Source organism: Clupea harengus, chromosome 3 (assembly GCF_900700415.2).
Source record: "Clupea harengus chromosome 3, Ch_v2.0.2, whole genome shotgun sequence".
In the NCBI taxonomy this organism is placed as follows: domain Eukaryota; kingdom Metazoa; phylum Chordata; class Actinopteri; order Clupeiformes; family Clupeidae; genus Clupea; species Clupea harengus.
Window position 1 is genome coordinate 27,449,779 of NC_045154.1, and position 72,089 is coordinate 27,521,867.

The window sequence follows — 72,089 nt, forward strand, 5'->3', positions numbered from 1 at the left end:
TCTCTTCATGGAACTGCCCGTCTGTGGCCTATATGCTTACTCCGTCTGCGGTTAGGCATTACATAAAGATGGAACACTAATGCGGGCCACATTTTCATGGTTTTGTGATGTAATGGTAAAATAAATTCTTTTTTGTCTTTTTAATACTGGGGAGGTAGTTTATATTTTTACCCCATTTTTTTTTTTATATATATATTTCACAAGTTAGTTACAACTTCAGAAATACAACAATGATGCCGTTATCGTTTGTTTGCTAATGTGAGAGATTGTTTGCTAATGTGAGAGATTGTACCTCTTCATCTGTGTTTTTACCCCATGCCAATATTCTAAGTCTGATCTCTCTGTGTAGGTTTGGACTGGGGCTGGTTGCCCTTAATCCCATATGTACACATGGTCCTTGTACAGACATATTAAAGTGATTGATGTTAAACATGTGGTTTAGTGGGTTGCTCAGTATCGGGGTTAGAGCACAACTGGGTGATGCAATGTGTTATGGCCGGAGGTATCTCCCTATCTGTAGTGAGTCATGCATAGTCATCCTGTGTTGACAGATATTTATCGAAATTTACTGTGTGAAATGTCAGATTACTGGATAAAGTTTTATTCCCAGGATCATCTGACAACTTCAGACATGATTCTCCCCCATAAAAGATAAGATGATACTTTATTGCCTGCTCTCCTACAAAGACATTTGTTTTGCAGGACATGCTCAAACAGTTACATAAGATTAGAGACAAATATACTCAACTTTATATACTTATACATATCCATATACTCATAGAAACCTACACACAGACATGCATATTTGTCAATATATGAATATATTTCAGTAATATCTAATTGTGTGTGTGTGTATGCATGTGTGTGCACCTGTATGTACCTGCATTTATGTACAGTTTTGTTTGCAGAACTTCTGCAGTACTTTTGCTCTCTGTTTTTCTTTACTCACAAGTAAAACTGTCCGATGTTCCTCATTTTAATGTCAGTCATGCCTAGTATGCTATGAATAATTCCAAAGTTGTTGTGCAGCTGGCCACTCACCATGGTTAATGGTGACATCCACCAAGGGAAAAAACAAGTGATTGCAGTCATGTACGGCATGTGTCAAAGCTGACCACAGCCTTCTAAAATGCATCTGAAGTAACTTTTTAAGGGGTTCCTACTATAGTGTCCAACATCAAAACCACATAGTAACTGAGGTTATGTCTCTGTCTCTGTCTCTGTCTCTGTCTCTCCAGGTGCCTTTGCCAAGGTGAAAGAGAGCCAGCGAATGAGCGACGAGGGCAAGATGGACCAGGATGAGGCCGACGGCGTGCGCAAGCGCTGCCGGACCGTGGGCTTCGCCCTGCAGGCTGAAATGAACTACTTCCACCAGCGGCGTGAGGTGGACTTCAAGGATATGATGCAGGCTTACCTCCAGCAGCAGATTGTCTTCTACCAGCGTGTGGTCCAGCAGCTGGAACGTACCCTGCACATGTATGATAGCATCTAGAGCCATGGCATGTTCCTCACACCTACCCCAGAACCCCTTCACCCCGCCCCACCCTCAACCAATCCCTCCATCCTCGTTGACCAGGGCCGGCCCTGTCCCACATTCCTGCTTCTGAAAGCCATCTGTTTTCCTCCTCCACTGATTGGCGAGAGCTTTGAACATAGGTGTGAATATCAGGGAATTCAGTTAAATTGTTTTAACTTTCCCTGGAAATGGAATCACCTGTTACAACTGACAGCTGTTTCAGGACAGCTACTCTTTAAGCTGGTCATGCCAGCCTGTGCACTTACAAAGTCACTTTCTTGGCTGAGTCTACAGCCAACGTTTTAGTTACCAGGGACGTATTTACTTCTGCCTTCGATTGAAAGTCTTTCAAATGTATCTTGTGACCATTAACTAGTTTTAAATTGCTACAAAGTATCTTATTTAAATGTCTTAAATAAGATTTTTTTTTTTTCAGTATGAATTTCAGTGGTTTTGCTAGGCTGGTGTCGACCAAACCCACTCAGGCCTCCGCACTACCTGCCTGGGGCAGCCTCCCCTCCAGGCCAGCACTGTGCCCTAGCACCCTCACAGCTTTAAGAAATGAGGATGCGTAAAGGGAAATACCTTATTCCTTGCATCCGTTTAGTGGTCCCAACAAGTGCCTGTGGCAGGAGAGAGAGAGAGAGCACAGTTCTTGGTGTTACTTTTTGTTCTTTACTAAACAGATCCTCTCTTGTCTCTCTGCTTTCTTGGGTAGAACAGTTATATCCTTGCTGTGCTAGTGTAAAAGCCTCAGGCCTCGGGGCTGGCTGGATGTTTGTATCTGTGAGGCTTCATTTGCTTATGATTGCAACTTTTCTCCTGTTGAGAAAGAGTCAAACACTACACTGATTGGCAAAACTTGATATGAGCAAGAACTGTGCTGTAAGGCTTGATGTGATGTGTTTAAAGATGGAATTGATGTTGTAGCATGCTGTGTGACTGATGACAACCAAAGTACAAACAATTATTGTTATAGTCCAAATGTGTGAGTGATTGAATGCCTGGTTGCTCTGTGGCTTGTGCACTTTACAGAGCACTGGGATTCTGAGGTATTAGCTGGCGTGTTCTGTTGAACACATATTTGATTTTAGATTAAAAAAAAATAATGACCTCTAAAGTCCACTAATTGTTTATGTTTTGAGTTCTACTTTGAAGGGGTGGGGGTGTGTGTGTGGGTTGATGAGTTGACATGCTGATATACAGCAGAGCGTGACAACCATGTACCCATGTCGCTTCTCAATCCCACAATTTGGAACTACACAATCACGCAAAGGGTGACCTCAGCTCTGTAGGCTGCTTTTACCTCAGGCTCTGTGTAGACACAGTGGAGTGTTTCCAGTTCACTGGAAGCCTGTAAAATGTATGACTGTATCTGAGTCAGGACTGCATGGTGCCTCCGTGGCTGTTTCTCCAGAACATTACAAGGCACCGTTTGTCTGAACTTGGGGGTATATATATGCCATCTCTGGAATGTAGTTGTCTCTTGGACACTTTTTATTGTTCACAGACCAAAGTAAAATTTGTCAGTTTGTTCCCAAAAATGGTACTTGTGTTATGTTAAAGTCAAAGCAAAGATTCACTGCTTGCTTTTATACCCCCCCCCCCCCCCCCCCCCCAGGCTACCATCTTTGGCTCGTCCAAACAACACAAACATTGTAGACTGTGTTGCAGTAGTTAAGTAGACAGTTGCCTGGAAATGGACTCATGGGAGGCAGTGCTTAGGGAGAGTGGGAGCTGCGGAATGCAGAGGACTGCCTGTTCGAATCATATGGCCACAGTCCTCCAAGCATCCTCTGGCAGAGAAGAGCCTGAGTTGCTGTGGTCTTCATGACTTGTGGTCTTGAGACATATCACCAGTGAAGGGACTGCACATCTCACACAGATGACTTTGGGTCTCTCAAGACGCGTGGGGGCTTTGTGAACTGGTTCCTTATGGAACAGAAGAGAAAATAACACAATGTCTTAAATTTCCAGTAGTTTCATAATGTCACTAAAGGAGAACTCATGATGTCTTAATAAAGAGACAATTGTTATAAATGTATTTGCTTTGTTTTGTTGCTTGTAGGAGCTGTATCTGTGCAAGAAGCCTATCAATTGCTTTGTTTTGCATGCAATATTGCACTCAATCCATGAGCTGGCACCTCATACTCTTACTGTAATATTATCTAATTTTGTTGATGAAATATATTTACATATTTTATTAAAGATGGTGGAAGGAAGAACATCCATCCAATTCACATTACTGTTACTTCCTGTGGACCCAAAAACAACAACAAAAATCTCTACTGGTTTGAATCCAGTCAGCCTCATGCCTAGATCAATAACATGGTATTAACCTCCAGTGAACTGACTCTGAACTGAAGTGAAATGTACAGTGTTCATTATTGTGACTCAATCCTTGGTGGCATTCACAAAACCTCATCACATTAGCAACAATGGAGATGGGGTGGCACTGCACTGCATCGTTTGTTGTACCCGTCCCCCTTAAGAACCTGTAGTCACGCTATTTATTCACAGAACAGGGTTGCAGATGTGACCAGAGCTATAGTTGCCTTTACCTGTCGGCCATCTTGTCTACAAGCACACTTCTCCTGGAGGCACAGTTCTCCTGGAAAGGGCCATCTGATTCATCCCAGCTTTTCTTCTGTGTGTCTGGACGAGTGTATGGTAAACCTGTTTGGGCTGAAAGTGCCAACAGATGTCTATAAAAGGCACGGCATGCTGGGAATTGTACGGAAATCAGGTATTTTCAACTTAAACAGAGGCACCCGGGGGTTGTATTAAATATATAGGATGCTGTGTGTTTCCGAGGTTTGTAAAGAAAATGTATAGGTAGAGGCTAAACAGGTACATTCATTTGCAACAAGGAAGCTGGACTATGATGATGGCATGTGATTTAAATGAGAAGATTGCTCAAACGAAAATGTGATGTCTGGTATTGATTCAGAGAATGTATCCTCAGTCATCCTGCACTCACGAAAGGCCCTTCAGGTCAATCTCAGTCTTACCTCAAAGCTATGGCACTCTTTGTATTTATGAGATCTGGTGAAGTCGCTTCTAAAACACCAGTTGTTGTCATTACCGGTTTGCTGGCCCACGCCATCACCACTGAGAACAATGGGGAACTCGTTTGTGCCAGCAATGAGTAGAAATCACTCTGTCCTTTCCCCAGCATGACAAACGCAAACTAGTGATCAATGTTGCATCCAGGCCATGTTATCAGGTCAGGCTCCAGAGAACTGCTGGGGACTGTGGAGCAGTGGCTTCATGGGTGGGGTGGGATGAGGTGAGTTAGGCCTTTCCTTTAGCTGCAAAAGCAAACAAACGGAAACAGATGGCCATCTCTTCTCTCAGCATGTTCCTTAATCCTTGGCCCAGAATCCGCTGCTGTGCATGTCACCTCACAAGGATAAAGGACCTCCTCCCCGCATGCTGCACAGTGTCTGTACCGTAGAAGCTCACACAGGTTTTGGTGAAATATGGGGTGTGTTGGTCTTGTGCTCCTGCAAATGCACCATGCACAATTTAGTATGGCGAAGATCACGGTGACAAGTCAAATAAGACAAAATGTCTCCAGTCTTTAGTTGGTCTTGGCAACATAACATCTTTGTTTATGAATGATAAACATGGTAACATGGGACATTGTAATGTTACAATTATTCAAGTGAGTAATCAGGATTTATTTAATCTCTGGAAATGTACACATAGCGTTTCCATTATGTTGTTTGACTGGGCAAAATGTTACAAGACTGACAACCCACAAGTACAAATCACATGTCTCAGACACATATCAGTGTTATGGAAGGGAAACACAAACCCTGCTTTAAGAAGTCTTACTTCTTCTTACACATGTGTACACATATAAACAGGATTTCTTTTAATGCTTTAAAATGGTCCTGGAAGCAAAGTGTGGTAATGCATAGGTCACCATGTCATAAGCCCTTTCTGGATCTCTGAATTGCTGGATAATGCTCTGGATAACGCTCTGGATAATGCTCTGGATAATGCTCTGGAACTGTGGAAAGGATTACAGGACACGGGCCAGACAGAGGCAGTAACTGACCTCTGTCTATTTGTGAAGGACAGTCACAGTCACTGACTCCAGATGTACTCAATTAAGAAAGCCTCGCAGCACAGCATTCTCAGGGTGAGCGGTCATTGCCCAGTGGGTGTGGCATTCCCCTGCACCGGGAGACAACGCTGCCAAACGCTGCCTCCCCCCCCCCCCCCCCCCCCTCCCACCACCCCCTTTTGCTGGGAAAACACAGCGGAATTCCAGTGGTTTGTGTGCATTGCCTCAGCATTCGTGTGGAAAAGTCTGAAGGATTTGTCCGTTTATGGTAGGAGTTCTGACAAGTTCATCATTTCCCACTGGACTCATCTGGTCCCATTCTGATGACATCATTGCTGGCACCACGTTTTTTTTTAATCAACATTTATTAAAGTTTTGTCACTTCGCATATAACACTTGGTGTTGGTTTGTGGTTGTGGTTGTGATGGTGTTGGTGTTGGGCCAGTTTTGTCCGTGTGTGTCACTCTGTCATGGCTTATATATGTTCTGTCGTGACATCTACATATCTGTTTGATGGCTTTATCTCTAGGTGCAGCAGTGGCTATTGTTGTGACATTTCCCCATATGCTACTACAATTCTATTTACTTCCTGAAACACTAACAGTACTCACATAAGCTACTCCTGAATTTGTATGGTTTGCTTTTTCCAATTGTTTTTCAGTGCTTATGTATTTAACACAAAAACAAGTGTGTCTACTCTTCAAATGAAGTGTATGTGGATGTTCTTACACCGTCACACTTGCTTTATACATATAAGGACAAAAGGACAAACACTTCATTCAATATACTGGGCTATATCCATGTGATCCTCTAGAAGTCAGTCCATGGAAAAATATGGCCAGTCCACATTGAAGATCTCATAGGCATGCTCTGGCAACATGAGCTAGCAACATAGAAAGAATAATTGGTATTACGATGTTCACATACAATACCAGTACAAACCAGCACAGCTTGACCCTCCCTGAAGATGGTAGGGAGTGCAGCAGTATAATCCAGTATTGTTTCTCAGCAGGCATAGCTGTATCTCGACTTTTCTTCTGTTTTGTTTGCTTTTTTCATACCCCAGTTCACTGCAAAACTGCTGAAAAACAATTGGGTTGAGAGGCACAGACACACATTGTAAGGGCCTGCTGCTTCACAAAGACAGGGATTGCGAAATCCTTCAGATGTGGATGCTGGCATGGGGCCAGGTTCTGTGTGTTTGAGGAAGAGGCAGGGATTGCTGTAAAATGTTACGATGAGACTCAGGACATTGAAGTGCCCTCTAAGCCTCGAGGGTGGCCAAATACTTTTCTTGGAGCATGAAATGAGGCTTTTGCCTTGGATGTTTGCTATGTAATCAGGCAAAGCTGTCCTAGCTGCATAACAAACATACTTGCAGTGCAATGGTGTGTGATAAAGATAGTTTGAGTACTGATATACAGGGAATATGGCAACAAAGGGCACACCATCCAGTACACTGCTGGTTGTAAAACTCAACAACCAATGGATGCTAGTCATTGGTTGATCTCAAAAGAGAAGAATGTAATTCATATTAAATAATGTATTACTGCTTTCAGCTTCCATGTTGATTAAACATAACTCACGTACTTCAATCTACAGTTTTTTCTAAACTATGATGCAACAGTATATATACATATTTATATATGACTATGCTCATTTTGTAACAACATAAAATATGACTCTGCTAATTTTATAACAACATAAAATATGACTATGCTAATTTTATAACAACATAAAATATGACTATGCTAATTTGACTAGTCTGTGTATTTATTAATGCACACAGCACACTTAAAGTTAATAGGTAAGAGGTGAAGATCCATCTGGAGCCAGCAGCTCAGAGTGACTCCTCCTCATGGTACTTCTATCTTGTCCCTCCCTCTGAACTGAGAGCCAAGTGAGAGACTTCCCTCTGGAGACAACAGCCATTTCCTCAGAACACTGAGTTTGCATTCCTGGGATTCTTCCTGACCCCTGTAAACAACATTCCATCTCAGGGAGAGCCATTTAGTGAGTAAGCACACAGCAAAGTCACTACATTTTGCCACTTCATGTTTTTTTTTTATCATATCACACACACAGAACGCCTCCATATGATCACTGCCAGAGCTCAGATTTACTGCTACCTCTGGAAACTGGACTGAAGCCTTCCATTTGAAAATGGCCTTGTTCAACTGTACACATACCATTGGAGACCATCTATGTCTGTAACTCTTCCAATTTTTTCCCTCTAGGTAATGTTGTCAGCAGTATAAGTATAAAATGTGAGCTTGTCAGTTGCCATAGCATGTATGATAAATGAATGTTATCAGAATAGCTCACACCTCGGTGTGTAATGCTGAGTCTTTGTGTAACACTGAAATGTTAAACTCTTGGCAGTCTTTGTAATGGTGGACTGTGGTTTCTCTCTGGAAATGTTTTAGAATTTGGACTTTTTCATCCATGACAGAGCTAATCTACGTTCTCAGTCGAATCCCATATGGAAAAGGTCTGCAAAAAACATATAGGAATCACACTTGTCATGTACAATACCTGCTTGATAAATCTGTGTTAAAGAGTACATTTCATACTAAAATGGCACACAAACACATACTTGTTCTATGTTACTGTATATGAAAGGGGCCATGATAATATGTATTAACACACTGTTATTGTATATATACTATATAAAAAGGAACGTAAATTAATTTTCCATACTTTTTCCATATAGAAGTGCACAATCCAGTTAGTTTAATTAACACTAAGTTACTAGCCAAATACGTTCAAACCACTAACCCTTGCAGGGTTGTCAGTCTACTACTGCAGCCTTTGCCACCTGCTGTGTTCCTATGGATACCTTAACCTCAATTCAGCTCCACCCAAAAGTAGCAGAGTCATTATCGGAATGTGACAGGGCAGATTTGAGCCCGAGTGCTACGAGTCACACCGTGTGACATTGATGTCTGAGGCTCAATTTCACAAGCTTCAGTGAACTATTTGATGAAGGTATTTGGTCGAGTTTTGAGTGAATATCAGCCGCCTCATGCAGGGTGAGTGGAAAAACATCTGAAAATGAGCCTTCTGTTGTGACTTTGAGGGCTCGTGCCAATGCCTCGCGATTCCAACGTATTATTTTGCAGAGTCTTTGTCTCCATCTGTGGTTCTAAATGTTTCAGGATGTTGAAAAGGAATTAAATCACATCATTTCATACACAGTGCGTGCACACACACACACACACACACACACACACACACACACACACACACACACACACACACACACACACACACACACACACACACACAGACTGAGATAACTAAAAAGTAGTTAAGAGGGCTACTAAGTCACCAAAATCAACTCCCAAACTAACAGAAAGAGGCTGTTTTTTATCATTCCATGTTGCAATGTTTAGGAATGCAGAAGCAGAAGTACTGAAAAAGATTCCATACCAATCACGATGGAATATTCAGCCCATGGAGCTTGTAAGGGATGCAATAACATCAACCAACCGAAAGAACACACTCATTTTGAATTCGAATTGAATTGAATGTAGGCCTAACGTTTGCTTGTAAAATTAAGCTGGTGTGTACACAAATGTGTCATCATACAGATGCATTTTTAACGCTGTGCAAAGATACTCTGTTTTTGGGTAGCATATTCCTTTATAATTTCATATGTGGTATATGTCACATGTTCATTTATTTCCTTCTCACAGGCATAGACCTGTCAGTCATCAACCAATCACTGAGGTTTTTGAAAGCAAGCACATGTATGAGACTTGATGTCAGCCACAGCATCGGAGTCTTTCTCTTAACTTAGGAGTTCTTGCTTTTCCTTAGTAAGAGTTGCTCTTAGTGGTTTGGTGAATAGGATTTAGAAGAAAACTTTTAGTTAGAAACTTTTAAGTAATTAACTTTCAAATAGAACATTCAAAGCAATGAATCATATATTTGGCAAAGTGTCCTCATTTTACTTCCTTTTTGTGCAAACTTTGAGCCTATTGTGTAACTTATAGTGTCTGGGTTTGCTCTAAGAATGGCTGAGCTGTTGCAAAAGAGTGGCTGCAGACAGCCTAAGTGTATTTCCAGAAGTGCGTTCCCCGAAAATATCCGCACAGCCAGTCTGCATACCAGTCCCTTTACTCCACAGAACACTACACCTCTCTCCATGCATTCAATCTCAGTGGCAGGCCACCATCCCATCGGCTGTAGCCGGTGACGACAAGGCACGGATCAAACGCTCAGACTCTGCTTCTCGCCGGGACTTCCTCCGTAATTTCCTGCCGTCCCAGTCTCTCATCTCCTCCGCAGAGCACAGAGAGCACAGAGCTGTGCCCACAATTTTTTTTGCTTGGCCTACCCTGTTTTTTTTTTTTTTTTAGACAAACTTCTTTAACAGGACAGACCATCATAAACACTCAGTCTCCATTACAGTTGTTTTCCAACCAATGAGAGGAGCTCCAGACAAGTCATGATGTCAGGACACGAGGCACTTGTGGGATTATGTAAATAAAACAGAGCATTAGAACTGACCTGAAGGGTGTGGGCATGTTTAGGCAGTCTGAGCACTGTGTAAAATGTAATTGTTTCTCCATGAATTGAACTAATGAATGTTGTTTTCTTTGCATTGACTGCATGTTATGTAATGCATACCTGGTAAATTCATTACTTTCTCACTTCAGAAAAATGTATGAGTGCTCAAACACTTACTGAGAGGCCCGTGTACATCATGCCACAAGTCCAGGCTGTCTTAGCTAAACACATGGCAGCAACCCCCCCCACACACACACACACACACACACACACAGTAGTTAGTGTATGGCGGACCGCGAGGGGCAGCTGACACTGTCATACCCATGCATCACAGTGACATATCTGAACCCCTTGCGTTCTAGTAGACTGTCTTGTGCAGCGCAGTGAAGGGACCATTCTTCTCGCTGGAAACACTACGCCACTGTCCAACTGGCCACTATCCTGACCCCACCACATGCCCCTCTGACATTGGTTGTACCCAACACCATGCCTCAACAGCTGGGTCACAACCAGAACAAATTGCCTCAGAGGCCTGTGATTTAAAACAAAAAGAAAAGCCATTTTTCTATAGATCTTCTATCTTGAGGACGTGCCCTCAGGGTGGGCTACGCAGGCCTATATTAACTATTGATTTAAGGGGTAAATATTCTTATCAGCTTTTTGGATAGGAAGTAATGCTATATATAACCAATTGTTAATGACCCTTTCTCCGAGTAGCTGCACCTTGACATGTTTATTTACTGTGGATAAACCCTTGTGACCTTGCTCTTAAAGAAAATATGCAAGAGATTTTGCAAGAGAATGAGTGTTAAATGAGTGATGAACATCCAACGGGGCCTATTTTACAGAAGTCTTTTCCACCCTGAGGGAAAAATAAGATGGGAAGCAGAGACCTGGGGTCATATTCACAAAGCATTTTACCACTTAGAGTAGTCTGAAGTGGCACTTCAAGTTTTTAATTAAAGTAAGTTTTCTAAATCCTATTCCCAAAGCTGCTGAGATCAACTTTTACAAAGGAAAACAAGAACTCTTAAGGACCTCCTCGTTGCTATGGCTGACATCAAGTCTCATGTACGAGCTTGCTTGCATCTGTATGATGACATCTTTATGAAGACAGGAGCAAGGTTGATTGCATACCTTACAAGCTCCAATCGTGATTGGTATCTTTTACAGTAGATCTGCTTCTGCATTCCAAAACATTGTAATGTGGAGTGGCAGAAACGGGCATTTTCCATTCTCATGGGAGTTGGTCTTCTCGACTAGGCCTACGTCTTAGTTCTCCCAGACTGAGGTGCTACTTTTAGGGGGCGTTAAGGGGCTTCATGAATTACTCTTAGTGAAAATAAGCCCCAAAGTTAGGACTGACACACACATTATTTATAAGAGTTTGTCTTAAATCGGCGGTGATGAGCTACTTTTAGCCTTAAGATATTTTGTGAATAGGGACCCTGACCTACATATCCAATCAGAATAGAAAGCATTTGAAGTTAAGCAGACACTTTAAATGGCCTGCAAAGCACAAAGCACACATGGAGGTTCACTGTCAACCACATCTGTACATCGTCTCTATCTAAGGTCAAGTTCAAAGGGCAAACTGTGTCCCTGTGTTGCTGGAGGGAAGTCACCAGCCGTAACTGCTCCCAGCCAGCCTCCACACCAAGCCTATGCCTTTGATCTCAACGTTTGTGTTCAGACACTTTCAGTGGCAGCCTACCAGTCACTGTCTATAGGGAGTCACAAAGCCCACAGTCCTCACTGAGCCACCTCACCTCAGATGACCGAGACTAAGATCAGTGACTCCTCCAGGGGTTTGGAAAAAAAAAAACACATGGCATGTACAGCCTCTCTTTAAAAACAATTTTGTGTCCAGATCCAGACCGCAAACTTCAGAGAAAGGTAAACACGCATACACATCCTTGATAAATAAACCGGTTGAGTCACAGAGCCAGAGGAAAACAATGGCGGGCTTACCCTGATATGAGAGGCTAATGCCAATATTACTTGTGGAAGCAATTCAGGGAGGTAGGCTGGGAGCAGAGCCGGTGCCCTGTGCGACCCACAGCTGCGGGTGTTCCACATGACTGCAAACAAATGCAATCAAATGCTTTCAGCCATATCCAGTGCATTCAGAAAGTATTCAGACCCCTTTACTTTTTTCACATTTTTGTTATGTTGCAGATTCAGATTAGTTTCAAATAAATTAGCTAAAAATGTATAAAATTCAGTTTTTTCGCTTTGTCATGGGATATTGAGTCTAGATTGAATTTTACATAGAGTCTAAGACACTTTCTGAATACACTGTAGGCCCACGCCAACTTAATCCTAAAATCTTTGATAACAAGGAATGTTTGTGTGTGTGTGTGTGTCTCTCTCTCTCGCTCTCTCTCTCTCTCTCTCTCTCTCTCTCTCTCTCTCTCTCTCTCTCTCTGTGTGTGTTGGATCAGTGCTGGCCACTTGGTCAGTACAGGCTTCTTACAAGGTTCTTGTAATGGTTGTCCTCAAGTGAAACTAAACACTCTGATGTCAGCCTACTTAGAGGATATAGTTTACAGCTAAAGGTAAGGCAGGGACTCTTCACAAGGGGCTAAAGAATTCAGGTCAAATACTCCCCATCATCTTTTACATGCAATGTCATGTTTCATACCTTTTATCTTTTGGGTCTGATAGTGAAAATATGTGAAAATGAGAAGGCATAGTTTTCAGTCCTTCATATCCACAAAGTTGTGTGTGAGCATTGGTTTTGTATGTCATTAAGATTTAAAAGCACTCCAATACTCTAATCATGCTTTCTGAATCAATAAAGACCACCACCAAGACCACCTCAGTGATTCTGCACTTATTGCGACGCCTTCAAAAAGACTCATTTTGAGAGCAATTTGTCAGCAATTCTCAATTACTTTTTATATTTTGGATCAAATCTGAACAGTTTCAGATAATTACTTAAAAAAAAAAAATATGCTATCCTGATGAATTCAACAGATTGCCATCACCATCCCCAAAACTTTCAGCTTTCCCAATAAATTGTGTTGTAAACACTCTGCATGACAAGCCTCCAGAGAAAGTCACTGTTGAAAAGTGATTTACTAGAGTTGAGGACGTGTTGTTGGATTTCATTCAAGAATACATCACTTTCTCATTGTGACTGGCTTGCTTTTTTAATCCAGTGAAATATAAATTCACAAGCAAAAATCATGCTCCTGTTTTACTCAGCTGAGGAGATGAGAAAATGGTGGAACATATTAATGGGACTCTTTGCACAATTATTGAGAAAAAGTCAACAACTGTACCTAGTACAGTTTACATTCAACAACTGTTTCCAGTAATCCATTGGAGTAAGGTTAACAATGGTTGGAAGTATGTCAGAAAACAAAAGTGCATTTGAAAGTTATGAAACACCAAGACCAGGCTGTAAGTCATAAGCATATGTTGAGAACTGAGGTAAGAATGACGACAAGGCTGAAAAAGGCTGAAGGTGCAATGAAAGAAAAGGCTGTTGGTTGGAAACTATGACTGCAGATGAGGGGCTTGTTAAATGCCGTCCAATGGCTGGTTCATGTCTGTGAAGCCAATTCTGTGCCACAATACGCCACCTGCTGGTTGACAACATACAATGCAAGAGTCCTCTTCTGACACCAGAGAGGATTTCCACCAGAATATTTCCTTACTGTATATCTAATACTTTATGTTTAATACAGGGAAACTTGAATCAGTAATGTTATGAGGTTTAAACATAGACTCTTTAAGAAACAGAATATTCAATGACCGTCTGGAACAGACACCCTTGTATGAGAGATATTTTAAATAAATGGGAAGTAGATGTGTGCATGGATTCAGGGATAGATTAGTGGCTTGCTCCCACATACCAGTAGATTCAGGAGAAAGTCAGTTTCCAAACAAAGACACTTTGTTACAGAAAGAAATGAAGAATATTTGAAGGGCTTCTCTAGTGTTATTTAGGGTGCTGGTTGTAAGGATACACAAACATATACAAAAAGCAATAACAAAATTAAAACCATTTTATTTCTTAATTCAGTATTTGGACTTTATTTTCTATTTTTCATGTTTGGGTAACAAACTTTCTCGCGGCAGCTGGTGGGTTACAATTTCAACATGGATGGCACCCTTCTCACCGCCATAGCCAAGTACAAAAATAAATAACTGTTGATGTAAAGTCATTGGCAATGTCCCACACGTGGTCAAAAAACGATCAAAAAGTTGAAAGTAAAATTAAATATTAAGAGTATGCTTTAGGGGTCAGTCCATTCAAAGGTTTTTTTTGTAGTATACTTAAAGATACTGGAGACAAGAAATATTGACAAACGCAAGAAATCAAGATCTGATAGACCCTTGAACATTTTTTTTTTAAAACAAGATAAACAACCTAACTCCCATTGGTACACATTAAAGACACAAACTGTTGATTTCCTGAGCTATCTCTTAGCCTTTGAATAATGTATCTGAATTATCATACACTGCAGATAAAACACACACACACATTTCCTGAGATATCTCAGTCTTGTTCGAGCCAAAATCTTTAAAAAGAAAATACATATAAATACTCAGTTATATGGAAAGACTCTCAATGGCAAATGCATCTGACAATAAGGGAATGTTTAGAATTTGTATTACAGTCAGAGGGGGTTAGTAACAGCTTAAAAATCCATCTGACTTTAAATGATGAAACATAATAATACAAGCATTAATTATTATGACAGTCAAGACCAGCACAGGCCAACTATGCCGACTTAATCTGAGAGGGAAAAATATTTCAAAGAAACACAGGAAATGTTATTCTCTGTAGTTTTACGTGTCATTTTAGTTTTTTAAACAGCATACTTCTAGAAGATATAACATTTCAGAATAAATCATAACAAAGGAATGTGAAGTGAATAAGAACATATCAAATACATCAAAATGTCTCTTCTTTTCATACATTTCTATTTAACGATTTCATTATAAAGAGAGACCCAAGTAAGAAAGTCATTCTGCTGTTTTCAGTCAGCTGTGCCAAATGCTACTACTCAACACAAGTCAAAACCATAGAAACAAAACCTGTTCCTGAAAATGACAAAAACAAGTGCTGCTTATGCAACACATGCAAAGTATCTCTATACTATGCCACCTGGACATTTTATTATAGGCCAGTGACTCATCTTAACACTTCATACTATGCAAGCCTATACTGGTACCATTTCATTTGAAATTATTTTAATGTCATGACTCTCACCATCAAAATGTAGTGTTAAATGGCATTCTGCCTGATAGACCTGTTACAACAGATCAGCAAGCTTTATGTTATATGTATATATACAGTAAATATATATTCATAAGATTATATTTTTTAGCACACAATCTGTTGCACCCATGTGGACATCCGTATTAGAATTTTAGGACATATTTGAGGAGTGCATACACTACTGAAAAGTGTTTAGGTTAAACAAAGCTATGTCTCCACAGGTTATAGCAAAGATGACAGATTAAAGGGCACTTTTACATGTTAACACTAAAGTTTGGGCTGTTGGTTATAGACAAAGCTAAGCATTAACATTCAAATTCAGTTATTCATTAATCTAAACTAGTCTAAAAGAAAAGTATCAGAAATAACAACATTTTGTAAAAGAACGGAGAGATATATGGATGTTATACAGTAGCTGTTCTATCATGGAAAATGTTCTCCTAAAAGCAAACAGTGAAGAGCAATACTTCATCGCAACTTCTTTACAACTCTGGAAAATCAGTTGAAAATGACCTCACAACTTCCTGCCAGCCCTTTGGGATGTATTACTAACAGCCACTGGTGAGTGACTTCCTGTCTGTGGTTTGCAATTGCATACGCTGCAGATATTTCTTCAGTGCCATAAGTCAGTCCAGTGGATGTAAGCGAGAATTTCAGTTGTGTTAGCAATACTATCACCCATAGCCTAAGGATTCAAAAGTTATATCGGTAGACAAAGCAAATATTGTACATTTGTAGAAAAATAAAACAAAAATACACTAAAATGGCGAACTTGCCCATTTAATACATATAGGAGTTACTTCAAAACATTAAATGTGAATTTAGATTTTATGTACACATACTTCAACACATTTAGAACTAATACTAAAATATGCTTGTAGAGCTGTGAGACAGGATATTACTAAGAGAGCACAAGTTCATTGTAGGAACAAACCTAAAAAGAGTTTCAAACACAAAATATGTTTATGTCCAACATGTCCTACAATAAATAGAGACAAATCTAGCAAAATTTGTGTATAGCTTTACATTACCTTCTTTTTTTTTTAAGTCAGTGGAAATCTGCATTGTGCAAAAACCTGAGAATAGACAACTGCAGATTTTTTTTTCTTTCATTCTGTTTTTCAGACAAAGAGCAAACACGATCTATCATCTGTTATACTGATATGGCAAACGTCATTTTAAAAGGCTAGAGGAGGAAAAGTCCTGCGCCAGGCTCAACAGTGAGTGTTCGGAATAGGACAGTTTGGTTATTCGTGGTGAGCTCTCATACCCAGTACTGATTTTTTTTCAGGGCAGGGTTTGTTGTCCGGCAGTGCTGCAGTAACTCAGGATCTGCCTCCTTTGAGTCCATGCTGGACATAGGAATGTTATTGGCAGGATCTGTTTTCCGAAATGTCTCCTGACTGACGTCCCCATTTTTGGGCTTGGTGGCAACCGTCTGAACGTCGTGCTTTCCCGTCTTATTCCGGCGCACCAGATAGTACGCCAGAACAGCAGCTAGAATCAACAGCAGGAGGATGATCAATATGGGAATAAGGATGGACCACAGGGTGCCCCGTCTGGATACCATTGGGGTCTTGTGTGAACCTGGATTTGGGGCGGCTGTTGTTGGGCCCACTCCTCTCCACCTTGGATGCGTATCCTTGCTGTCAGGTAATTTGGGGTTTTTTATGACTGTTGCTCCATATACACCTGTGGGACTGTAGGGGGCAGTGGTGAACGGTAGGACACACTCAGCAGGCGGGACCCCATGAGCTTTGAGAAGCAAGCGGGCCTCGTCTTTACCGTCAGTCCCTGCCTGTTTACCCGTGTTGTTCAGGATCTCTAGTGCAACAAGTCCGTCATCCAAGTCCTTTTGTGTGAAGGTGTTCACAGGCTCGCCCTCCCCTTCGCCTTTCATTTTAACAAACCGTGCCGACTTTGGCTTCTGGATGACTGTGAATGTTGGGAGTGTCTTCGCCTTGTCGGCAAGCGGAGTTGCGTCTAGTAGCTTTCCATCAACCAGGACAGTAGCACCTCTGGGAAGCAGCGGATCCTTTGCTATCTTCGCCAGTGGCTTCACTGTGATGTTCAGGACAGAAGAAACGTTGGCAGCTCTGCTTCGCGCCAGGAATGGTATGCTGTCCCGAGGTGACGTCGACGCCACAAAGCGCACACTGACCCGACCCTCGTTGATTTGCTTTTGGGTGAAGGCGTGGGTTGTTTGCCTGTCCACCATTACAGCGGCGTACTTAGGCGTGCCGATGATTTTGTAGAGGACCTCCTCCTCAATGGGTCCACCAGTACTGGCTTTTAGCATGGATTCGGTGATGGGGGTTTCATCATCTCCTTGCAGGACATAGATCTCTGCGGGTTTGGTTAGCACCAGCGTGTGGGCCAGAATGCCAATATGGAGTGTGTATGGCGTGGTGTGGTGCTTGCCATCTGAGACTGTGAACTCCATAAAACCCTCAGAGAGGCTTCCGTGACTTACGAATGCCACCCTATCAGCATTAATGTCCTCCTGGGTGAATTCGCTGATTTGTTCATTGGTATCAGTGTTGATGAGCTGGCCGTTGGAGGGGCTTTTGATGATGGTGAAGCGCACCTCATCAGGGGTGTTGTCCTCGTCGATGGTGTTGAGGTACTGCTTGGAGAGGACCTCCGTGGAACCCTGCAGGACCTCCAGCAGCAGCTCCAAGCTCACCAGCTCCGGGGGGCTGGAGTCACGTGGTCGGAGGCTCAGGTGGAAGATCTCCTCCAGAACCAAAGCGGACTGCGGTGGGCTGGAGGGCCCCCTGCTGTGCGGGTTGAGCCAAGCGCGGAAGGAGAAGCTGTCAGAGGAGGCCCCAGAGTCGCCGTGCTGGTACTCCAGGTCACCGCTGTTCACGTCTTCCTGGAGGAAGTACGGGGCGTCGTGTGTGAGATCCACACCACCCAGAGTGAGCCGGCCATGGACGGGGAACTCCTTAACCTTGTACAGCACATCCTGGGTGCCACGCTCTGACTCAGGGAGGCTGGCCAGCAGGTTGGAGGCGTCCAGTCGGGAGCTGTCTATGACCTTACTCTGGCCTTGCACTACGTCTAAACCTGGGAACACAATAGACAACAAATAGACATCAATACAACACAATAGCTTCTTATACATCAATGACAACAGTTTATGCATTGTCAAAGAGTTACATATTAACTGGCTAACAGTTCTCTTTACTTGTTGTGTTGTATTTGTATTTGTATTTTGTAGCTGAAATGTATTAATCATTTATTAATTAGCTGACATCTGAGATGTGCAGAATGGCATATAATCTCATACCTTTATTCTTCCAGAGCTGAGATGAAACATTGTGATCGGCGGCATAGAAAGACACGGTGATGGGTAGGAGGACGGCCGAGGCCGAAGGTGATGACGACTGCAGCTGCAGCGAGTCACGTACAACCCAGAAGGGTTCCTCGGGCATCTGGTGCTCATAGTAGATGTTTCCAGCCTCCAGCTGAGCAGCAGGGGGGAAACAAACACTTTCATTAGGCCAACAGCTGTGTCCACATCATTTGGGATGCACTCCTATTTATATAAAAACAATTTGCAAAAGGACACCCATATGGCAGGTGTCAACATGTTCCAAACAAGGGATCATTCTATGTCAGCTATTAGCTAGAGAAGAGCACATTTTGATCCATCAGTCAGATAAACAGAATTGATGGCACATTGTTCTTGGCCTGAAATATTCTGGGCATATCAGAAGAGGATGACATTCACCAGGTAATTATATCAGGATTCAGAGGGTAAACAAGTTGAGCTGAGGGCTGTTTGTTTTTTAGCAGGCCTCCCCGGCTTGCAATTACTTGAGCTGAGCTCACTGTACTGTGCTGAGTCGGGGAAGGAGTCTTTTATACGGTCACTGATATCCAGCCACTTAATTTCCAAACGACACTGCTGTAGAGGGGTGTAATTCAGTGGTGCTAATGTGTGTTGTTGCTTGCTGAAATGGAAGGTCCACTGTGTTGGACAAACTAACAAGACTTAATTACTAAACACTTGAAATTATGTGTACCATTGATGAGTTTTCTCTTAGCCTTTCTAATCAGGACAAATGGGTCGTCTGTCCTGAATTTAAGGGGTAATGTATTAAGTGTGCAACAAGATTCCCATGCTGACAGGGTGCTGTGCCACTGGATAGGGCTGTTCAGAGGCCTCTATGGTGTGTAACAGAGAGCAGAGCAACAATATCAGGTTAACACAACTCCTCATTGTCCTCAGTGGCCTGAAAAGGCAGAATGCACTAAAGCATCCAAAGATATCATCATTGCTCATGTAAACCCCTGATACTCGCATTTACATGATTTATGATTCATTTATTATTAATCTCATTTGAAAGAACATCCTGATTATTTTTTAATGTACACCCTTATATTAGGACTGTAGTATGATTATGATATACAGCTAAATGTGTTGCTTCCAGTTTAACATGCTCACAGTTTTTTTTTTTTACTCAACATGGTTCCTCACAGCCCTTACCTCTGCTTGTGAGAAGGTCGTTATCTCTTCAAACCGGTTTCTCTGGATCTGCCTGATGAGTCTCCCGCGCCGAGGCGGTTTCTGCAGCGAGTACCTGAGCTCATTTCCACTGTCATCAGTCACAGCCTTCAGCATACCACTGCTGATTGCCTGTTTGGTCCCTAAGAAAACAAAAAAACATGTTTTTTTCCCCCCTTATAACTAATGTTGGACTAAATGTGAACCAGGATAGGCAGTTAAAGTGATTATATTCCGACACGTCTGATTTGAATCTCAGCAGCCTGCGTCATTATTTGTCACCGGCTAATTTAGGATAGCATAAACACCACACTGATGATGTGTATGCTCCCCACGAGCAACACACCTGGGAACACCATGAGTTCCTCTCCTGTTTCCACGGTAATGGTTGGCTGCCTGGCGGTGACAACAAACTGATAAAGCGGTGATGTGTGCTCTCCATCCGTCACGGTAAACCTGAAGCCCCCAGACTCCGAGCCTGAGAGAGAGAGAGCGTTGTCAATTAGAGAAATGCACCATGATCCAGACTGCCTGGTCCTTTATCACCGAAAGCCAGGCATGGCAGCCCATAATGTCAAGATACAGCTTACAGGAGGCTTGGGACAAATACCACTGGATGCTGTGTGGTAACATATCATGAAATGGCAGGCCTGGTGTTGGGGTGTTTGGGGGGAAACTATGAAAACATATACCCACACGTTGGCATAAAGCCCTGTGTAGTGTTTCCCAAGAGGCTTTCAGACTATGACTGGGGAGGGGTGGAGGCTATGATATACCTTGATGACTGAAAATGATCTCGCCGTTGTCGATTTGTGCCTGAGTGAAATTGTCAAGGCTTTCATCAGGAGATATTTTTAGAGCCACCATCCCATTAGTGAGTACTTCAACAGAATAAATCACTTCATCTTTCGGTGTGTCCGCATCCTGGGTATTGAGCTCCGTATTGGTGATTTCGGCCTCTTCACCAACAAGAACCTGAGGAAGAAAAAAAAACAACACACAATAACACATTTTCGAAAAACACAAAAACGTTTTGTTGCAGTAGAGACAGAGTTTTGTTTTTTGGTGTCTGGCAAAGTGGCTTGACTTGTTATCTGAAGACAAAGCTTAGTGCATATGGGTATTAACCTCCCAGGGCAGCGGTTTAATAGACTCTAATGGCTGTGTTGCTGAAAGGAACATTAATTGAAAGAAATGGGCCAGACGTCTTGAAAGACACTCTGAGATGGGCAGAATCAGTGGGGAAAAGTCAGAGGCTTGCCGTGAAAGGCATATATTGATTTGTTCAGCGCTGTTCTCTCTGCTGCCTCCATCAAGACTCTCCAGACAGGGGAAAAAAAAAGACTGCTGGGGAAATTCAGAGAGTAGAGTGCTGTCCCAGATAAGCCAGGGCTATTATTCTGTCTCCTTGCGGCATTTTGAATGGTGGAATATGCAACCTTCAAAGCCACACAGGTGCCTGGAAAGTGGGTTCACGGTCATATTGTCTTTGTATGTTGGGAGCACGATTTAAGCTCTGATCGAAATAACATGTAAAAATGGCCAGGTCAGTGTTCTCTAGTGAAGGTGGTAAACGCTGCCATATAACGGCCTGTCTCCCGTGGCTTCACTGATTTAGACAACCACACAGTGACGTCACGTGGTGAGTGGGTGAGTGAGTGTGTGTGAAAACGTCCAGTAGATGGCGACATCGGTCCACTGCTACTGTGTCACTCAGGCCCGTGCTGAGGCAAAGGCTCACAACACAATCAGTCTCGAAATTGTGCAGGAAATTGATAATTCATGTTGTAATCAATGTGCTATACAAACAAAATTGATCACAAGCTGTGTGGCAAATTCTATTTAGTCCTGAACAGTCAGTAATATCTCACTCGAGGGCATCTTGGGAAATGTGCTGAAATCATGCATGATGTTTAAAATGGTCTCCACAGGGTGCACTTCACCATTTGAGCAAAACTAGAGGGCGCCAGGAACAGGGGCAAATCTTAAGCCTAATGAGTCTTTGCTCCGGGCTCAGGGCTTTAATAGACAGCAGCTGTGGACAAGGCTAGCCAGGCAGGGTCTGTGGTGATCAGTTTCTGTCACGGCTGTGTTATTCATCAAGTCTGATCATCTGCTGTAGGTCGGGGTGCTCACACTTCCTGTCTTAAATCACACACAGAGCAGGGGCTGGTCCACGAGAGAGAGAGAGCGAGAGAGAGAAGGAGAGAGAGAGAGAGAGAAAGAGAGAGGATTGAGAGAGAGAGAGAGTGAGTGAGTGAGAGAGTGAGAGAGAGAGAGAGAGAGAGAGAGAGAGAGAGAGAGAGTGAGAGGGTGAGAGAGAGAGAGTGAGAGAGTGAGTGAGTGAGATAGTGAGAGAGAGAGAGAGAGAGAGAGAGAGAGAGAGAGAGAGAGAGAGAGGATAGGGCTGCATGAATGTGGCCAGTATGCAAGAGGAAGATATATCATTATATTCCATTTTGTGGGAATGAGGCTGAGCAATGGATTGGTTGGCTCTCGTGGCTGCCCCAGAAGCAGAATTCCAGCCACAGTCATGGTTCTCCAAAAATATGTGTTACCAAGGAGACCCGAAACCACAAAGTCCAAAAAGCTGAATGATACACTTGGTTTCTATTTAAGTGTCTATACTTCATTTTTTTCCAACAAAATGTATTCTCTACTATTCGCTTTGATTGTTTTTTCAGATGTTTGATAAATACCAAAAACAATTCCAGAGATGACGTTACCTCTATTCCTGTGTTGCGCTCGAGTAATGGCGGCTCATCATTGATGGGGATGACGGTGACACCAAAAGTGATGGGGAAGCTTCTTCTGGTGTTCTCAAAGTCAGATGCAGTGAGAGTGAAGCTGTCCTCTGTGGTCTCTGTACTGTCGTGCAGGTAGTAGACAACCTTCCTCTTGACCTAAAATGGACAAAACAAATCCAAGGAAGTTAGGTTGGGCTTTTTTCTTTTGCAAGGGAAGACATCACATGTTCCAGATATCAGTCACATATGACGCAGGATCTGTAGTTGATCCATTCCACTCGAAGAGACACATATAGACCACAAAATGTGTGTTTTGCGCCGTCTCTTTCATTATAAACTCATCACTGGTTCAGTGAGCTGCACCTTTGTTTACAATCCCCTAATTACCAGCACAGGGAATTCACCATCATACCCAGGGCAATTTAAAGAAGTTATATTCATAATGAGCTTTGAGTTGTGGAGGGGGTGAAGCAAAGTTTATTGATTAAAGGTATTAAGTCAGTGGACACCCACAAAGACAAAAATGGTGCTTATATCCTTACTCTGTGATTTATCACGTCATTTTGAGTGCCTCTTTTTTGAGTGATATAGCCCCTGGTCATGTGCATACATGGGGAGTTCAGTCAGCAGCTCAGTCAGGCCCCAACACTCTCACAGTGTGGAAATAATTGGCTCCAGATGAGTGGAACAACTCAGAGAAAGGCATAATAACACCTCTGATTGCAGAATAGGAGTTCACAATTTGATCAGAAATGAAAATAAACTATTTCTAACTAAAAATCCAAAGTGGCTGTCAGTTTGTGAGAGGGTGTTAGTAGTATAGAAGATGTTTTACATGAAATATCTTGGGAAAGGTCTGGATTTTGGACAAATTCTGGACAAAATTAGTAATACATTTAAACCATTTGAAAATAATTCATAACAAATATGACTATGTAGACATATTGTATAACCAAATCAAAAGGGAGTGTTGCCACTTTACATTAAGGCTTCATTAATAACCATGATTAACATCACCATGTGTTCTGCTAATCAATCACGGTCTGCATCCAGGATATTCTTATCAGCATTAGTCATTGCAAGCATAGCATGAATAAGCCATGAACTCCAGCATGAACCAATATTTACTGTACTGCTTGATTCAGGCTCAACTGCTTTATAATGAATGTTCCTTAATACAACCTTAACTCAACAGGACAACTTACAACATGCTTTCGTGTTGATTAAGCTCAAAAGTTTTCTTCTGAATGGATGATGGATGAATGCAGTGCCTACGATGTATAGATATCTGCCTGGCTTTTGTCTCTCCCTGATGAACAACAAAGCAAAGTGAGCAAGGGAGAGTCTGCGGTTTGTGTGAACCACCCAGTTCAACGGTATCATGTTCTTCCCACAGCGTCTTAAATACAGTGTGAATGCCCAATGTGTGCATTTCCTGCATCACACTTCCACAGTAGAAGGCAATTAGTCTGACTTCAGCTTACTGAACTCCACTCTAGCCTCACATCGCACGAGAAAAAAAAAGCCAGACTGCATGAAAGGAACCACTGCTCCCACATGTGTCGAGCGAGAGAAATGTTGGGAGTGATGTCCGATAATGAGCACGCCACGTCCGTCTTTAATTTAGGAACAATTACACTCTCGTTCCAGTCCTGTGCGAGCCCACAGTCTGCAGCTCTCTGCGTCAATGTGGAAGTCATTTAGGGAATTGCTGTGCTTTGTCCTCTCTGACTTGCGTGTCTGTTGCATAACCTGGAGGGAAAAAACACTGAGCACTGAAAGTTCCTGCTTTTGCACATAGGAGCTAGTCTTATTCATAACTTGAAAAGATGATGATTTGTCCAGAGTGTCTTTGTTACATCTGAATGGGTTCCTTTCCCTGTTTATTTCCCCCTTGACTAATCAGATTTAGCTGAATCATGGCTATAGCATGTGGGTTCTATTAGTTCAGATGGAGCTCACAGTGAACCTTTTGAGAGAATGCATCTGGCAAAGCGCGGGAAGGCTGTGTGCACATGCATTATTATAGGAATATATGGGCCAGTTTATTTTGGCTCCGGGCGGACGAGCAGCACTGTCAGATTTTCCACCGTGCGGCAGAGGGGAGGAGAGGTGGGCAGGACTACATGCTGGAGTCCACACTAGAGTGACTAACAGCCTCCACTAGGCTCTCGAGTACACGCCGAGCCCATGACGCTTTTCCACCGGCACACGCTTCATGCACTTTTCATTCTTTCCAGGCTCCTCACAGACTTCAGAAACCACACTGGTAGTAAAGATGATCATATATAGACATTCTGTGCTTCTGAGCACAATTCCAGGAAGACTTCTCTCAGAACCTGAAGTATAGACTACTCTCTGTTTTATACACAGGTTACCCTTTTTTAACTTTTTCTCTAGAAAACTGGTTGTATTCCTTGGAACGTGTAATTATGTAAATTAAGCAGATGACAGTATAGTAGGGATGACACAAAATATATATATATAAATATAAATCGATTATTGATTGGCACATTATTTTATCAATATGTTTTTGAGGCATCAGTGTCTTAACTGACACTGACATTTGAATGAGATACCTATATTACGAGCACACTGTATACCTACTAAGCTGTTATATAATCTTTGAATACTCTCTCCCCATTTTATCCACTATTCATTTTGTATGATTCATATATATATACACCATCTTCTTTATCTTTATATGTATCGTGTATATTTGCCACAAGTATGCTGAAATGCTTATCCTGATACTTGAAGTCATGGAGTCACGTATGAAGTCATCTGCCATGTTTCTGATTCTCTCCCCTCCCTCTCTCATACCTACCCTTCTGCCACCCCCCTCCCTTTTTTCTATCTCTACCTCTCTACCTGGCCGTCTCCAAGCAGAGGGGCCCCCCCTTATGACCTGAGGTTCTGTTTAAGGTTTCAACAGGGCCTGAAGCCTTTGCAACTTAGATAATTAAGCGTTTATGTAGTTAATTATACCTATATCTGAAAAATGCCGATGCACATCGATAATAATGGGGAACATTTTCTGATTATTGATGCATGAAAAAAGCATCAATCCCAAGCCTACAGGATAGGTGGAGACACAAGACCTACCTCATCCCAGGTAAAGGAGGACAGCTCAAAATCGTCCCCCTCCAGGTAACGAATATCTCCATGCTGTGGGGCCTCTTCCACTATGAAGTCAATATTGGCCATCCTGTAGAAGGCGTGGGATATATTGAGCAGCTCCTGTGACAGCGCCACGGCCCCCCCTTCCTTCACAGTGAAGTTGAAGGTTTGAACTGGGATGAGCCGTGGGACGATGTTGATCTGCACCTCCAGGTCCTCCACTGTGGTGAAGCCATTGCTGACTTCAATGGTGAAGACATCATAGCCCTGGACTGAGGTGGACACGTAGAGGATGCGGCCCTTATTGATGTCCTCCTGTGTGAAGGTTTGGATGAAGTCCAGCACCGGGGCCACTGTGCTTTCGGAGTCATTGATCATCTTCACTACGTGTCCCAGTCGTGGGGGATCTTTAATGGTATACACCATTTCAGTAGGCAGGATATCAGGTTGCTCTACCTTTGGGGGAAAAAATGAATGCATTCAGTGATTTCAGTTCTCCAGTCTGTTTATATTGAAACACATGAATGTATACTATACATTAAACATCTTTGAAACCCAGCTTGAGTCATCTCCCAGTCATGTTCAAATATTTTTTTAAAGAGTGACTATGTGTGTGTGTTGGGGGGGGGATTATGTGAACACCTCTCTGAATGCACTAGACCAAATAATCCCGTATGACATTGTGGTAAAACATGAGTTGCTTACTTTAGATGATTTTTCTGTATGGGATGTCTTCAGTAACTACCATAGCCCCAAATTGACATGTAATGTATGTGACTAGTCAGTTGGAGTAAAGCAGGATTGTAAAATTATAGTGCACAGTGACAGATTTACTACCCCACACATCTAAGACTTGTGAAGCAGTGATGTGTTTCTTTGATCTAGGGACTATGATTTTGCGATTTTTGTGAAGCAGTCAAGTTTTTGATTTTGTCAATGAACGTCTCTGCCAGGGCCTCATGCAGCTATGTGCCAGTTCTTAATCTCCTTAGTTAAAATATGTCTGTTTATATAGTCCTCTTTGATAAACAAAAGGCAATGTTGGGCTCTCAAACTACTTTGAACATATGATGAAAAAGAGATTTGTCTCAAAGATCCTGTCCTTTGGGTACACTTTGTCTATAGTCTTTTGACTATAGTCTGTCACAAATTAGTTTAAGACACACATTGCACAAAGACACGTCATTTCTGTTTTTAAGTGTGGAGTTAATTAAGGCTCAATTTGAAAAAACAAAAAAAGTTGCACGTAAGTGATCTCAAATTAACCCTTACAACACAGAAAGTATATTTTCACTAAAAAAAGTATATGTGATGGTGCTTAACAATTCGTCCCATTGACTAAATCATTTCCATGATAACAGCCATCAACATTTATTATCTTCAAGGATATGAAAAAAGAGATTTTACCTTCAAATGATCTTGGGCTATTACTGTATGTTCTCCCTCATATGAGATTATGTTCTTGTTATTGATCACTTTGGGTTCAGACAAGTAGCCTTGTTTGAAGATTTTGATCCTGAATATTCCATCTTCTGAGAGTTCTTTGCATCGTACTGTGAAGCTAAAAGAATCTTTTGACTTTAAACTGTAGTCATGGTGTTCATATGACACCACACCCTTTTTCAAATCCTTTTGTGTGAACTGTGAGGCCTCAATTCCACTGACGATGATCCTCCCATCACTTGGGGGTGCTGTCACCTCGTATATAATCTCACTGGCATCTTGGACATACGCATTTGTGTCAGCGCTAAGCAAAGTTGTGTTCAGTGTCTTGGTACTGCCGTGGTCCATGACTGCGATGCTGTTGTTCACCACATGAAGGTATGGTTCCCCAGCTTGGATCTCAAGCAAGGCTGTTGTCTTGTGCAAACCGTCAGAGACCTGAAGTTGGAACCTCTCACGATCCGCCCCATGGTGAACGAAGAGGACTTTGTGGTCCCTCAGGTCGGCTTGAGTGAAGCGGTACAGGGCCTGGGAGGGATCTGCGGTGGAGACTATGTTACCTGACAAAATTCCTACACGTACATAAACCAGATGAGTATCATTGAAGTCTGAGTCGTTGTCGTCAAACAGGATGTCCTCCGTGGTCAACAACCTCTCTCCGTTCCGCACCACATTGAAGGTCTTGTCAATGACACGTTGTGGCACATGATCATTTTTAGACTGAACTGATATCCTGAAAGTTCCACTCAAGGACTCCTGTTTGTCAGTACTGACACTGCCCTCTGTTTGCTCATATGCCTGGAAGGTGAAGTAGTCGTCGCCTGTTTCAGATCCATCGTGTTTGTAAATGAGCCTGTCCAAGAGCAGGTCTTCATTACTGAACACTCCAACAGCACCTTCAAACCTGGGATAACCTGGTGGAGACTCTCTAAGGAGGTGACCATACTGTGGGCCTTGCAAAATTTTATACACATAGTCTGGTAAGTTGGGTGCCTCAATCCAGAGATACTCTTTATTTAAGATGTTCTCCCCTCCCTCAAGGACAGTGAGCCGCTCGTTGGTTAAAACTGGAGTGTTTGAGTCAGCCAGGATTGTAATTGGGAACGTGTACATGGGAGAATACTGATTCTCCGCTAACACTTTAAACTGAAATTGGTCCGGCACATCGACCGCTATTTGGACTGTTGGCATGTAGCTGATATGGGCACTTGCCAGTTCTTGCTGAGTGAATGTATCACCTTCTGTGAGTTCTCTGCCTTGTAACTGTAGAGTCCCCAGGGTTGGAGGCTTCACGAGGATATATTGTATTGAATCCAGTTCCAAGGTTGTTCCAGTCACTGTTGCCTGAAGTTCTGCTTGTGAAATGACTGTTTGCTGCCCTGCCTCTACCTCCAATGGAACAATATTTGTCACCCTCACTTTAGCAGGTGTGATCTTGATCAGAAAGGTGTTGTCTGTCAGTGACTGTTGTCCAAGATGGACATCAAACTGAACATACTCAGTCACTATTTCTTCCTGATCACTTGTGTCTGTGCTGATGTACCTTAAACGGTTTTGTTCCAAATCTGACTGCCGAAAATAGGTCACCTTCCTTGGCACATCATTACCTGCAGTGGTTGACTGCAGTTCACCATATCTCAGAGGTTGAGTGATATTGTATAAAACATCTCCATTTCTGGGAGTGACGAAAACAGCCAATTGTTGTATGCCAATGGTAGAATTACCACCTTGAGATATAAGAACACCTGTGTTGGTCACAAGGTTAATCTGTGGTTGTGTCACAGATAGCCTAAATGTGGTGGGCTCACTAGAAGATTGACCATCCGATACCATTAATTTCAGTCCTGCTCCACTCCCACCCTTATGTATATAGTAAATGAGCCCATCCTTTAACTGCCTACAAGTGAATTGACTGATGCTCTCTCCTGGCTGCTGCACATTCTCTAGGTATCCCTCTGGTGTGTTTGACTCGGCGATCACACGAACAATCAAGTCATCACACCGAGTGTCTGAATCGACAATCTTTATGAGGTTGGGGCTCAGACGAGTGCGTCCATTTGCAGTGATCGCGATGTCCCCACTGCTCAGTTGGGGGATGTCATTGACAGGGATGATTTCCACTGGAAGGACATACTGCCGAGGGGTTTTCAGGCAGTCTGGAAGGAAGCCACTACTATGGGCTACAACTTCAAGTTCAATCTGGTCACCATACCTTTCATTTCCGTCATGAAGATACTTAATTTTCTTACTGACAACATCCAGGAGAGTAAATTTCTTTGTTCGTCTGCTGTTGATGTTCATATCCACTAATCCGTACCAGGGATCATTTACAAGAGTGAAAATGATTTGAGATTGCCGGATGCCAGCTGCAGCTATATCAAAGGTTGGGCTTAGGTTGTTAATGTCTAAGTAGGCTTCGCCTCCTTCAGGAACAAGTAAAGTTGTGAAATCAAGAAGCTTTGTGACATTTTGGAAGATTTCTGGCATGTCGTTAGTTGGGATACAATGTCTTTCTTCAGGATTTACATCAACATATCGAATTCGAACAGGGGCAGTGGTGGTGGGTGTCTCAAATTCGTCATAAGTTGAGTAATCATAGTCCTCGCCCTCACACTTAACATGCACATCTTTAGTGACCAATGCATCCTGAAGGCTTTTGTCCTTTTCGTTCACTTTAATTTCCCCCAAACATCCAATGAATGATTCTGACGTCACTTGTTCCTCCATCCGTGACAAGTAGTTTGCCTCTCGAAATACATCTTTCATCTTGCCCTGAATTCCTCCTAAATACAGATTCCCAATCAAGTCCAATTTATCTTCCCCACTTATGGGAATGGATACAGACTGACTGTCCACATTCATTTCAAACTTGTCAGAGTCGACCTGAACTCTAATTCTGTGCCACTGATCATCATCAAGCTGTACCTTCAGGTTGTCAAGCGCCACAATGCCATTGCCCAAGTCCACCACCCCTTTCAAATACCCACCCACAACACCCAGAGCTATCAAGTCTGACTCTCGTCCAGGATGAAAGGCCAAGAGAGCGTCTTCAATAGTGGTCTTCATCAACAGCTCAAGAGTGTGAATGTCACTGCTGGTCCTGACCCACGTGGGCAACGAAACAAAGGAGTCAGGGCTGATGAAGCTTATAGCCTCCCCGTCGGCAGCTTCAAACTCGTCACTGCAGAGCTCCTTTGTGTCTTGACAGTCTGTGGTTTCTGAGGCAAGTATATCAAACTGATGAGACTCAAACTTGACATCAGTGATGCAGCCTCGAAACGGAGGGACAGCATGGTTGAGATATGACGCATCCAAGTCGTCTTTGCCCCCGAGGAAAACACCAATATCAATGTTGAGGTCATCTTCACCTTCTCGCACATCAGTGTCAGTGGTAAATAGGTCATCAACTGCCATTGTGAATTTGGATTCTTTCAGAGTGATGGATACATGATGGTCCAGAAGGTTGTTTAGCTGAAGACCCTGTGATGATGAAAGGACTACCTCTCCAAACCCCATATTCATTCTTGCCTGCAAACAAACAAAGAAGAGATGAGGCATTTGCTATTGCGTGTGTTTGTGTGTATGCATGTGTGTGCATGTGATAAAACAATAACATTGATGCATCTATCTTCATTGTTCAAAGCATTTGATACTAATTCAGTTGCTGGAATGAAATACAGACAGTGGTACTAAAGAGAAGCTACAATTCATGATTGAACCAAAAATGTCACTGGAATAGCTTTCAGATGAGTAAAGTCTGACCACATTTTAATTAGAATCATAAGATCCTAGATGTTATTTTTCTTCATAGTTTTCACATGGAGCATACATGGTTGTTTACACACTTTCTTAGCTATATTGTGCCTTTCTCAAAGTCTGTTGTACATTCAAAAAGAAACTAAACTCACAAAATTCCATTCATATTTTTTTTTGTGCAAATGTGAAGCTAGCTGATTTCATGTTTATAGAAATAGAACATTAGAAAATAGAATATTTAAACACTGAAGTTTCCTTTTACTTGAGTGGAGTTTTAGATTTTACTTCATAACATTTATGTTGCCCTCCGAATTGTTTAGAAAATTAATAATTGTTTTGACAAATAATAGCATCCTGACCTGTAACTTGCCATTGTAGAGTTCTATAGACAGGTAGTCCTGAACACCTGCAGCAAGGAGAAGAAGACCACTCCGTTTGCTTGTCTTGAACTGCAGAGAAAGATCGAAGTTGGAGAGGTCTTGGATGGCATGTATCTTACAGAAACTGTCTCCAAAATAGGATGCTGTAGAAAGAGAAACAGAAAACAGAACAAGATTTTAGCATTTGGTGAATTTCATTATTGCATTCACACTAAGCTAAGGGTAATATTACACCATGGGTATGTGGCCATTTTGTCTTGATGAGTTGGGACACGTATGACCTAACATGCACTTGGATACTTCCAGCTGGACCAGCTGTTGCAAAAAAGAGAAGCGGCCAAAGGGATCTTCTCAATAAGCCGGAGGATGTCTCTCGCCAAGACATTAGTCATTGTCCCTCGAGACTTTCTCGGCTTCAAGTCCAAATTGGGGTTTCCCAAGCATTTTATCACCTGTCTCGCTTTTTTTAAGAAACGTAAAATAAACCGGCAATCCACGATGTCCCATATTCTCTCAAATGAAACTGTCGGACCTCCAAAGCAGTGGTTTCCAGTGGCTGAGCCAAGAGATATAGCCCCTAAGAGCTCGTTTCACAACTACCCAATCTCACTTTGGATCAAAGGTCACACGCAGAAAATCTTGCTGGAAGGATTCTGAGCAGGCATGGGAGATAATAGACAAACACCCAACAATGCTGCATTTTCCCAATCTGGTTCCTGAAGGTTGTGGAAACAGTGCTATGGTGAACATAAACAACCAGCTCTAACCATAATATAGCTGCGGGCCTATTTGTTTAACTGCAACACATCTGCACCGGTGAATGTTTCAACTCCACTGCAGCTATCAAACTAAGTGGGACCAGCTAAATGTTATGTTTGGGGCTGTGTTATATCAGAGTACATACACAGCTATGAAGTTCAATTGGCCAACAGCCATTTGGATATAAGATTCCCACATTTCCTTATTATATAGTGCAACACTTAATATGTCTTGTCTTATTAAATCTCTATGCATTTAGGATCAGACATTGCTTATCTTGTTACCATACACTTTCATTAGCAAAGATGTGCGGAATTGTCTAAATATGGAGCTAAATCATCACAGTGTCAGTCAATATAACAACAACCAGATGTAGGTTTTGAAATTTAAAATTCACACTAAACACACTAAATTGATATGTATATACAAAGGATATTCCCAAAAAAAGATCTGTAATGCTTAATTTCTGACCATTTACAAAATAGTGTTTTGGTGTTCGCGAGTAGCATAGGGTGATTTTGCTTCACTAACTAATATGACTAATCACCCTTAGTCATAGTGCTCTACTCTTAGTATCTCAAATCATGCCACTAAATAAATAAATAAATAAATGGTTATACAAGACAAGTCTTAATATGGCACTCTAAAAGGTCTGTTGACTGCAGCACTAACTTCTGTCAATCACAATGTACTGCACGTCACAGAGCGGCAGAGACAGACTTTGTGTAATGCACAGTTTGAGGTGAGGGTTATTTTTACATTGGCAAAGGATTGTGCAATCAGGACTGAATCAGAGAATTCGGCGTTTGGCAGTAAACAAACACAGGGTGTCCAAGTGTAAGGCAGGACAGGAGCCAATAATACAGAAGTTTGTGAGCCGCAAAAGTGGGGGTGGGGGGATGGGGTTGGGGACAAGAGAGTCAATTGAATTAACGAAAAAAAAGAAAAGAAATCACAATCAGCTTTATGATCCTCCAGGCTTAGCTTTTCTTGGATAGCTCTCACAGAAAATGAGGAGAAAATATGTGACTCCAAAGCGAAGCCAAGTCGTTCAGCCCCCAGACTTCGTGGTTCATGTAGAGCTAACTGCAGCTGGTGAGGAGGGAGAGGGCTCTGGAACAACCAATGCTTTACACCGGCCGTTCACAGGAGAATAGGTGACCAGACATGGTACTCTTTATCTGCCCCAGACGTCTATGAAGGCGACTTCAGGGAACAACAATGTCATCTCTGCAGTGCCTGTACTGAAACAGCTGTTTTGTATTACTGGCTGCCAAACATCCATTTCAAGCATGGCTATATGGTGCTCAAACCTAAATAATCATGCTGGGATGATGGAGGGTTTAACTCTGTGGGAACTGATTGATAACACTGGCTTCTCCATGTGCTCGCTGGCACCATAGCAGAAAGACATTGTAGGCCCGAGTGAAAAGTAATATGTGACGTGACGTGCCATAACTCATGAGTTACTGCTAAGAGCGCCTCAGAGGGTCAAGTAGAAGTCCAGGTAGTGCGGTGCAATGACTGTACAGATGACCATTTCTCGAATGAAACCATGTGAGTGGAATGAACACGGCAGCTCTCTCTCTAACTCTCTCTCTCTCTCTCTCTCCATTGAAAGGCTGCTAACCACACCCTGTAGTGAACAACGGCTTATTATGAGTTGTGACATCCCCGGCTCTTTCCAAAGCGATGGCTACAATTTTATGACTGGTCTATGTTGTACTTCTAATGTTTAAAGGCACTGAAAACCGATGAATGAATCTTCCCATTGTAAGTGAAGCCCCCTTTTTTCCCTTCTTCCCTGCCCCCCCCCCCCTCTTTGCTTTTTCTTCCTCAACCCGTCTGGAAAACACATGAGGTTGAAGGAGCAGTCACATCAACAGGAAGCTGCATAACTGTCCAGTATGCAGCATAGGGTTTGATGAAGTTCATGGGTCTCAGATTAGATGTGTGGGCCTTGCTGGTCTTGAAAAAGTAGTAGTATCAATTAGTAAATGTAATCATTTAAAATGACCCTGAAGGTGACATTTTATGTCAACTTTGTCTGCTCAATATCCAATAGATTATGAATGCAACATTGCAAGGACATTCAGGTCCTTACTTCAGGCGTGATCGATAGTCTTATAGTTTGATATCAGGCAAACAAGTACAGAAAGAGGCTCCAATGATTCTGTAAAAGCTAGCAAATCATTTAGATATGGCATGAATTGAAAAGTGATTCAAATCTAAATATTTGTGCCATTAATTATTGACAGAAAACAATTCCTAACAAACCCATCACCAGGGAAACTGACCTCTTACAATCAAACCAGCTTATCTTGTGGCACTAGTGAAATCATGGTCAGTTGTCTATATTTACAGTGGTAATGCTGGTCTTTTTTTGAGGGATTTGCCTACGCCAGAACACCACAAGGGCTGGATATAATTTAGTGAAGCATGCAATGATGGGGAGTTGGTATCTCCATTTATAGATATGACATCAAACACTAAATGGGTACATGATTGTGCTTGTCAAAAAGTAACATTTCCCACCAGTTGTACAATGAGTAAATCTGAATTTCCCAGAGCAGTCTTTTTTCCCATATTATTCAAGGACATTTTTATAGGATGCTGAAAATAGTTGATACTCATTTCATACTCTATTCTTACACATATTCTGTAGCGAAGAGAAGGTTTTTATGCGATCAGAGTCAAAAGAACATAAAATACTGGCCCTGTCTTGCCAGTGCTCTCTCATTTGGAGCTATTATGAGTCATCATAGCTGTTCTGGCACATCATGTAACTCAGGCGACGTTCCCAGACCAAACATGATGACCAAGTGTTTGCAATCAGGAGCTACACTCCTGTACACGTAGCCTCTAAATCTGATAATAGTAACAAATCCCCCTATTTAGAGGCACTCCTGCGAGTAAGGACATGGTAAAACCCAGCAGGCCATAGCTTGGGTGTTTTATAGAGCCCAGCGCTCTCTTTTGTGAACTCACCAGGGACCCACATTTACTACCATTCTGGAGCCAGACCTCTGTTAGAACTCCAACACCGAGAGGAGAAACAAAACATTGTTCTTCTTTCCTTTCAAATTTACATACATCCTGTCCCTCTGAGATTTGTGCAAGAGGCAGAGGGAGAGCAGAATAAAACATAAATACGGGCCCCAGTATAAATTACACTGCATCTGGCCACCCCTCTGCTAATAATTAAATCTTTTCAGCTCTTTCATAAAAATGTACTCTGGGACACTGGTAAGGAAATGTCTTGCTGGAAAAAATCCGGAGTTTCCATATGTGGGAGACGCAAAGCACACCAGAGTGAGTTCAGCTGTGCAAAAAGCAACCTAGAGGAGACAAAGGAAAATTTGGAGACAGCTATATCTACCCCCCCCCCCCCCCCCCCCCCCCCCCCCCCCCCCCCCCCCCACCCCTCCAAAAAAAACCTCTGTTGTCTACAAATGATTCATGACGAAGACACCAATGTTTCATTCCAAGTGAGAGAAAAGGAATAATATTTGGAGTCAGATTTTAGTTTGTGCTGGAATGTACTTGTATGAAACAGCGGGCACCAGCAACACATTCCAGAAGGGAGCCGTTGCCTCTCTGGCTGTTCCTGTGCCGTTTTCATCAAAAGATTAAACCTCAGTCTTCGCCTCTGAGCAGGAAACAGGGCAGATCCGAGAGGTGAGGGGTGAGAGGCAAGCAGAGGAGGCAGAGATAAAATGGGGCTCACATATGGAAGGATAATCACAAAGCCTCCCCAGTCTTGCATGCTTTAGCCCACTGTCATTGCCAATTCAAATATCAGTTGTTGGCACGCCATGAATTTCATGTTGGATTTGTTACGGCTCTTATGTGAATTTTAGGGTCCTTTATGATCACACGTGTCTTGCCTCTGAGCTTGACTCCGACTCTGAGGAGTGTTTACCTTTGAACGCTACATTTTCCATGATGGTGAGGAAAGGCTAGTTCGATTCAGGTTCATCACACCTCAAAGAAAGACTAATAGCCATCATCATCATATATGTGCTGCTTGTATGATTTCACTCACCTCTTGGTATTGTAGGAAAAACAGAAACCTCAACAGGGCTATTGTATGAGCCCAAAAGCTAGGTCAGGTTTATGACCAGGCAGTACAAAGAACATCTCTGTCAGGCATGGCAAACTACGGAAGCCATCAACTGCCCAAGGTCCCTGTGGGTGGGTCTGTTGAAATAATTCCCCCCTGTGACATCAGAAGAACACCCCCCCCCCCGCCCCCCACCCCCACCCCCCTTCAGGTTTTCCTTATTTTCAAAACTGTTACACAACTGCTTAACTATAGCGGGCAACCGAGACAACAAGTGAGTATCTGCATCAGTCTATTTCATCTGCCCTTTAAATAGCAAACTAAGACGGTAGAATACTTGTATCGCCTTAGATCCTGTCCTTCTCCAAAGGCAATGAAAGGAGAAATCTGGTCGGGGGCCCTGAGTCCAGGGGTCCTGAGATTGGATTTCCTCAAAGGGCCCTTGCGTAGACCTCAGGACACTGCTCACATTCTTCATGACTAAACTTTCAGATATAGTTGGAGTTGAAGGTAAATGCCGCCACCAGCAGTGAGTGAGTCACGCTTAATTGAAAACATCTGCTAACTAACCATCAGTGCCGCTGCTGATGTGACCTTCATAAACAGGACAATGCAAGCTTTTACCATTTTGTTTTTTTTCCCCTCAGTCACTGGTCATTGGTCTGATAAATATCAGTTGGATGTTATGCTTTCAACGGGGTGGAAAATACTCAGTGAGAAGGAGAATGCTTTCCATTAATCAGGTCATGAATAGCAACATCTGGACATTTGGCCTCGGCGACAATATGTTCCTCTAAACTAAGTCGGTGTGGTTATGGGCAGGCTTAGAGGCAGTGGGACACAAGGCCATATTCTCAGCACCCTTACTACATATTACTTACACAAGACCAGTGGCACTCGTGTGAGAGTACAAGAGGCCCCATAGCAAACTAGGCTCACTCTGTACGTTAGTATATATTTCATCAAGCCATGTTGCTGGCCCCTAATGCTTTGCAGCTGAAAGAACACTAAGGGACTGATGCTGCTCAGTTTGACTCGCCCTTCCCCCTTAAAAATGTCCTTTTTGTTTCCATTTAGGGTCCTGGTGAATGCTTTAACAGCAGATTTCTGGTTCCAGCAATAGAGAGTTTCCCCTGAAGCCTTCAATCATGGTGTTCAGTTGCTGAGTCCCCCCCCACCCCCTCCCCTCAGTAAGGGGCCACTCCACCCATTACGGTCCGCTGCTTGCGCCACCGTTTCCAAGACGCTACTGTTTGAGGCCCCACCCTGCTCTGCAGGCGCAGTCTGCCATTTGGGAGACAGCAGGTCTGCCAAAGCCTCTGTTCTCCCTCCCCTGGCACTCGTGGCTCAAAATAAACAGCCCTTTCAAGGAAACCCTGAAATTCTGCAACGGCCTTAAACACCACTCAAATGTTCCACCCCTGATTTACTTATTCATTATTTCTGTAATGCTCCTGTTTTTTTTTTTTTTTAGACGTACCAAGCCTAGATTGAGGTTGGTCTCAATTACCATGGAAAATCTTTTGTCACAGCAAGCAACTGAACTGAAAAATAAAAGCATCCATAACAAAAAATTGATATCAGATACCACTAAACCACGTCCGTTTTCAGTGTGTATAGTACTTAGTACTTTAAGACTGACTCCACTGCACAATAAACAATAGGCCATACCACCACTGGACTGACGTGTAAAATGCAGGTAGATAACAAATGGCGTTATGGTCTTTACCCAGATCATTGACCTAATTTTGGAGTTACTCTGGGATTAAGTTACTCTGGGGTAGAATACAACTTGCTGTTGTTTGTTATGGTGTACCTAGTAAGCATTTCCATGCCCCATTTGGGTTAATGGTTTAAACATGTGGCTCCCACCGAAATTCCCCTGGGCAGAAGATGTTCAGCCTCTCTGCCATCAGTCATGGGCTGCGACTCCGCGCAACATCCTGTCACACACTGCACCCGTGTCCTTTGAACAGCCCCCATGTTCTGAACAGCCCTGATGCGTCCCCTTTTAGATCACAGTGTGCCTCCCAGGAGAAAGATACTCGGCCTCCCTGGAGAAACGTTACACGTAGTTTGTCACAGTGCTCATTAAATAAAAAAGGTTTTAAAAAAAAAGAGAGAAAAAATATATTTCCCCTCTATTTGCACTTCTGTGATAAGCATCACAAAGCAATTTAATTCTTCGCTATCTAAACAGCTTTTGCAGTGTTTAAGCAGATGTAATTACGAGCAATTGCACCTCATTGCATGCAATTGTTTTCAATGTTATCTCTTCATTCCATGCGTTCAAATCAACTGCTATCCACTCAGCAGCAACCACCCCCTCTCTGTGACTGTGTGCAAGCTACTCTCAAGAGGGGTTTGCATTAAACTATGTACAGCCGACTCCAGGCAGACCTCCTACATCTATCACTTTGAACTGGTCCTCGATTAATGCTGTTTCTAAATGACAGCATGTCTCTAAAGATTTGTATCATGGTATGGTGATATTTCTTTGTTTATTTCTAAAATGAAAATATGGCTTCACAGTGTGTCAGTCACAGACGTCAGGAGGAAGATTGTCAGTGTTGTTGGGGAAAGCAAGATATCAGTTACAAGCCGAAGACATGTTTGATGTTGTCATGGTATAATTATGTTTATGAAAGCAATTGTCTTGTCTGAGTGCAGAGATCAAGGATGCCCTACCTACAGATGGTTCGTGGAGATGTTGGTGTAAAGCACACATCTACGGCCACATTTTTACAAATGATGGAGACAGGTCCTCAGCTTTATTTAGATTTATGAGCACATTCTTCCAGCTCAACGTGTCATGGTATGGTTCTTTTCCCCCCCATTCCAGACAGGCTATATTGACATTCCTGTCACTCAGAGACAAACATCCATCCAGCAAACCTGATATCAATACTTGATGAACGGTTATGTGCACGCAAGTGGTGGTATTGAAAGCTCGGGAGAAGTTAAACCAAATGTCCCTGCTGTGACTGCAATCACTGTATTGGTAACATGAGAATATTATTGATGGGACGGCATACATGTCGTCTCGCTCTCCTCCGAGTCTGGCACAGATCTGGCCCTGTTGTGGCCATGATGTGGTCGATCACATGGTGTCTGTGTCAAACTGTTCTTTATTTTTTCATTCATAGGTAGGCCTACTTGCTGACACCCACTTATCAACACCACTGTGGCAGCCTGGCTTTTAAATGCTGCAATCAGATGACCTCGTCCTTTGACATTTAATGAACCTATAACATACTCTGGCATTAGCGCTGTCCATGCATTTATTTCTATTCCTGTCGTTTAGTGCATACTCTCATATGGCTAAATGTACAATTTCATGTTTTTTTTGCTAACAAACAGTACATGTCTGTTCTGCTCCATCGTTATGCTTTACCAGCATTTGTTCTCTTGTTGTACTAGGGTCTCAGAGATAAGCATGTGACATGCATATTGCCCCTTGGAGCTATTAATCTTCCTCTCTACTCCTTTCCATCTTATTTGGGACTAATCTATCATACACCCTGCACACTTGATCTACCACCCCCCCCACCCCCCCACCCCCCACAGCCCAGGTGCAGGCCACATGTAATGATTTAACAGACATTACCCGGCACCAATCTGTGGGGACACATAGAAAGCAAGTTGAGTCAGCGTTCAGTCATTGCTCCTCTACAAAAGAACAGTGCTGAACCCCCTTAAACCTATCGTTTAAATCAAGGTCTTGCAGGTGCTGTGCTGTAAGATTCTCTAAAGAGACAGTCAGGTAGGGGGAAGGCAGGCGAAAAGCTACAGCACATCGTTCCTCATGCATACCAACACAGTCTATGAGAAAACCACATAATTCCAGATTCACCACAAGCTTGACCTTTTGCATTGGATGTTTTCCCTTTCTCCAGATCGAGGGAGATTCTGTGACATTCTGTTATTAGAGGGTACCATAGGGCAGCGAGGAGGAACTAACTATTTGGTCGTGTTCTCTCCTCATTAAAATGAAAGCAATACACTGTGTCCATAAACCGAGGAGGGGGGAATGAACTGGGGCCCACTTCACCACGAGGCAGAGTAAAACGATCTGCAGATGTGCGCAGTGGTGCTTCCCCTAAAAGTAAGCATACTGTCTAAACAAAGTGGTGAGATGTCAATGACTGTAAGGATGTATGTGCCACATGTGTTGTATATGCACATAATGTCCACTAATATTACTCAAGGGAGTGGAGTTGCATGCGAAGGAACACCATAGACATGAAGGCAGACATGAACTCTAAGATCAGAGATTGACTGTATTTTCATTTTCTTTGACAGCCGTTTTTCAAAGCATAAAACAATGATGAACAGTAATAGTAAAAGTAAAGTCTGACTCTTTGATGTTAATCTCATGTAATTTATTCAACAGTTTGGAGCCACCAAAGAAGGCCTCTTTCTTCCACTACACGCATGGTGGTTTGTTGACAGAAAGGTCCACAACTGGGCTGGCTTTGGTGTTATCTCAGCTGGGAGGTTCAAAAACTTGCCCTAAACTTGTCCTTGAGACCAGTTGAAGCAGGCTATAAAACACAGCCTGAGAGCACTATTAAAGTTATAGGGATTGTTCTAACTTCCTTACATAAAAAAACAAGGACAAGTTCATATTCTGATCAAGTTCATAGTCTGATCGTAGCTTGATTGTTCTCTCCTTTGTATGTCGCTTTGGATAAAAGCGTCTGCTAAATGACTAAATGTAAAGTGTAGTTCAAAGCTGTGCCTGTTGGAAATTCTTCAACTGAACATTGTTGCAGTGATACAAGGTTGTAAAAATGCCTGGTCAGCTTGGCTATCAAGAACATTCCTTGACTGCATTTTTTTTTTGGAGCAGAGGAGAAAACATCTCTCTTCGGAGTAATTTACCAACAAACAACCCAAGGAACCAATTTACAGACTCTCTTAATAATATTAAGATGGTGCTTCACATTCCAGCGCATTTCAGTGTAGTTATGGCAGCACATGGCTTCTTGGGAAGGCTGAGATACCTTCATTGTTCAATTTGTCTCATCTCTGAGTGTTGGTTCCTCCTTAGAGCCACATAAGGCATCATTGATGAATCAGACTACATAAACTTGCCATGTCAGAAGATCCTTTAGCGCTAACAGGGTGAATGGGTTAACCAGCAATTTTAGCAGGTGATGTTTTTAAGCCACTTGGCATGGTGGCGGAGACTCATAATCCTATTCAACATGTGGGACATTTTGAAGTAGCTAATATTCTAATGAAACAGACTGCACCACTTACAGTCTCTTGGAAAAGACCCCATGAATAGACGAAAAGCTTTTAAAAGTTTCAAGTGATCACGGTTTCAGAGATTTTCAGAGTAAGTACTTTGTGCTTGTCGCCTTCCAGTGGGTGACATGCCTGCAGCCACATGCTCGAGGGAATACGTCTTGGACAGACTCACAGTAGGTCGTTTTGGCCCCGTTTGAAAAACAGATGCATTGTGCTGGGGTGAGAGAAGTTCTACACTGCACATTGTTGAAAGCACATGGGCTTTTGTCTTGGAAATTTCTGTTCCTCAGACAAGGGAAAAGCATTCCTTCAAGTGAGCATTTAGATTATTTATTGCATCAGCCAGTCCCATCCTCAAAGAAGAATTAGTGCGCTCGCAGGAACTGGGACGCCGCTTTGTGTCTTCCTGGCTGCTCGATGCTACAGCGATGCATGAGAAATTCTGTTCCACACATTCATTCAAAACAGACTCGAAAGACAACGACCCTCAAGAAAACCTATATGCTCCCCTCTATGAGAGGCTTGCGAATGTGAGGTTTGAGTATGTGAATGATTGCATGCATTTAACCGGCATCTGTTTTCCAATGAGCTAAAAATCAGCGCATATCTATGTGTGAGGTGGCTTGATTGCATTGACGCGTAATTAGAACCAGAAGCCCGTGAAGCTGAAAGTAGCTGGTGTAGTATGTTTTAGTGTCAACCCCAGCAGAAGTGTAAGATGGCGCAACATAACTTTCTCTTTGCAAGCTCAGCACAGTGTCGAGACATAGTCTTGCATGAAAGGCCTGATTTATGTCGGCTCTGAAGTAAGCACGAGGGAATGCCTACGTGGGCCAAAGCAATGAACGCACTCTCATTTCTATACTTAGTTTAATTCTCAAAAAAATGAGAATGAGGCACATCTAACATCTCAGGTTGCATGCACGTTATATGTAGACTTTAACTGTCTATCTGGACTCGCAGTGAAACATCGATTTATCATAGAAATGTTCATCATGTCAGGAAAGCAATGACAATGACACTTAATTGAGCCAACATTATAACCTAATAAGTGTGGGCTATTTCACAGTGCATTAGAGTTCTACGTGGCCTCCGGCTTCTTGTTTTGAAGCTCTGTTATGAAGTACGATCATGTGTTTACCAACGTGTGAATGTTGGGAGAGAATTCCTCTGGAAGGATGAGTATTTTAAGGGGCCATCCATCAGTGGTAATGACAAGCAAAGATGGGCTGAGACGAACTGCGACCACAGGCCTGCGGCACCACCCCTCACAATGCGCTGCAATATGCGTTGGGGCTGACAGTATCAGCCCCCCAAGCCACAGCCACACGCCGACCGTAACCACGCGCTCACAGCTCCACATATGCACCGCCACCCACAGCGGAAGAGTGATGAGCATGACAGGGTGTTGAGCTTACACAGCCATCATACATGCAGCTGTAGTTTGTGTGTGTGTGTGTGTGGCAGGAATACTAAAGCTAACGTTGGAATACCCATACAGTACGTTGTTACATTTCGTTCTATTCATTCTTGAGAAACATTCGGTCACAACCAAAGCAGAGTGAACAAATCGATATAAAAAAATCATTCAAGTTCTTTGCTCTAAAGACTCATCCTGACTAACATCTTTTGTGTCTTCTGCTTTGTTGCACCTGCTTTGTCTTCTGCTTTGTTGCACCTTGAGCTTTTATCTTCCTATGCATGATTTCTGTGCGCCCCGGGTATACGCCACTGCCTGTGTGTGTGAGGGCACATCCTAAAAAGCCAACTTGTCCTCTTACAACATGCAGCTAAGTAAAGGCATTAGATATGCATTTCCTCTGAGTACACCTAATGGAAATGTAGATAGTGTGCTAAAGCTAAAGTGACGACATTCTCCTTAAGTCAAATTCGCAGTGAATCTTGCCTCTTTACCTCGCCATAAATTTCTGCCCCAGGGGTGGTCTTTCCTCCCGGGGTCCTTCAGGGCTGAAAACAGTGGGCCTAAACACCCCCCATCACTGAATGCTCATTTTGAGTGATTAAGTGGATGCTGGAGTCAATTAAGCCATTTGGAGCATGTGGGTAACACAAACACACTTGCTTGAGTCTGGCGAACGGAGCTCTTTGAAGCGCGAGAGACAACGCGCCTCGGCACGCAGTGTGCTCAGTAGCAGCCCTGGTGCTCACATGTGCGGAATGTGCGCTCAGTTTTTAAAACGCACAGCTTTCCTCCAGGCTCCCTCCCTCATGCCAGACTTTTGAGGCGGTTTCTCCGCTGCTGCCCTGGGAAGAAAAAGTTTCTTTTTTTACTTTTTATGAGGCGGAGGGCGAATCCACCTCAGACAGGAGGGGCCGGGTGGGACGCGTGAAACTGCACCGAAAAAGCAAACAAGTCGCGTGAAAAGATATTTTTTCACAGGTCTACTGTTTTAAAAAAAGGACCTTTGTGCTGACTAAACCTGTGAGCTTTTGGTTATTTGGCCAACAACTCACTCCATAAAAAGAAATAGGAAAAAAGAGGTTTCAGAATCAACTGATGCCACGAGAGAAAAATGACTAAGGTTATGTGTTGTAACAAATATTTATAGCAACATTAGGTCAGAATAAGTTCTTCTGCTGTGTCTACTGGCCACATGTTCAGACAGTGCTGGACTGAGGTTAAGGGCGTTGGTTGTGTTACCAGTGCATCATATCCCTCTCTACCATGGCAACAGCACACGTACATTTATAATATAACATTCAACCCAAATGGTTTCCATAATCTGATGAAACTACCAACAGCAGTGTTCTTCATGTAAAGAGATATTAAATCAGACAGATAAGGATGTTCATGAGGGTATGTGCATTCAAAAAAGTATATGTTTTCAATTCTACTTTCAAATCCAGCAAACAAATGAAGTACAGGTTACTTTAAAAAAGACTCCTAAACCGCTGTGTTATACCATTTTCCTGTTAAGCATTTTAGACCTATAATCTTGTAGTATTGTCACAATATACACTACAACGGACACCCCATGAATACAGATGTAACCAGCGCCAAGGTTACACAAGACCTCTTGAAGAGTGCCTTCATAATGGCCACTTAAACAGCAGGTTCATTTCAAATGTCTCTGAAACACTGGATAACTGCTCTAAAATAACTACATTAACTTGTAAATGCAGAGGAGATCAGGGCCTGTATTCACAAAGCATCTTAGGGCTTAAAGTAGCTCCTAACTTACCAATTTATGAGAAACTCCTAAAAATGATGGGTGTGTCAGTCCTAACTTTGGGACTCCTAATTTTCTTGCCTGAGAGTAATTCCATTAGCACTACATGTAGCATCTAGGACTCACACACACACACACACACACACACACACACACACACACACACACACACACACACACACACACACACACACACACACACACACAGACTGAGAGAACTAAAAAGTAGTCAAGAGGCTACTAAGTCACCAAAATCAACTCCCAAACTAACGGAAAGAGGCTGTTTTTTATCATTCCATGTTACAATTTTTTGGAATGCAGAAGTACTGAAAACATACCATCTCAATCACGAGGAATAATTATAGAGCTTGTAAGAGATGCAATAAGTCACCAACCAACCGAAACAACCCACTCAGTGCTGAAATTAAATTGAATGTAACGTTTTAAATGTACAAATAAACTAGCTCCTGCCTACACAGACGCGTCATCATACAGACGCATTTTGAAAACTGTGCAAAGATACTCGGTCTGTATTACTCCATTATTATAATTACTCCATTATTATTTATCAACCAATCACTGAGGTCTTTGAAAGAAAGCTTGCATTTGAGTCTTTCTCTTAGCTTAGGAGTTCTTGCTTTTCCCTTTGACTCAGTGGTAATACTTTGTGAATACGGTCCTTGATGTTTATGTTCTGGGCCAATTATGGCCCCGTTATCAATGGTTTTATGGGGTGTTAGTAGTCACTGTTTGGCACCCTGTTTCTGGGCAGTATTGTTGACCGGCAGCAAACCCGTGTTTGCACCTCACAGTATACTCACTACAGCAAATGAACACCTGTAAAATATGGATTCACAGATTTCATCGTCATTGCATGCATTACACCCAATGAATAGCAAGTACACTCATTTTTTTTTAATTTAGTATTTAGAGGTGATCTACTCCAGGAACCTGTGCTAAAGATAGCATAAAGTCTATTAACCTGGTTGATCTATTGTTTGTCAAACTTAGCATGTAGCAGTGGGCAAGATGTGTGGTTATGTGAAGCCAAACGTTATCAAGGCATAATACTAAAGCCAGTTAATGTCAGTGCATGAAAACTGACCATTTCTTGCTGTATTTGGGGTCCAGACACCTGAACAGAGTTGACATTCCCATGTTCTTTCTCTCTTTCTCCAGTTGTACAAAAAAATCACAATATCAAGTCGCAAAACCCTTCCTACACTCAACCACAGAGTGTTCCTGGAATTTTACACAAAGCCAGATGTCAGGTGACGCCTGGACCTTTTCATTCCAACAATGTGAGATTTGGGATATAGATTATGCTCCATTCCCATATGAAAAGCATTTCATTTTTCTTTTTCACTTTCTTTAAGTGTGATGACTAAAACATGTCCAGTGAAGTCCATGTTGGGGTTGACAGAAGACTCAAAAAAGATGTTCAGGAGTAGCTTGTGTCTGCAGAAGTTATGTAATTGGAAGTTATTATAGCTTCATCATTAGGGTACATTTATAAAATGAATGCAACAACTACTATAGCGTTTAGTGGGATTACATCAGGGCATTCCATTGTTTCTTACCTAATGTGGTTTTTATGTTCATTGTGTCATGTATTGTATTACCATGAAAAATCAAGGGACAGTCTTGTTCTGTTTGTGTGGATTTGGCTGCCAGTTATGATTTCATTATGTAGCTCTACCCACTTTGGAAAATTCGAACATTTGGGTGAAACATGCATTGATTAGTATTTTATTTTCCTGAATGCAAAACATTCCTTCATTATTCAATTGCTTTTTTTTATTATGTTTGAAGACCTTGGAATCATAAGATTCTGCCTACATATTTTCTGATTTAAATATGAACCTTTAGTAATGATTATATAGTACCTATGGCCATTTAAAGATGAACCTTCTGCCTATTAAGTAATGATTGTATAGCACCTATGGTCATTTAAAGCAATACTATTGAGTTAAGGGCCAATAAACATTTGATTCCATGGGCAAGTCCAAATATAATTGCGTTCCTGATGCGTCACCTCATGGGCAGTCAAGTGATCATATATTGAAGCTGACAGTAACACCCTTTTGGGATCTACTTAACTGTGTAAATACTCCATTATTATTATTATAGGTGCGGGCATCGGTTATTTTTAGTGTTTGTTATTAATAGAAAAAATTCTATTCAGACATGGATTACAAATCATTAAGCCTATGTTTAGCTGAGCTCAAATTGTTCTTGCCAGAACACTATTGCCTATAGATTGTGGCTCAAAATAGATTTTGTGTAGAAAATCATATTAAATTAGTTTAGCTGTACAGCTGTTATATAAGGCTACAGCACAATTTGGCATGTTGGGACACAAAATGACTTTAAATATATCTTATAACTCCATATACAACCATATACAATGAACCATTCATTTGCTACGGATAGCTGGGCGTAATGACACTAGAAACAGAGCTAAATGTGAAAAGTGATGCAACTACAGTTTGAATTGGGAGCCACTGAGAATGAGAGTGTGTGTCTTCCCCCGAGATCGATGTCATGTGATTCTGAACCCGGCACAAGCCAGACGGCCTTCACTTTCAGCTGCAGTGGCTCAACAGTAGACAGTTCTTCCTCTGGATATTTAGGGCCTTTCGTGACTAAGGGATGACGACATGGCTGCAAACAAACTGCATCTGGATGTGTGTTCATGGGAGAGTAGCCCCCACCATTCACCAGCTCCCGGGACCCACTCCAACACACAAAGCTTGCATTGCTCTCCCTCTCCCTATGCACGTTGTGACTATATTTATCCAGCACACTGGTTTCAAGCTTGTCAGCAGCCAGAGGCCCAGCCCCTCTCAGGTCACTTGATTCTCTCTCCAGGGGTCTGGGCAATGACAAAGACCTGGGCGCAAATTACTCATAACACTTCAGGTCTGACAGAGTCTGATAGGATACGAGTTAGCCCTGACAAGACTCTGACAAGGCTTCACTCCCTGTTGGAAATGCTCTCTCAAATTCCTCTGCCCACTTAGAACAGGATGGTGCCAAGCCATGTCTTTGTGAAGGGATATTCATATTTCATCCAGCAGGGTGAACAAAGAATATTTATTTAAAAGTCTCTGGAAACAGTAGGATTTCAAAAGTGGAGTTTTTTTTTTTTTTTTGGAAACCTGGGTGGACACTGCTCAGAAACTGCAGACATGGAAATAGAAAAAGAAAAAAAGTGAAGAAAAGAGAAAACCCTTGAGATCTGTGCTGTGCATTCCTTCCATAAGTCCAGTTTTGTGGGAGAGAGAAAAAGAGAGAGAGAGAGAGAGAGAGAGAAACAAATTTAGGACCAAGACAGATCAACCGTAAATGATTGTCCTTAGATTCTTGGAGCTACAGACCATGTTTATTTTGCCGAGAAGAGAAATGGAGGTGGTCTGTTTCTGAGGCCTGCGGCTAAGGAGCCGGTCTTCTGTCACAGAGTGTCTCTGATGTCTGCTTCCCTCCCGGGCTGTCTCATGACTCAGTGACTCATCGCTCCTCCCCTGGGTTTTCACCCTCGTCCGGTGGCAGCGGATCTCGGGCACCCCTGAATCGGCCTTCATTAGTCACTAAACCATGTGAACCACCACTAAAAACCACTCAAGCCCCGGAGAGCTTTTTACAGCAGTGCTGGTCTCCAAGCAACAAAAACACAGAATTGCCTTATCATTATGTGCAGATGGCCTGCATCAGATTTGCCATCTGATCATTGGGACTTCTAACATGCCTGTGTCTATATGTTTGTGTCTGAGTGCTAACAAAAAAATATGAGGCTCTTGGTTATGAGGTTTTAGTTGTGAACTGATGCCATAAAAGTGTTGTACATAAACTATTTCCCATGGAAGTGCTTGCAATAGATAAAGAATCTTTCTCAAATACTTGTCTGATAATGGTTACCATAAAATCCTTGAAGATACGATCAGAACGTTTTTTCTTTAACCAAAAGACTTGCCTATGTAAGGAAACTAAGAACAAGGCACTTTAATTCAAAATTGTAGCCATACAATAATTGCCAAACCAGATGCAAGACAGACAGATAAGTTAGAAAATATTTAGAAATAAGATAAGGAAATGATCATTTTACAGCCTAGTGTCATGGTATCCTAAAGCAACAATGTTAGAAGTTACAATCTTGGCTGATGTTTGTCTTTATTTTCAACAGTCTCTTACTCCAGAATGATGAACTTAATAGGGAAACCACAGTCAACTCCTTAGGAACGTTCTCGCCAAGTGCTTTTTTTTGGTCACAGATGGCCTCACCATATAAGACACAGTCGAAACAAGCGCACTACAAACATCTGTTCCTGCATAGTTTCTTCACATTTACAGATATGTGTGTATAGAGTCCTCTGAAGATCAACTTTCCATCAAAGCATTTCTAAAGAATTCACATGAAACATGAATGTGCCGAAGAAGGGCTTTCACTGACTGCCTTTTTTATTTGGGACAAAACAGGATGGAACTTTTCAAGAAAACAAACACGGCGTGAGACACAGCTGAGGGCTGCCAAGTCACAGCTCTCTCATTAAATATGCACAAATGGCATCCTCCAAATATACTAGACAATGTCACTTGACAAGTCGGTGTAGCTGGCAAAACAACATAGTGTTGGTATGATGGCAAATGGTTGCCCTTTCAAGAGCACGTTTCATAATAGTATAGCAATCACAAATGAATTATGGCCACTCTGTCACCTTTTGTAATGATGCCCAGATGATTCTGTCTGAGAAGGAGGATGGAGAATCATTTAGGGTTAGGTTCAGATGGATTGTTGACTTAACTTTACTTACACAACAAGAAAAAAAAAACATGGCAGCATTCCACAGAGTGCCCCCTGACCCCACTGCTCAGGACAGTCACACATTGTGTAGGGTTGACACCTCGCGTGTGAGGGTTCTTTTACCTCAAAATGGAAGCTGTGAATGTTGCTGGGATGTTGGTATTCCCATGACCTGAGCCAAAGTAGCACTGAATAATGCGGAGGCAACTGGCTAACCATGTTTTAGATCACTAGAGTTAACATACAGGCAACTGAGTCCAGTCTGCTTTATGATGCATCTGTATGGTGGTGGTTGCCTCTGGCCACTGCCTGACAGGACATTAATAAATCAGGACAGCAGCTGAAGACGGCTCAAAGTTGACGTCCAAAGCAGGCGGGATGAAAAGAGGAGGCTTCTGCACTTCATTAAAGCACTCTCTGACTTTATGAAGCTGCGAGTTCCATATGGTTTAAGAAAAAGGATTATAGTAGAGCTCCTGGACCAGTGCAGAAGTGTGCCAAAGATCTCCAATACTGCATTTATCCAGCAGAGGGCCATAACAGCTACTGGGCTCAAACTGTGATACTTCTCAATTGTGTAAGGCGAGACCCATGAAAAAGAAATTGCAATATGCGGTGGTGTAATTGAAGGGTTGTTAACTAAGTACATGAAATGAAAGCAGGTTTGGATAAATACAGTCATCCACGTGTGTATGTGTATACTGGCGCCATAACTAAAGTTTATGCAAATGCCACTCCCTGGTTTGTTTACAGTACAGTAAACACACAAAAAACCCAGCTGTGAAGCATGTAGTATGCCATCAAACCTTGCTTTGACAGCCTGGTCCATCTATGTCCAGTTTTGAGGTTGCCTGGGAAGGCTGTGAAAGAGGAGCCTACATTTCTGGTCTAAATCTCATCAATTTTCTAAAGCTAATATTGTCCTTATTAATCTCCCTTGTAGAAGGCCATAGTAACTATGTTTGCTCTGTTAACTTCTGAGCCACACAGCAGCTCCTTGTATAGCTTCAAAAGCTCTTAGACAGGCCAAATGAAATCGCTATTTATTTAGAGTGTTGCCACGGTGACATAATAGACCTGAGGAGATCTGTTCTGTCTGGAGATGCAAATCCCCATACAACGAGGAAAATTAGGGCACAAACACATTACCAAACAGGCTGTTCTCTCTGAAAATGCAGTTCTTGCGAGGAGCTGTTGAATATTGAATGATCATACGCTTGCTTTATTTTCTGAACACACCATTAAAATCCTGCATATCTGGAGTTTCTCTGAGGATTGGTTGTAATCTGCTTCAAATGTTGCAATAGGAATATACTGACTTGCCATTCAACACAATCCCCTAGCAATGAAACGATGAAATTAAACATACTTTTGGATCTAAACGACGACACTTCTTCTCTTGAGAGGGTTTGGGCTAGTCTGTCTCTCCTCTGCACACACCCTTCATAGCTGAACACACAGGCAGAGCCACACCCTGGTTCTGTTCGACGCAGTGATGGGCGAGGGCGTTAGCCGACTGCTGCCCTCACAAGGTGGCAGGAGCAGCAGCACAGATGGAGCTCCTGCTGCTCTTGGTGATAGAAGGCCCGAAATGTAAACATGGTTTAGGAAGTGAGGTCAGTTTCACAAACATTCCAGGTAGCTCACAGGGTGACCACTGGCTCCCACTGACAGACTAAGGCTGGCGGAGAGATTTGGGGGTAGGGGCACCCTCACAGACACATGTGGTTCCCATCAGGAGCTAAGCAACAGGTCAATAGGTTAGCAGTGCACATGGGTGGTTACCCGCCGTGTTTAATAGCTGTCTGGATATTGATTCAAATTCCCATTCTAGCGCTTTCTTTTGTAATGGATAACACTTTAGGGAAGAGAGACTGCTTTGTCTTTATTTAAGTGGTTCGAGTGGCTACTCTCATTTTAAATGACAAGATGCAGTCCGTGGGAAGTTAAGAGAAGAGGAATGGTCAAATGTGGACACATTCAAGGAGTGGCTGAGCACATTAACATTCATGCAGAGTGAAATCTGGTCCAATCTCTGTAGCACACAGCAAATCACACAGCCTTTGATCCCATGCCACCGAGATCTGAGCTCAGAAGAGCTTCTTCTCCCCAACGTGCTAAGTGAGAGCATTCTTCTAAAAGCTTGCCTATTTTGGAGATCAGAGGTTCCCCCGAAGAAAAGAAGTCAATAAAAAAAAAACAACCAACAGGAAACACGCCTAAACATCTGCACAAAGGCGAGCCCATCCCTGCCAAAGTGCCATGTGTACAGTCTTGTGAGGGATCCAATGAGCCCTGAAAGGCATCTCTTCATTCCCCCATGTCTTATTTAGGGCAAAGCTGTTTGGCCAGCGCCCACTTCCCTCCCAGACACAGCAGATGCCAGAGCTCCCCCCTACCACCACCGCCACCTCAAATCTGCGAGAAACTCCTGGAAGGAAACGCATTTAACAAGTGAGGTGCTGCTACTGCATCTGAAATCTCGCACAGCACTGTAGGCTCATTGTCCGAGACCGGCAAAACCTTCCCCCTCTCCCACCCACCCTGAAGACTCACTGCCTTGTGTGAGCCCTAGCAGAGCTCTGGCTCTGGCTCTGGCTCGCGCTCTCCCTCTCTCTCTCTCTCTCTCTCTCTCCTTCGCTTGCTTTCTCCCTCATGCGTCCTTCCTCTCATTCTATCTGAATGAGTCTTTCACAGCATGCAGAAAGGGGGACCTCAGTTCACCTTCCCGCACCTAACTGCCACACAGTCCTCAGTCACGGCCCTCCCACACACGTCCCTGTAAAAGCGGGGCTGCGGCGGCGGCAGCTGCAGCAGCGGCATCGGCACACTGACATAACACTCTGTCTCCTCCTCAGGACTCTCACACTGAAGGCACTGCCTGTGGCAAATTCTAAACCTCCCTCGCACGCTCACAAATGCAACGACTATATACAAGAGAGACATATCTAACCCAGCTCTATAGAAAGGTTGTTGGTAGGAAGAGAGGGGGGAAAAAAAAAGAATCTTGAAGTTGATTTGGATTGAATGGAGTGCTCCAGGAATCTGAGATGACCGCGGAGGACCCCAAGTGTCAACTCTCGGCTGCCCTGACAGGTCATGTTATAAATACATGGAAGTCTGATTTAGAGTTCTTACCTCCGCGGCCGGGATCAGGCAGACAGAGCAGGGCCAAGAAGGCACACGCTACCAGGGGCAGGACTCTCATGTTACCGGTGCAGCCCGAGTCTCGTTCTCCATTCAAAGCACTGCCTTCCAGTTTGGGACCTGAGCAGCCCTGCAACTCATTCTCATGGAAGGGGCTGGGCAGAGGGAGGCCCCAGAGTGACGCCCTGCAACACCCCAAAAAACCTCAGGAAAGCCTCCCACCTCCAGTCCCAGCAACATGACGCCCCTGCACGGAAAAAAAAAAAATCATGCATAGCTCTGCCCTTCTCTCTCTCTTTCCCTCTCTCTTTCTCACTGTCTTCTCATTCACTCAAATTACACACTTTAGAAAGTAATCCATAACCCTGACTCTCTCTCTCTCTCTCTCCGTCTCTGTCCTCTCATTCACTCTAATTACACACTTGATGAGGATGAAAGGACCTTTTTGTTTCTCATACTAATTGATGCAGCCTCTCCTCCTTTGGACTCAAAATGAAAATTGTGACTCATAGTGGTTGTCCAGTACCCTTTAATAGCTGGAGGCAGCATATCATGTAATGATGAAGTATACTCACACTAGTTATGGCGCTATTTCTGTCCTGTACCAGTGAAAGAATAAGGAACCTAAAACCTAAGGTTTCTAAGTGTCATGCGGAAAGACTGTCAAGGTTTACCACAAGATTGTGAAACTATGCTACGTTCACTCTGTTCTCTATGGAAACCCATCAACAGCACAGACACATTTGAGACTCTTCTGTGTGCAAATGGAATGTTCCTCCTATATTTAAACACAGTCGACAGCTTTTCCCAAAAGACAAACAAAACTTTGTGGGTGGGATTTTCAAATTAAGACATATGAAAAGGGACAGCATAACTCAATTCCGCTGCCTGTAGAAAGCAGGCTGTATCTGCATTACATTACCAACATTACTAACATTACTATCTGTACATTTTTGTGGTGCAGCCACCATATCTTTTATGTAACTCGATATGGTCCCATGACTAAGTATATATATATGCAATGAAATCTGAACATCTTGAAAAACTTTTTTAAGATACGAGGGCAATGTCTGCCATTTGTACACACTGTCCCAATTTGAATATGCAGTTTATCCATGTCATTTACAACTCTCGCTTTGAAATGGTATGTATTGTGGTTTTATCCCGACACATAATTACTCTGTTTGTTAAAAAAAAAAAAAGTCTCTTTTGTGGCCAGGAGAAACAGTCTGAGGAAACCTACCAACTCACACGACTCCCCCAGACCCAAGGCCCCTCATTTTCCACCGCAAATGAGGTGAAATCCCCTCCTGCCTCTCCCCTACTTGAGCCGAACAGTCTGTGGTTTCATACTCATGGTTGAAAACTTCATTAACCACAACCTATGTGTCAACGGTAGGTCCTTTTTTCAGCTGCCTGGCTATAACCTGTGTCTGCTTCAAGTTTACAAAGGCTTTATTGTCAGCTCCCCGTTTATTCCATGTTAAGTGAACTTAAAGTGTTGTGGAGGGAGGTGCTAAAGTACGCTACACCCATATTTATATATGACGAGAACCCATGAATGAACAATAAACTAATTTACTATTTTATGGCAAATTCTTGACACAGACATACATATCTTACCTTTATCAAAATATCTTCCAATTTGTATGAATTACAGATGAGTTGGAGAGACCTCCTATCACATGTTCACAATAGCTTGAAAAATGGTAGACTGTATTAGGGGAATAATGACAATGAATGCCAGCATCTCCTGATATACAATGCAATTAGTTAATGGCTTTTCTGCAGTGGTGCATTGTTGCTTAATATATAGTGCCTCTCTGTTGTTGACTTGGAGGTTTGAGAGCCTAACTGTGTTTTTCCCTACCCTGTACTGAGCCCACTTAACCTTCAACAGTGGGAGATCATCAGCTTGTCATCTCGATTGCGAGAAGTGACACCTTCCATGCGGAATGTGAGAAAAAAGGAACAGCATCCCGTTTTGGCTCGGGAATGACCAAAGTAACTCTGACAGTCTGTGAATGCTGGCCATATCTGCTGTCAATACTAACTGAAGCAAGGCTGGAAATGTTCCACATATTCCAGATTATAGAGAGCACCTCTATATTTATACACTGCATACATAGATGGAGTCTATACACAGTGGAAGTGCACAATATTTTATGTTTTTAATATATATTAAAAATTTCAAGCCAAGAGCCCAGATTTACTTTAAATCTGAGCCCTGGCAAACTTTAATCTGTCTTTCCTCCTGGTTCAGGCAGGACTGCAGTAAACCCTGACTAAATTATAATCCTCATTATGCATAGTTCTGTTTATCGCTCCTCCTTGACAGCTTTGTGGCTCGGAATCTCCATCTCTAATGTGATGCTGTTGGCTGTATTGTCTGTGAATAGATCAGAACGGGAAGCTCAGGTATGAAATTCTCACCCTAGAACAAACGGAGGAGAGAGGGAGGCGAAAAAGTGTGAGCGTGAGTGAGCGACGGGGAGAATGGGAGAGATGCTCAGAGACAAGTGAAAGACAAGAATGCCAATGACACAGTCTGTGTCCTCTCCATTTTTCACAGTGGCTTCACAAATATTGAACAAGCAGTAAGCGGCCAAGTGATAACCTTGGGGAAAAGGTTTAAGATGGCAGCAGCAATCCTTAGAGTGCATCTGAAAAAAAAAATCGGAATAGCCACAAACCTCGTCCCTCCATCTGCTCCACGCTGACTTTGCGTGTTGTTTGAGAGTCCATGTTGCGTTTCGCCATTTCTCTGCTCTCAACTTTGTGCGCTCCCTGAGGTGCATGTTAAGTTGCTGTGCCAAACTTGAAAGAAACGATTGTGCTTCTTATAGCTGTCAGGGTAGCGAAAACAAAACAGGGAGAAAAGATCTAAATGTCAGCTCAGATTTTTAAGAGGAGAAGCACGCCAATCACGCAGCGCTCACAAATTAACTTGTTACATCTGACAGGATGAAAAGGAGGCTGAAACCACCCTCACAAACGTATTTCCCGCTGCTTTCAGTGTTCAAGCTCCTTTCAAAGCAACAGAGGCTCAGCATGGGACAGATGAATAATAAACAAACACATATCAATGTAGATAAACACTGATTGGACACGAAAAACAAACATCAAAGATATGGTGGGCGGTTTAATACTTCTTCCGAAGCAAATAGATAATTTATTTAGCCAAGTGGCATGGTGGCCTGATGGAATCAATTAATTATGTTCTGTTAACTGACGTTTCCTCCAATACTGAAAGTGCATAACTGAGTTGTGTGCATTTAACAAGCTACAGAAAGTGCTTGCTTAAAGGTTAAAGAGTTTGTAATATGTCCATGCAGACCTTAAATATGAGTGATATATTATATATATATATATATATATATTATTATATGTTATATCAAGTTGTTTATTAACTGGAAAAATGCATGAACTCATATTGTTTCTTCTTATACATATTCCTTTGCATGGTACAACATCTAACAATTCATCTCACTGTGCTTTAAATGTGCCAGGTCACTAAGAGTACACCTTGATTAATGGTCTGTGAAGCCTTGTGAAGTCGTTCTTGGGTGTTTTATTCTATGGAAAATGTGGTCAAAATATTTATTCAACTTTTACACTAGTTTTGTTACCACATATATATATATATATATACACACACACACACATATAACATATATATAATAAATATATATATAGGGTTATCCAAATAATTATTAAATGAATAAATAACTATATAAAAATAATGCATAAAAATGTCACAGTGCACTGCTCAGCGGCAGCCATATTGGATGGATATAGTGGCCAGTCTGTGTTGCGGTAATAGTTTGTATTTCTCCTACTGTGCGCTTTTGATGTGGAGCTAGCGTCAATGTTTTGGCCTGTATTGTTAGCTGGATATTTGGTCTACAGCCCCATCTTGGCCTTATTTGTATACATCACCTTGTTTTCCAGTTTGGGATGGAAAAATGGAAATCCCTGTAGGTAATTTGTAAAATATTTCTAACCATAACCTGTAAGAACCAACCATACTCTGTAAAAGAAAAATGCATTTGACTGAGGCAAAGCAAAGTTATAAGGTGCAGGTATTTTGGTGACACAAGTTTGCAAGCTAGAAAGATTTGATCAGTGCTTTAGTCATTAATTTATTCATTAAATACATTTTATTGACATATCTGTTGTTTGCCAATAATGTGTGGTGAACATGTCACTGCCAAGGCTTTTTACTTTGTCACTTCATGCCAACGGCAAATCTGACTATAAATAAAGAAAATATTCCACTCATGATATATTTTTATATTTCATTCCATTGTATACTTGTCATGGGCCATAGCCAAGCTTCAGCAACAGGTCATACAGGTAGTTCTGTCAGTGACCGCCCTCTTGTGGAGGTTCTCTACCTAATGGAATGATAATGCTCTAATCCAGTACACATTTAAGTGCAAAACAATTAATAAAACACCACATATTGGTGCAAATAATATTGCAGAGATAGTATTCAGGTTGTGATATATGCACAGTAACAAAGACATATTAGTGTATTTTAAACCATCAAAGTTAAATCTTCTACCAAGTGGCGATACGTCTGCTCTTCAACAGTGATTTTGGAAGCATGTCAGAAAAAGGAACCATCTCACAGCAGGGCTGTAACAACTACCACTTGAAAAAAAAGCAAATAGTCTAAACAGCAGTATAAACAAATAGAGCTTTCCCAGCCCTCAATGAATTCTAAATTTGAACAGAAAAATGCAATCTGACTCCATGGATCCCTGGGAACGGGAAGAACAGGAAGCACCCTGAGAGAACGGAGAGTGGGAGGAGGGGTGAGAGGTGCTCACCATTGGTGAGTCATTCACATCCCCAAATCATAGCTTGATCACTTACTCACTGATGTACAGGTTTGAGACAGGGATGTACTCTTTACATTAAGGTGTATCACTCACTATGGCTACATACCAATTAAATGCAGTAGTTGTACTTACACTTAAATGCAGTTAGTTATACTAATAATGTATAAAAACTCAGTGTTCTGGTTTATACATTATTAATGGTTTGTGTCACAACTGTAGGAGTAGAGCTGGACCCAAATGCATGACACATAGGCCCTGTTTCAACAGAGAGGTCTTTACTTGTGCAGTTAAACAGTGTGGTGAATTCAAACACGAACAATGACAGCACAAGGAACTAAAGAAATACAAGACTTAAATACACAGGACCAACAAGGTCACAAGAAACAGGTGGGCAGGGATCAATGAGACACACCAGGAGGTTACAAGTGAACAGTGACACAAGGAAAAGAGACAGAGACAGGAAAAACAAAACCACATGGCAACCAAGGAAGAAAACAAAAGCACATGGCTATGTGAACAAAAAAACCCAAACCATGACATTTTGTTGATGTTAGATATTGGTAGGTTTGACATACCAGACCACCTCAATAGACCCCTACACTTAGTCTCAGACACACCAGGGGTTTGGAGCCAGGGCCATTAGGCGTGATTCATTTAGATGGCCATGGTAAGTTGTTTTATTACTAGAGTTCATGATTTATCCATGTTAAATAATGTTAATTCAAATTAGTTAATGGATCTCAAATTTAAAGCATTCCCAGCTTCAGTACGTGCTTATATGATAATTTGACCAAGTTTTTCCCGCCTTTCCTCAGGCAGTGACACGGGGAAATAGTGTAGATAATAGTGTAAAACCCTTTACCAAAGCTCCTCTGTGGACAGTGACAAAGATGCAGCTGGCGGAGGTTCAGACCCTCTCTGCTGGTTACAGGCTCAATTGACTGATATGTGGAGTTCATTTCTGGCCTCGAAGAGACTGGCTTGAAGCCTTTCCTCCTCTTGGAGGAGCTGTGAGTCCTTTAGACACCCGGCTACCTGTGTAACCTTGACGAAAGGCAGTCCAAAGACTCGGAGGATCAAGCCGGAGCACATTTTTGCATTAATTCCGAGACCTTCTGAGGGCCGATAGATTTGCAATCGAAATCCCTCTCTCCCTTCAGTCGGTCTGTCAGAGTAATGACCTGCGCCTGCGTTCCCCCCCAGCCAGCCCCCCCCCCCATCCCTGTGCTCCTCCAGCCCTCCCCTGTGCCACCAATCACCCCCCATCCCTGTGCTCCTCCAGCCCTCCCCTGTGCCACCAATCACCCCCCATCCTATCCCCCTGCTGGCTGAGGCCTGACCCAACGGTGATGCCTCAGCTGTCCTGAGCATCGCCACAGGCTCCGTCTGACAGCCCGCAGACAGCGCCGCTGCTTGGCTGCCAGCGTCAGCCTGAGGGCTGCTTTTGTGTGCGAGCGGAGCCTCTTGATGCTGATGGGCAGGGGCACAGAGTCATTTGCCAGGTATGCGCTGCTGTGGCGCTTCCCCCCCGCTCGCCTCCCGCAGCTCATCTCCAGATGGCCCCTGTACGCTGCCTCGTGGCAATCAAAGGCCAGCACTCATTACTGGAGTCAGATGCCATTAGCGGGATGATCACATTATTCGGGAGCAATTTGGCTATTGTACACTGATCATCAGGCTGTCACTACAGACGGCCAAGGAGAAAGTGAGAGACAGGTGAAGAGAGAGAGGGAAAGATGGATAGAGAGATGGAGAAAATAAAATAACAGAGATAGAGAGATCCACAGTGCTGTTCGGTGTACATTAGATCTCCATCCTGTTAGCACATTGCTGGGAAACTCTGGATCATAAGAGGTAGCTAGAATGGTGAATATGGCCTTGTGTGAAGATGTTGATATAAAAAAAAAAAAATGCACAGAAAGCCATCACTCAGGGATGCTCCACTATGGCTCCTCATAATGAACCCTTTTCAAAAGGGGCTCATACACATGCGTATTTTCATCCATCAGATTTGAAAAAGCACCAGTGCCTCTATTTGCCTCTCTGATGTCCGTCGACACCAACACCCTTTCATAGTCACATTAGAAGAAAAAAATCGCGAATGCCTTTCAGGTGCTCTCGTCAGGTTTTTGCTCCCCTTGAGGGGAAAGAAAAAGGTAAGACCACATTCCACATGGCCACATTCTCTGCAAATCTCTCTCTCTCTCCATCTCTCTCTCATTGTACAGGCACTTTAAAAGTTCAGCCTGGCTGAACAAGTTAAAGCGAGCCATTGTAGCCCTACGCTGCACATTTAAATACGGCTGAATAAGCCAGCTGCGGAGAGCTGATTGAATTGATGAGGGACATTTTTCATTCTGCTCTCCCTCTCTGAAGTTGAAATACATAATTCAAATATATGTCAGAAGGGGTCAGTTGTGTGGAAAAGCACCTCACACCACACAATGGCTGGATTACATAACGTGCTGGGTAATCCCCCAAGGTCACTCCAAAAGTAATCACTGGCCTTTTGCACTTAATAAAACTAGGCTGGAGACAAATAGACACAATCGGCGCACTCCTCTCTTCCCCCTTCTACCTCAAAGAAAGTCAGTCAATAATTACTCTCTTAATCCCGCTCTGAGCTCAGAGATCTCTGCAGAAAGACATGAAAGACATTAAAAAAAGGAGGGGGGGGGGGGGGGCTCAGAAGGCAGATCGTTACTTTCTCCTGAGTATAGCCGAGAATGCATTCCCAGGTTGCCTCCCCTGCTTCCACCTCAAACCTCTTTGTATTCACGACATCATTACCTTCTGCATGCACACCATTCAGAGGGAGAGGGGGCGTGGGGGATGCACGGCCCCGGGGTCCCTTCAGTTGAGAAATGTTTGGAGGAGCGCTTTCTGGAAAGAGTCATCAGCTATCCATAGATGAAACAGTGGTAGCTGAGGCCAGGTAGGTGGGATGATAGTGTATGTGTGTGTGCGGGGTGTTGGAGGGTGCCTCGAGGGAGGTCCTTAGTAAACCTCCTTCGCTTTCTCAATCCGCCTCCCACTGTACTGCAGGAGCGCTCCTGTGGTAACAATAGCAAAATGAAAGCACGTCTGCCTACTGTTGCTGCTTGTCTGAAAGAGCTGATTTTGCACTGGGCATGAAGCATGGATCCTCCAAGACATAACCACCAATGACCTTGAACTCTCTACATGCTTGGGCACTGAAGGTGTGTTGCCCATGACTATTGGGAGCAGCGAAGCAGGGAATGTCACGCATCTTCACCTCACCCGATCAACTCCAGGGGTCGCAATGCTTAAATAGTCCCTCAAAGGCTCCCATTGTTTCCAATTAGACAGCGAAGCAAGCTGCTCCAGCAAAGTGATAATTTCATGTTCACCTGATGTGACTCAATTACCCACGTGCCCCCACGGACGCCTTCACCCCACAACAGCACCCCTTTTGCTTCATAGAACTGTGTGCAGAGATGGCACCTTGCCTCCCATTACTGCTATTCATGCCCTGGGCTCAGGTAAGGCTGCCTCTCTCTTATAGCCTCTCCATTCAGAGCGTGGACCATGTGGAGAGATAAGGCCTTTTTCTCTGCTATCATCTAGCTCAGGGGTAAGTGGCTAATGCACATTCCCGGCGGGGGCTCAACCACTTATGAATGGATATTGAAATAGGGGGTCACTCCAGGCGTGCTTCATTCAGTTGACTGAAGGCCAAACAGTGGGAGTGCAGTGCTGTACATGAATACAAAAATCCTGTCTCGAAGCACAGACTATTTTTTTTTTGACAGTTTGAAGTGCATGACAATGGGGTTTGAGAGGCACTATTCCAATTTAAATGTCAGACAAAATGAAAATAAAAATGGGCTATATTATACTGACAAATATCAAAACTCAAATAATGAAGAAAAAGAAAAGTAATAAGATCATAATCTTTTCAATTAGCTTGCACTAAGCTTCATATTGGCGATTTTCATATTCAATGAGGCGCCACCCATGTACACAACTTGCAAAACCAGGAACTAAATGACGTACAAATTCAAATTTGTGCGCAGAATCAAGCTGACCTGCAATAAAATCATCTCCCCTGCGAGGTAAAATGGTACTTTTTCCCTCATTCACTTTTTCACGCCTAGATTGCTGCAACCTGCTGGCTGATTTCCTGGGAACATGGCAGCGTAGCCAATTTTAGCCTCAGCCCAAACACAGGGCACTGGAGGCCAACGGCGCACACGCTGTGACTGCCTGCCTGCCTGCCTGCCTGCCTCTCCCTCTAACGCTCCCTCTCCTCGCTCCCATTTCCTTAAGTGCCAACCGCCCTCGACGGAGGAATCCTTCGTGAAATTAATCTAAAGCCCGTTGGAGGTAGCAGGCGTTTCCTGTCCCCCTGGAACGGCAGTAGGCCTGCTCGGACAGGGTTTGCGGCCAGTGGCGTTCTGCTCCCCACCTTGAGGGGGCGCTGTTGCTCAACACTGAGTGGCATAAAAGAGCAGGCAGGCGTCAGGCTGCCAAGACTGCGCAGTGTGTCTGTCACAGACCAGCAGCTGGAAAGCTCTAAACTCATTTGCAATCAGATTGTTGAGAGTTTAAGCACTTACCTAATGGAGATGGCTCAATGACTGTAGTACAGTTTTATTTTTTCACGCGGTCGATGATTCTCTTGCCAATTTCATCTTTGGTCCTCTCCAAATAATGATGATTGTTCTAATCTCCAGACAGAGTCATGAATCAGAGGGGTTATCATCATTTGCATGATAATACAGTGTCGTGGGCTCAGCTGAGTCGCACGGATTGCCCTTAAATTATTTTCTATGGTGAAAAGGTCAGGGTGATAATATGGTGGTTCTATCCTGTATGAATAATTACGGGTAGGTTTTGAAACTTTTATGGCTATGCCAAATGCATGCGTGTTATCAAACGTTGCGTTCCACATAATAGCCCAAACAATCTTTTTCTTGTGAGTGGATCACAAGTACATCAAAGGCAGTAACAAATTGTTGCCCCTACAACTGATAAAAGCATAGCTATTGGACTTGAAGCTCACAGGATGGGAATAAAATAGTCTGAGAATGGTCTGGAGTTTTATAACGCCTCAAATATTTGAACTAATAAATTAATGAAGAAACACTCACCAGAGTACATTTATTGTCAATTATGCAGCAGCTTTGATAGACCTCCTTAGGTAAAGTCTAATTCAGTATTCCCTTGGTAAAATTGTCTGGATAGAGACACAATATACTTAAGGTTACAAAATGAGGATTTAGAGCCCCAATATAAGTCACAGTATATTCCTTTCACAGTCTAAATAATCTGTTTATGTGTGGCCCCAGTCATCATACACCCTGAAGAATTTGATGGGCCAGGAGAATTTAATAATGGCATCCCATTTCACAAATAGTTGTCATGAGGCACTGATGGAAGGCAGAGAATAAAATACTGCATTAGGTAGTCAGACATCGTCACTGAGTGACACGGGGAATGGTGTCAGTGAGAGAAGCGAGCATGGCACTAAACTGTCAAGAGCCACAATTCACAAAACAGCGCTGTCTGGCAACCAGTAGCAGACAAAAATAACCATTTGACTCTCAGCACTAACACGGTTTGTCATCACTCTGGCTGACCCATTCATTCTGTGATATGTCAATCGTTAACCTGTAACATTGTCTATATAGAGCATTCATTTGTTTGCCATTAAATTGTTTTCCATTTCAACCCAAAAAAAAAACATTTCCTGTTCAGTTCTATCTATATATACACTGTACATTATAGAATATGCAGGCTATCCTGGCTATCTATGGTGATTGTGTAGATATATGCGTGTATATGTATGTACAATATTATATATATGTACATATACTCCATGATAAATCCATAGTCGGGATATTTCTGAAAAAGAATTCCCTCTAAAGTGTGGTATTACAGAACTGATCAATTTCCTATAAGAGGATGTAGTGCCCTAAAACAGCTTGATCTGACATCCAAAAGGGTTGTTTTTGAGACCTACAGAGTACTCAGAACTAATTAGACCTTCTCAGCAAGCGCAATGTGTTTCAAAGAAGTGATGAAATGGCATCTGACAACACAACTGAATTATGTGAGTGGAGTGACTCACTGTGTGTAATTATGGTCTGAAAACAAAACACTATTTCTCTCTCTTCGTTACAGGCAGGCATGGATCAAGATAAACATTTCTCAGCGATCATCTCTGACAGGATATGGAAGCTGAGGAAGAAAACAAAAACTGGTGCATGTCAAAATTGTCCATGAAAATAACATTTAGCCAAATTTAGCATGACTGTGGAGGCATCAATGAAATATTAAAACCCCAGCTGTTCAAAAGCGCCTAAATCAGTTCATCTTAGAGTGCAACAGTGATCTAAAGGTTTGAAGATCTAAAAGACCAACAAAACATTTAAATGACACACGACATCTTGAAAAAAGGAAAGATGAGCTTAGGTAAACAAAATACGATATCCCTGACTCCTCTGTAACACTTGTCAGTGCAACAGATGTTGAGATATTGTAAGGAGAGGCACCAGTGAGCATGATATGTAGACCATCTAAGTCTACAGACATATATATCCATTTCATAAAGGGTGGTTGTGATGCATTGATAATAAAATATGAATGATGCTTGCGTTCCAATTACTCACCTCTCACAGTTTTCCAGTTGAACTGAGAGGACATGTCTCCTTCCTCAAGTACATTTCCCCCAACAGATGCCGTACGATTAATGTTGTGACCGTCATCATGATGAACCTGTCTCAGGTAACACCTGAAAGCAACACAATGCAACAATTTGCCACTTTTTTAGGTATGCCTTTATAAGCAGCTAGTTTTGATTAATTTTGATGGTAAATTTGTATTTAAATGTAGTTCTGTATTCTAGGAAGGAACACCTTGCAAAAATGTAAGAAAAACTTTCACTGTGTGACATAATGTGTATATGTATATCACCAAAATACACAATTTAGCACGTTAGCAAGCTTTTATCAGTGCCAACTGGGCTGTTGGTGGTGTTTGCAAGATTTTTGCATGCCTTTTAGTTTTAGTGAGGGTGACACTCGCAGAGATATTCATTGCTAATTTCATCATCTCCATAGCAATGGCCAGTAAGTCCCCAGACTTCCTCTCTAATGTTCTGTTCTTCATCACAGGTTGTCACTAAGCTTTTATAAATGTGTGACAAGATATCTTCAAAGATGGGGTGTCTGTTATAGTTATTTAGGCCTTTCACAATTGTATGATAAAGCGTCATGAGGACCAAAGAGATCTTAATGTGTCTCTAGTGCTTGATGCAAAGATATTGGTCATTCACAAGAGCAGTTCAGTATTCTCTGTAGCATACACAAAAAAGGCAAAAAAAAAAAAAAAAACATAAAAATAGAAATGTTTACCAGCACATATTTTTCTGAAACCCCCGGCCCATGCTAAATGAAAATGGACATTTTATCGGTGTGGCAAAGTGAGATGATGTGAACGTCAACCTGGCACCTTTTCTGGGGGTTAGCTCAGTGATTTGGGCTGAAAAGTTTACTGCTGTGTTTTTACCGCAATCGATTGGACAAGGTTCCATCAGGACATCGACTGAGATGATTACACCAGGCGTCAACGTAAAATATGCCCTTGTAAAGCAGAGCTAATGCCTTTCTGTAGCAGCGCGGAGCCCAGGGCTGGCCTGATTGATGGGAATGCTACCTGGCGCCAGTATAATCAAAACCTTTCTGGAAGGCACAGAAAGAAGGATGCGACCCTCTGGTTTAGGCATACAACCCAGAGTCAAGACAGAAACCGAGATAATTCAGGTGAAGAACAGCAAACAATCCGGGCTTCAGCTACTTCTATGTAGACCTGTATTTATTCGGATGATGAACTGGTCCCAGAGCTGTCCAAAAGAATGGATGGGTTTTCAATTTGGACGATATGATGGATGGAGTTTCCTTGTTGTCAAAATGTGAAGGCAAAAGTAAATCTCTGCCTCTTGAATGCCAAAGTACTTCTGACCCTCAAGAAGAATCTTGAAATATCAGTTAACTTTTGTCTGCACTCAGAATTAGACTAAATAGCTATGTATGCCAGGGGGCATAGCAAGCCATCTGAGTAGAAGCATTTTTCAATATTACAACATTTCAGCATTTACAACGTCCAGTATTGTAGCGTGTTGGGAGTGGGCTAAAGGAACTTCTGGGCGAGAGACTGTTGCGTAGCCTCCCAGCATGCATCAGCTATTGACTGTTGTGTTGTCTGTACTGTAGCGCTCAGGGTCCCTTTTGTGTCTGGTATTAGTGTGTGCGATTGCTAATCGTTTGATAGTTCAGTTGGGCCACTCAAGCCCTGTGTCAGTTCCCTGTGTTAGGTTAGCGTTAGCTTTCCACCGTCAGTGTAACTGTTTTCTCCTTTTGTGTGTATTTGTCTTGCTTGTGCTAATTCAAAATTAAAGGCTTCCGACCAAATCGAAAGCAATGCTGCTGACTCGTCAAGTAGTAAAGTAAAATTGAATAAAGGTTGTTACACCACACCATTAACCCACAATGCAATAGCATGAACAGTCTTGAAACATTTCTGAAAATGTGTCTGAAAAACATAATCAATATTTATTGATATCAACATAAACAAACAGCAACTTCTGTCTACAGCTCATCTGCCTTTGCCTGCAGCATAGCATTTACTCACAACGCATGAACATGACCAGGAGCAGAAATTAATCATCAGGCAAATTGCTGCAGATGTGAAAATTGTTGGACTTCTAACAACTCCACCACAAAGCTTTTAAAATCCTTTGTTTCTTCAATTTTGCCTCATTGTTAGACATTGGATAACTGATTTGCTGTGTTGCTAAGCCAGAAAGGTAGTTGATTGTTCTAGTTGTTGGAAGACTGTATGTGTACAAAAAAAACAATGCTATTGGGATTAAACTGCATGGAAACCCAGCAAAATAAGCATGCAGGCTAATATGATGAAAATGCCTTGTTGTGCAATATGAGGATCCACTATTGTTTAGGACCTGCACGAGCAACAAGAGTAGTGTCATTTCTTCAGTGAAGGTTGAATATCGGTAAAGCGATGTGCTCCCAGGACAGCTTTTTTCATGAGCACTCTCAAGTGAGTCAGAACGATAGCATTCGGTGGAAGGGTTAGCCTGTTATGTGCATCTTCTCTCCTGTCTCCTTTCTGCACGCACACACACACACACACACACACACACACACACACACACACACACACACACACACACACACACACACACACACACACACACACACACACACACACAAACTCGTCTGTCCTCACACGGTTTAATTACCATTGGGACACCAAAGATCCACCTTTTAAATCAGCATTTTTACAAAGAACAAAACGTTCCTCAGCAACACCATTATAAACATGCAAAACATGCTATATGGTGTTCACCCTTGAGTGATTACAATGTTCATGCAGGCCTGACAGCACCAGCCCTATGGACACTAGGTAAAGTTGAGATTGCTGTTGCTCCTACGGTGTGGGTTCATTTCTGTGGTGTGTTTCACCTTGCAAAAATGAACAGGGGCTGGGGAGGTGATTCTGTAATTAAGAACTAGAGGGTGAGAGCCAATTAGAGAACGCGTGGCGGTTGAAGAGGATGAGAGTGCTCCCACTTAATTAAAGACAGAGATTCTGTCTGGGCATGGTTAGCTTCGCTGTTGCTGCCGGTTAAAGTATCTGACAGCCTTAAGTTGCTCATGTGTGTCTGCAAGGAGCAGTCTCCAAATATCTCAGAGCTGGATGAAAACATTTCAGCAAAAGCAAGGCTGTCTGAGCCACGACAACACAGTAATTCTTATTTGGTGAGACATGATAACATGCAGACTTCTTTTGCCAGGATGATATTGGTGTGGTATGAACAGATTGGAAGGGTATAGGGAACCATCTCTTGCTTTAAGTTTGATCCAGAAGCATTGCCAATCTGGGGATGAAGAAGCATAGCAACATTTCAAAGAGACATCTTCATTTCCGACTGATTCACCTAAAGCAGTGTCTGCCAAGCTTCCTCTGCATCCATTGTTACCCATCTACAGATAGCACATCCCCATATATAACCACATTTGAGGCTGACGTTTTTACTATTTGTAATATACTTCATCCAAAAGAGCAGAAGCAGCATTCTGCTCTTTGCTCAGCTACATGTGGACTATAGCCAAGCTGCTGCTACAGCCTCAAACAGTTTAGCGATCCAGTGACTCACTCACTCACAAGATGTTTCTGCATTGTTATTCAAGTGCAATAGTATGCATGAAGTATCATTTCTGTGTCGTTCTCATAGGAGTTATTTGCCATATCAAGCAAACTGCTACGCCTTCTCTCTGTGACCATTAGTGGGGTAAGGTCAGAAGATGCATATTCTCCCTCCAGTGCACACCGTTATTGCATTCCTATCTATGTTTATGTTTGAAGTCCCTTGAGACAAAAGTCACCAGTCAGATCACCAATACACAAACAGCCATTTCAGCTGGAAGTAATAACTCCGGAGGAGGCTAGATCACCTAGTGCGGTCCTGACTGCTATCCCCAATGCCAGTATGTGTACCATCTGACCTTTAGGGTAATCAGCAGTCCTAACAGCTTTTCCTGGCTCTGCTCTTTCCCCGATTCTGTGAAAAAAAGAAGTCTGTGAAAGAAAAAAAGAAGTGTACTGTCATCTTTTAGGTATGCAGAGAATATACTGCTCCAAAATATGCATTGCGAATTTTTATACTTCAGTATTAAACAGCTGTGCAGGTTAAACACATTTAAAGACATCCATTAAAATTGCAATGGCCATATGCTCCCAGCTCTCAGGCTTCTTTGCACCTACTGAGAAGGCAAGGAAGCAAGGAGGATTGTGGGGGTTAGCAACAATCTCCAGTGGCATGCAAATGTTAGAATAAATAACAACCTTTATGGCGCAAACAGATGTCATGTATTTTATGGAGAGTTTGGCGCGTCCGTGACGTTTTAATCTGAGTTTAGTGCTGGATGAACAGCACGGCTGCACAGCTCATTTCAATCTGCCTGGCTCGTTTTGATGCAGGGATGTTAAGTCGGTGATCTCTCTGTGTCTATCTCACTGCCCCCATTGATTAGATGTATAAATCTCCGTCTCATCTGCCTCGGTGAGCCCCTTCATTTGGAAGGAACCCAAAAGCACATTCTCCTGCCGCCGACGTGTCCACTCACATCCCCTATATGCCGAAAATAAATGTAGCCCCTCTTTGATGTTATTCTCCATGTCTGTGATCTGCCGCTGTTTAATTAAGTAATAGTATTCAAGGCACTCTCTCTTCCTCTCTCTCTTTCTTCCTCTCTCTCTCTCTCCATGCCCTCATAACTTTAATTCAAACCTCTCTCCATTGCTGCAGAGTGCAGCGCACAGCAACATTTCACCTGGGGCTCACACTGTGCTTCCATCTTAAGCTTTAAGTGAGATGCTCTGTCACTCATCCGCGAATTCCAATGCGCCAATAACATCAGTTGGGCCCCTCGGTCCGACAGACTGCGGCGGCGGTGGTGGAAAATGATGAAATGTCGCCGGGTCCGTTGGCCGAGTCCCTTTTCTTTCTCGAGTAGAGCACATTTCAGCCTGGCTTTGGGCAGAACGGAGCGAATATGAGCCACCGTGGCCAGTGGTGCCTGAGGCCTAAAAGCCCTTTGACTCATTGATGAGCCATACTGTGCTGTCACTGGTGATCTGGTGCTGGACTGCAAGGGACCCTGGGGAGAACCTGGGATCATGGCTGGCAGGTGAGATGGGGAGGTGGTGACTCAGTGGCCTGGACAAGGGGACTGACAGTTCCCATCAATCAAGGGAGGGAGGTGAGGAGGAGAAAGGTTAGCTGGGTGTGCGGCCAGTCCAGTGACCATAAACAATCCGCTGGTAATGTCTGTGCCACCATGTCTCTCTGGTGCAACCTGGGCATCAATCCATCAATCAATCAATCAATGATTTTACAGGGTCATGCTTTGGTCTCCGAGCCCCATTTCACAGGCATCCTTCTCTACGGAAGCAGGTTGCTGTTTCAGTGCCTTATTGATAGTGTTGGGCAGTAGCGTTGCCACAAGTAGCGGTATCACTACTTTACCTACATTTCTCAGTAGTGTGAGGGTATATTGGTAAAGGAGAGGTGAGTGAATCTTATGGCAGTGAGCTGATCACAATCATAGGTTATAGTTAGCAAAAAACTGAATTCCAGTTGATATCTCCAGGACAATCTCAGCATTCTTTAAAAAAAATGACAGAAAAGCCCCAGCCCTGTCCTCAGTCAGAAGGTTGATAGTGCAAGACGTTAGGTGAGATAAGGTAGGCATGAAAATCCTATACCTGGCTATTATTGCTTCCTCTCTTCCATTATGTCAGAGTGTGTTGGTGTGGTTACAGGTTATATGTACTTAAGCTAGCAAAGAGGCTGTGCAGTTTGGAAAACATGCTACTACTGCTCAGTCGGAGTTTTACAATTGAGCAGACACTGCTATGTGATGTCAGTAGTCTCATCTATTCTCATACAGCTCCCTATGCATTGTGTTTGAAAATACAGCGATTACTTTGTTGACAAGTTCCTTTCATCTGTGGCTTTATGATCAATGTTTTCTTATTATACGGCCCCTCAGAACATTGCAAAAGGTTCTATTGAATTGAATAGGCTATACCCACGTTCCTGGGTCTGATATGTCTTAATAATGGCTGCTGCAAAAAATGAATGACCGCTGCCTGTGGCAACGGGTTTTGTGCTTCTAATTCTGCGCGTCAGGGTCCTGTTTGTCCTGTTGGGATTTATTTTCCTATACTGACCAGCGGACTATACATTATCTCTTATCAAATTAATTTGCATTGTGGATATAGTATTTTTGTGCAAATTTGATGTGAATTTATGCCCCTTAAAATGTGGGGGTGAAGGAGAGGCTTTAGCTCTTTTTCAAGAAATGTGGCAGCAGTGTATTAGCAAGTCGTTTTCAATAACCATAACAGCACAAATAATTAACATGAAAATCTCTAAGTAAATATACAGTTTCTTCCCTTATGGGAGATGGAAGATTACTGAGCTACAAAAACTGCTTTAGTGAAGTTTTTAAATAATCCCCAGTATTTGAATAATTGTCAAATTGTGGAAAATTGTGTTCTTTTTTCTGGAGAAGGATCCCCATGCTCCTGCTCTAATTGTGCCCCACTCCCCAGAATGTATCATTTCTGAACAGTTTAACACAAGCCACCGATCAGTTTATCTATACAGATCAATTCTGGTTTGTGACAGGGCTTAACAAACATTTTACAAACTCGAAGAATACACTGAGGCACACAAGGATTTTTTTCAGGCCAAGACACAATGTTTCATCAGAATTCATTGACCCCTCTCTCCCAAGTTTGCCACTAGATAGTCTCCACAATAATCGGAAGGAACCAGCATTGTAAAGTAAGTCTGCCAGGCATGTGGTGAGTACAAGAGACAGGAGGCAAAATGGGAGCTAACGGACTCGGAGGAGGTGGGGGCGGGGAGCGTTAGTCTGGTCGAGGATAAATAATGTGAGGTTGGAGCAGTGGCCAGACAGGAGAGAGATACTGCACAGTCTCTCTGGAATATTTGCTTGTTGAAATTTACTGAAGCTGAACACTGTGGACTAAGAACAAATCTAGTTTTCCTGCTTCCACAATAGCAACCTCATCTCCCCTAGACAATGTGTGTGTGTTTTCTCAGTAGACTAAAACATGAGGGAAGAGTAAATGTAAACTGGCTGCAAATAGAGGAGTTCTCATGCATTGCAACACTCCAGTAGATTATATTTGGATTTATGGATTGCATACTAAAACTACATTTGGTGTGTCCGCTGATTCAAACTAAGTTTATAAAGATGTTTTATTTCACATGCAGGTTTAAAATTATTGACTGTATTCTATCTATTATGGCCTCTAAGACACAAATAAAATACATCCACGATCTTCAGACAGACCGTAAATTATATGTATTATGGTCCAATATTATTATGTTGATATATGCTTGTCATGCCCATGATCATAACACACAGTAAATCACACACACTTTGTAAACTATTTTGCAATGTCCCAGTCTTGCTGAAATTGTATTGTATTACCAACATTGAGTGAACATTTTGAGTTTTTCCAATGCAAAAAACCTTTGATGCTTATCATTTGTCCATCATCTAAAATGACCTGTCAAAACTTTGGATGAGCTATTTTGCTATGGAAGTGAGTCCACTTGTTTGTACCCACTTCAATTGTAGTTAGCAGATTGGGTCAAGTTTGTTCCTCGTCATCCACAGCAGACATGAGAGGTTTCAGTGTGCTGCGGGCCATCACTGGGTCCTGTATCTCCCGGGTGACATAGTCCCCCACTCGGAGGGCAGTGGAGCCTGCAGCTAATAATGCTTATCTAAGTAGGAGAAGGTCAACTTCCCTTTTATGGGGCCAGGAAAATATATTGTGTTTAAGTGCCACAAAGCACTGTGGTGACAAGCTCTTCAGGATATGATCAACCACAAATATGATTGGAGTGCAGTGGAGCAGTGATGGCTTTGCCTTTGGGATGGCTTTCGTTATGCCAGGGGCTGCCCGCTAAATCAATAGACCCTGACACTATCTCTGTCTGCACAACAAACATGCACCCTCCCATGTACCACACTTGTCGGAGGGCAGACGGGACAATCTGTCCGGCTGCACTCCCCAAACCAACACTGGATTAAAAATTCACATCGATATCTAATAGAGCACATTACAAAA

At 42.7% G+C, this 72,089-nt stretch overlaps 2 protein-coding genes across 2 annotated transcripts in view; one reads left to right on the top strand and one right to left on the bottom strand.

Moving 5' to 3' along the window:
- Nucleotides 1-3,109, top strand: part of snx33 (sorting nexin 33) — an 11,176-nt gene extending 8,067 nt beyond the window's left edge. The window contains exon 2 of the mRNA XM_012817692.3: nt 1,239-3,109. Within this exon, the coding sequence (XP_012673146.1) occupies nt 1,239-1,492 (254 nt within the window). The 3' untranslated portion in view covers nt 1,493-3,109. The remainder of the gene's footprint in view (nt 1-1,238) is intronic.
- Nucleotides 3,110-14,107: 10,998 nt separating this feature from the next.
- cspg4 (chondroitin sulfate proteoglycan 4) lies at nt 14,108-53,020 on the bottom strand. Its single transcript, XM_031565219.2, has 10 exons — nt 52,510-53,020; nt 31,281-31,444; nt 27,130-30,693; nt 25,708-26,178; nt 22,582-22,758; nt 20,632-20,830; nt 20,202-20,333; nt 19,838-19,998; nt 18,635-18,812; nt 14,108-18,411 (listed from the first exon to the last, which is right to left on the bottom strand). Exons 1-10 carry the CDS (start codon nt 52,577-52,579, stop codon nt 16,607-16,609), a joined length of 6,921 nt encoding a protein of 2,306 aa, XP_031421079.1. The 5' UTR covers nt 52,580-53,020; the 3' UTR covers nt 14,108-16,606.
- Nucleotides 53,021-72,089: the final 19,069 nt, after the last annotated feature.

What these genes read in the sequence shown, in the direction of transcription:
- cspg4 (XM_031565219.2), bottom strand. Translation starts at nt 52,579, where the DNA reads ATGAGAGTCCTGCCCCTGGTAGCGTGTGCCTTCTTGGCCCTGCTCTGT. An exon ending in TAGCCCAAGATCATTTGAAG is followed by an intron (nt 26,179 to 27,129) that starts GTAAAATCTCTT and finishes TTTCCCCCAAAG; the next exon opens with GTAGAGCAACCTGATATCCT. An exon ending in GGAACTCATGGTGTTCCCAG is followed by an intron (nt 19,999 to 20,201) that starts GTGTGTTGCTCG and finishes TTGTTTTCTTAG; the next exon opens with GGACCAAACAGGCAATCAGC.